This window comes from Dermacentor variabilis, chromosome 2 (assembly GCF_050947875.1).
Source record: "Dermacentor variabilis isolate Ectoservices chromosome 2, ASM5094787v1, whole genome shotgun sequence".
NCBI lineage: Eukaryota > Metazoa > Arthropoda > Arachnida > Ixodida > Ixodidae > Dermacentor > Dermacentor variabilis.
The window spans coordinates 106,830,933-106,902,615 of NC_134569.1; the positions used below are offsets into that span (position 1 = coordinate 106,830,933).

Genomic DNA, 71,683 nt, shown 5'->3' on the forward strand with positions numbered 1-71,683 from the left:
AAGGCGCATACACGGCACTTGAGAATATACGCGTTGTTCCGTTTCTCAAGTGCGCTTGAAAGTCGGGAACAAACGCTCTCGTGCAACACTGACATTTCACGTTCAGTGCAGCTGCACTGACGCTCTGCAGTGGCGTCACTGTTATCTCTTGAATGTCAACGGGCGCCTTCCTGCAGTGCAGAGTTCCACATATAAGCTGTAGTGGGACGCGATTTTCGCCACCGTCCCAGCCATTCGCGCTGCACGACACTCCACGCACGAGCGACCAACACTCGGCAGCAGACGACATGGACGTCTACGTTCTGGGTGACAGCCAACAGCTGAGCGAATTCTGCGCTAGCTTGGGCCTCTAGTCATCATGGCCTTACCAGCCTTGCTATTTTGCGTCTGTTCACATTCTTCACATGGCAGCGGCCACCTCTATATCTTCACGTAAGTGCACGGACCGTATTTCGTCTTCCACATGTCGTGGTTCACGCTCGTTGGCGATCAGATGGCTCATTTACCAACTGATTGAAAGCAGGTTAATTTATACATCAGTCTACGAACAGTTTACTTATTAATTCGTTTACTGATTGTGATTATGATACCATAAACGTTTAGTGTTTGGGTGAACATCCGTCTGAGATGAAGGATGAATCTAGATGCTGTGGATCTGGGGCAAATGAGCTAAATGAATTGCGACACTTCAAATGCTCTCGTCAGAGTCAATGTCACAGTACGCTTCCACGTTGAACAAGCTTCTGTGGGCTGAACTCACAGCAGTGGAGACGTTGTTATCTGCACTGAGGGACGAGCATGCCTGTAAGCTAGTGAACGAGATGATTGTATTTCATGTAATCGTAGTCAATGAAAGAGCGGACTCGTGCGCCTTTAGTTCAAAAGACTTTTCAGCTGAGGTTCGGTGATAGTATATGAGTGCCTGCCTTTGGTTCACTTCGGCGTTGTCTTGGCATGAAAGGTTTAACAAGAATGAAGGCGAGGACTTGCAGTGGTGTAGTTGTGTATTCTTTCCCTTATAGGGATTGCACCTTCTTTTTTTTTTGCCAGGAATGAAGTACAGCAAACCAAAACAAACCATGCGTACCGACACTGTATGCAGTTCGGGATCCTATTTGTGGATAAATTGTAGTGTCATTGATTCCTTCGTTGCAAAATAAGTAGTAGTTGCGCAGACCACATGGACGCGAATGATGCATTCTCCTAGAGGTCAAAGTCCATGCAGTCCAGTTTATCATTAAAGTCTGATTTTTTCCGTTTTTGCAAGCGAATCGCTTGACATTGACAGGATATTCACTGACAAATAGTTTCATTTGTCTGCTTTTATATATCATTACAGGAACAAAAGCGAACGTTGAACGTCCAATATGCTCCTACTAGAAAAGCACCGGGCCTGGCGCACCACGAAGAATGGGAGCCTCTGAAGACAAAGATTCGACAAAGTGCCATCACACAAGCGTCAGATGCCCGGAAGCTACCAGAATAAAACATTAGGCAATTATAGCACCCAAAAAATTATTTGTTAGGGAAAGGAAGCTCTCTATTTTATGTTAAAGATGTGATATGTGCGTTATCAAGTTACCGCGACCCACCGCCTGGTCTAGTGCCTAGAGTATCTTGCCTGGCCTACCGAGGCAGCGTTGTTTCTTGAACGGCTCACAGTTTAAAGGAGTACCGGTTCTCACTGTGGCATCTAGCATGTGAAGTCCTAGCTTTTCTTGTTGGCTTGCTATAACCTGACAGTTGTGCCATTTTATTCCCTGATGATGTTTTAAATATTTGTATATACATTCTTCAGCCGTGCTCGCGCAGTTGCAGCATCGGTAAAATTCGGACGTTTATACGTACGCCCCCAGGAGGCGACATCGAGCGAGACTGCCGAGTGATTACAGAATACCTACCGTTTTCCTTCGTGTGCCAGCTTCTGACAAAATATTTCACGTCAATGAAGTATTTTTGGTCGTATATCCGAGCAGCAAATAGAGATGGACAAAGACAGGCGTTGCGACGAGGATAGGACTAAGCACAGTGAAACGTGACTTGCAGTTAATCCTCAGAGCTGCAACGTTCTGAGGATTAAAAAAGGCATATTTTTTTCACGTCGTCAACAATTTCAGTGTAGGATTTTTTTTTCTAATCGCATTCCATACGGACCGAGAGGAACATGTTCACTCACATTGTCTCCTAGAAATGTTTGCCCATGATTGTAGAATGTCATTAAAATGCTGAAAACTGTACGGCTCACTACATGCTTTGTAATACGTTCGGTATAGTGCCGCTGTCAGCAAGATAAAAACTAGCGCCTTAAAAATACTGGACTCAAGCCTTCACCTTCAAGCCTTCAGTAGGCATCATGGTTCGCTTGTTGTCATCATTTGGGACAAAATTAAAAATTATAGGGTTTTACGTGCCAAAACCACTTTCTGATCATGAGGCACGTCGTAGTGGGGAACACCGGAAATTTGGACCACCTGGGTTTCTTTAACGTGTACCTAAAGTTAAATATGCGGGTGTGTTCGCATTCTGCCCCCATCGAAATGCGGGTCATTCGGGACAGAAGTGAAAACTTCGTCTATGTACATGCAGTGGAATATTAGAGGCATCATGTCTCGTATTTTATCCTTACGTCAATGCGTTTTCAGGAACCGGCTTTCAACCCAAGCTCTCCCAGTTTCATTACACTATCTGGCAACGATTTCATCAACTCTTCAACGTCTGACCAACACTGCAAAGTGGCCGTTTGCATCTGTACGGACCTCACATATGTTCACCATGCGGCAGAGCCCCGTAACCAACATGTCAAGCTCAGAAAGCGACATGCGAATTGGTGCAGTCCTGAAGTCTTCAAACCTCAGTGGCCAACTGTGGGGTTGATGTGTACCTCCGGATCAAGCGCCAACATCAAAGTTCTCTCTCCTTTCTTTTTAAAAAGAGTCAGACAACTTGGGGCCAAGACGTCACACTACCACCGTTGAAGTTTGAAAGCCACCCGGAGATGGAAACAAACACATTGAACGTCGTTGATATCTTGCTATCGAGAACAGGGAGAGGAGACAAAATAATACCGGAGTAAAGGGGGAAATTAGGCTAGAACAAAAAAAAAAAAGCATTTCAGCGTTAGGATTTCGTCTTGTTACGATTTCCCACTGGCTCTCGCGCGACGACGAGTGTACTCAGGATAGATGTTGTTATCGAGATATGCCAGCGTTCGCAGCCTTACATTATTGCCACGTAGTGGTGACGGCGCCCATGCAAGAACACAGCGGAGCAAAGTCGAACGATAAGCTGTAACAGTTCGTTGGGTGAACTTGTGCCCAAAAAGCAAAGCAAACAATAATTCGGCATCGGTGAATGAGGGCAAGCGCAAATGGCGTCCGTCGATCAAATGCCACGGTACTCACCGGTTCGTTATTTACACATCGTCGGCGAACATTTTTCACGCAGCAATGGCGACCAAGTGCTCTCTAGAAAGTGTTACAATCGATTCGGAGCATGCGTTCAAACTGATATGACGGGCCCAGCTACTCTAGATAAGGCAAAAGGGTGATGATCGTTTTAAAGATTTACGGAATTTTCGAAAATCGCCTGCGGCACATAGCACAATCCTTGTCGTTGAGCTGGAGTATTCGAAGAGGCGGAAATTACTAGCACAAGAAATTGAAGCGCGTATTCAGCTAATTACCAGAACAAGCGATCTTTAAGAATTGTACAAAGCTTAAAAATGATCACCCCGTATATATTTGCTAGTGTGTTGTTGCGCGAAAATTGATTAGTAAGCGGCACAACCAATGCGCACGATCAAAACATAAACGCACGTGGGCAATACCTTCTCTCCAGGCAGTATTAAGCATCACATGCTTTTAGCTCCCGTTGTCGGCGACCTTCGAGATACCTTGAGCCAAAATCCTGAGCCGTTATGCGGGCACTGGAGACGGGAATGAAACGAGAACATCCGGGCATCGTTTCGAGAACAAAACAAGTCCATCCGGGCAACCACTCAAAACGTATGAAAATGCGGCGTTTGGCCCCCAACCCTTCGTACAGTACCGCATAACATACGCTAGTTACTGCCCCAAAAAGTTAAAAAAAATATTTTGCTTCCGAGTGCTTCCTAATGTTTGTTCAAATATCACTCAAACTAACTTCTAGTGCGCTTAAGTTTTGTCGTTTCCAATAGTGACGTTCAAAAGGCAGATACAGAGCACTATACACTTTATTATCATCTTTTGACGCTGATCAAGGGTTGCCTGCGCTCTTTTCAACGCCAGCGGTCCTTGAGTTACGCGGCGGGTCCGGCGAGCCGCGGATGGCTGTTTGGCCGAAACGAGACTGGCAATGAGGTTTTGTCTGTGATAGCAAACTATGGCGTCCATATGGACCAGTGCACAATATGGCGTGGTGTGGTGCGGTGTGGTGGGGTGTGCCGCTGCGAACACGCATTGCACCCATTTTAACATTGTGGCTAGTATCATCTCCAACCGATTTGGTTTGCCGGTAGGCATTTCATGCTTGCATCTTCTCTCAATTACGCGAGAGCTAGCATTTTTTTGTCAAGGCTCGCTTATTTGAGCACGCTTTGTGCACGCGCCACTAGTCCCGTCGCATGCAACGTCACTTCAAGCGCTTCAAGTCAGTTTCCACAGATGCGAAATGTTATACGACATGCTTTGCTTGTTTACGTAAAGATAATTCATCTAGAAGCATTTAGCCGGACGCTATCGTCGCGATCGCTATACAAAAAAAACGCGTTTTGGCTAGATAATGGTTCTCGTCTATCAACGTCTTCTGCGCACGTGCGACGTCTGCCTGTGGCGCCCACTTTCGTCAAAAACTACTGTGAGTGGCACAAGACGGGCTAGCTGTCACCAAGCACAGAACACTTTGGGCTGCAAGGTAAGTCAAGCCGTCCGATCATTTAATGACACCGGCTACATTACGCGGTGCGCGGGCACATAGGTGCCTTACGAGCTTACACTTCAGAACACTTCGTGAATCCGCGCTCGAAGAGGAGCACTCCACACAGGGCGAGAAAAGCAACAGGACAGAGCGAAGCCGGTTTATGGCTCAGTTTCTCCTTTAATACCAGGCAAACAACCGACGCGTTCGCTTAGTCAACTGCAGCTTAACTTGCATTACACGCGCGTAGCGCCAAATTTATTACTGAAGCTGTGGCGGAAGATCTAAAGTAACGCACGCCCACTGGAACTTAAGACGTGTATATACCGTCTTGATTCTGTGTTGCTCACGTGAACATATTTTTTTACTGCAGCGACCCAACTTCTGCATGAGTTGTCGCGCCGTTGAAACTGTGACAAAGCCTATAAAATGTTCTTTGTTTTGTAAGTTGGCCTCGCGCATTGCCTGTTTACGGCAGGAACACATACGAGCGTTCCCTTCGAAAAGGAACAGCGGAAATGGTACAAATTTGTCAACGAGCTTCGACACTAGCCTGCACTTGCGTGGTCCTGTACGTGCTCAGCTCTGATTCACTTAAAACGGAACATGTATACATACGCGATTGCCACTTACAAAATATTTCGAAGCCACTGGCCTGAAATCAGTCTTGGGAGTATGATTAGCTAGGGTTAAGGTATGGTGACTAGAGTGACCCACTTTTTTCTCTGCCTTTTATTTTCCACATCGTTTTCCTTACTCGAGGAAAGTTTCATTTTTCGTTTTTTTTTAAGATTTACGCGCCTTCTCCCGGAATTTCCGCATAGGTGTTTCAAGGTCATGGCTAATTTGCCCCGAAGCATGCAACTCTGCCTTGGAAAATGCAACAGCACAATAACACGGTGTCCCCACTGCGTATTCTGATCGATAGATTTACACGAAGGACAGAGCCGCCGTTTTGGCACGCCTACACGGCGTCAGATGACAATGCGCTTTTCAGATCTTGCGTTGACCCCGCCGAGCTGCACCCACCGCGATGGTTAGTGGCTACGGTGTTGCACTGTTAAGAGCCAAGATGAGGGATCAAATCCCGGTCGCGGCGGCCGCATTTCTATGGGGAAGAAATGCAAGAACACCCGTCTCCCGTACAGTGCCTTCCACTGCTGTGTAGAGCGCGCGAGCGGCCGGCCCTGCTTTGCAGGGCGACACCTGCCGGCAGTTGCTGGATGCGAGATAGTGTGCCCAGGAGCACGCGCGGCCTAATATAAATGCAGAAATGTTTTTGACGAGCTACGACGTTCAACAGCGCCTTTGTTTACCCTAGTCTGTACTCGGTCTGAGGGATCTTGCGCTACGGCAAACGTCATAGAATGAAGCGCATGGGCTGATAACGCGCCGGCCCTTTCGCAACGAATGAAGCGTGCTCACGGACTTTTTGAGATAACAAAGGCGCTTACGAACACCTCCTCTCGTTAAACGCAACACGCGCAAGTTCGCACTTTTATTAGGCCGCGCATGCTCCTGTGCATGCTGTCTCAGACCCACCAATCGTCGCCAGGTGTCGTCCCGCAGAGCAAAGCCGACCGTTCGCGCGCTCTACACAGCAGTGGACGGCACTGTACACTGGAAGTACGTTAAAGATCCCCTGGGTGTCGAAATTATTCCGGAGTCCCCCACTACAGCGTACCACATAACCCCCACTGCAGCGTACCACATAACCCCCACTGCAGCGTACCACACAACCCCCCTACAGCGTACCTCATAGCCAAATCTTTGTTTTGGCACGTAAAACGCCCCAGTATTTAATTTAAAAAAGAACCCTGAGCTGCCGACCATGCTGTGGCCACATGCCACCTGATATCACTGTCGGGCCCAGCAGGAGCTGGACAGCGGAGCGTGTACATCTCGAAGAAAAAGTGTTTCGCCTACAAAATTAGCAGCCTTCTTGCTTTCTTCATGCCGAAAATGCTTTCAGTGAGCTATTTCACTTCAAGACGTAGTAGTTACAACGTATACTGCGATGCACAGAATTCTAGCCTGATCACTGGTGTATTAAATGGGCGTATAGTATGGTTGCTCTAACAGTTGTTTAGAATTCTTATGAGCAACTTCAAAGAAGCGCCTCAAGGAACACGAATGAAACTAATAATTTGCTAGTTTTAGTACAGTCAGTGATGAGCAAAAGAACTAAAATATATAGAATGCGCACCTGGTTCCTAGTTCCCAAATTTTGTAAGTCCGGTCCCGCAAGGACATGAGGATTTTTTGGCGCTGATACTAGCCATGGGGGAAGCGCATGCTATGCGGGAAAGCAGTAGCTTCGCAATGCGAAAGCGAGTAAGTTTCTATTGTCCAGGGAACATTTGTTTTCACTCATAGCAGCAGGTGCCTGGTTCGGTTTATAGTGCATTCTTTAGGCTCGTGAAGCAATGATTTTCGGGTCAGGGAGCATCTAGAAGCATTCTCATACTTGGTCATTGAGTTCTATCAGCTTTATACTGTGTAAGCATGGTGGTTCAGTGTGTGCTCGACTATCACTGGAGCCTCCACGTGTTGTGTTCAGTTCCTGTACAGTGTTGTACAGTAATGCAAAGAGTTGCATGATATCGTACAGTAACAAATAAGGGCGCTCACACAGGCAGTGCCCAAAATGTCAGATTAGGCAGCTATTCAAGCTTCCGTCGAAGGCTGGTCTGAAATCGACTGTTTCTGTGAGTGAAAACCCTACACGACAGGAAAGATTGCTCGTAACAATTTGCACATGCGCTGTTGAAGGTATGATGGATAAAAGCAACCCACCTCGGGGAAAATAAGGTTGCACTTGATATCAGGCGAAAGCAGTTATCAAAATAATACGCACTCATGTACCTGTACCGTAGTTCGAGACATCGATAAAACGGCCTATGTGCCGGATCAGAAAATTGACGACCCACGAGAAGCTTGTGTGTCTTCAATGTTACTGTCATTTAAATTATGTTGCCGAGTCGATCAAAGCGGAAATATTGCGTCTGCTAGGAGCACTGGAGGCTAGTTTCGATGGTACCTCCGGTCGAAGTTTTATTTTTCCAGGTTCCCCAATCTGGCGAAAATTGTCAAATCTGACAAATAGTTCAGTTCAGTCGTCATTAGAGACGGTGTGTGGTGTTGCTAGTAGAATTCATATTGTAATGTTTAACAACGCTTAAAAAATGCTGCAGATCAAATTGATCGATTTCTATAGGCGCGGTAACGAAATAGTTAAAAACAGCTATCGCCTAAAGGATATGGCGTGTCCGACATACCTGAAAAGGCATCTATGTTCACTTCTTGACACACATCCTCTCCGGCAGGTTTGACGCCAACAACGATGGCGTTTCGCTGGCTCCTACTCGTCGCCGCAGCGGCCACTGGTGAGCAAATACTCTACCCTATAGAGGTGCTCAACGAGCAAGTACTTGATGTAACATGTCTTCTAAGCGCGAGGCGAGCAACGTCCGGTCGAGGCATTCAAATGTTTAACAATGTGTTTGATCTGGCTAACTGCTACCTAGTTGTACACACATGGTGTGCAGAAGACGTGAGACAACGAGCGTTTGCGTGTGTATCGAGTCTTCTGTTCTTCTCGCTGCGGTGTGCAATGCGACCGTCAGAAGTTTCAAGTTGCTAGTACTGTCCTCAATGCTGTCCAAGTAACCGAAGTGCCCACATTGCAGCATGCGACTCGACGCATGGCGGCACGACGGCGTCACACACTCACGTAGCGGCTTGGCAGAAGAGCAGATGTTTAGAGGCCCCTGCTGCAGCCATTTGTTTTTGTCGCAGCGTAGAAATGCCGCTCGAGGTCGAGATTAATGTAGGCCCTAGGACCATAGCAGCAATCGACGCCAAACAAAAATGAAAGGTTTTCTCTACTGCGATGATCCTCAACGTTCGCTCACGCTATTATCGTGAGCTTAAAAACGAAACGAGGGCGTGGGAGCCACGAAGTTCTTTTTTTTTTGACACTTTTAGTTAAGTAAACTCGCAAGGTTCCCAAGCCGCTGAGCCTGTGGCTGAATCAGCCTGACTTCGGGCCTTGTATTGTGTACCCTGTAAGGATTTCATGCCTCTCACGTACAAAATTTTAACTAGATCCTTCTCCTGCGCGTCCTACAGTGTGACGTATGCTACAGAAGCCCTGCAACTCGTTCGGGCGAGTCTTGTTACTCACGGGGTAGCTTGAAAACTCTTGACGGAAACTGTACTTAATACAGAAGGCGCAATAGCTCAGGCAGGCACAAATATTGCGAATAACGCCACTTTTACTACTACCATTCCTGCGACTGCTTGTTCCCTTTCTTCCTTTGTCGGTCGTCACACCCTCCGCTGTGAAGACATATGCACGTGTCATGAAGTAACTGCACACAACCACGAGCACTTAAGAAACCCTTGTGGGCAAACCAACTTATCGGTAGAATTATCGCGTCGCACACTCTGTTTGCTCCCTCCTGGCGCCTAATCACCATTTTTGATAGGGACAATCGAAGGCTCATTAACACACAGCTGGATTTTACTAATGTTCTCGGCACCGATAATTTGACCACATGCGTCCTTTGGTCTCTTCGCTGCTCACGTTCCATACATTCGTGCTCGTATCCACTATTTGCAGTAACGACCAAGAAAGCTTTCTTAGGCCATGTTCACGTGTATTCTATGGTCATTAACCGCACGCAAAAATTCGTCCAACACGCATAGGAGTTTGGTGAAAAAGAACCATTGACAAGGTTGTCTTGCGTAGGTTTTCTTCTTTTGGTTTTGTTCTTTATTTGTAATGTATCTATGGATCTTTAAGAGCTGTAGTAAAGCTGTAGCTGGAGGTATTGCTGCAATGTATGCCGATGGGGGTGTTCACTGGGGGTGTTCACTGACTTCATTGGGGTCGCTATAGCCAGCACGGTGAATATCTGCGCGTGATCTCCATCCGCTTATTACTAGCAGCGCTGTGGAAGCTGTGAATAGGGCAATATGGCGTACATGACATCACGTGAGTAGTCGCTGTGTAGCATATGGCATCTTATGCGGTGCACTGCATATACGGGTTGATCATATTTAATTTTCATGGAGTGTTTAAATATCACCTGTGGCAGATAGCATAATTCTAATCCTTCAGGCGGATTACAGGCGGATTACTCATAGAGGCCGACATAATTTGCACGAGATATCAAGACATCAACTGATTGCTGAAAATTTACTATGTAACTTCCTAATTAATTACACAACGACATATATTGCAATTAATGAATTGTAGTGTAGCCGGTGAGGTTGCAAGGCATAATCACTTGGGAATGAATTTTGAGGATGGCATGGGTTTCTAGATAAGCGCCTTCAAACTAGCGGTAAAAATGAACTGTTCAACCTTTCTTTCACATAAAGCTATTTTATGCAGTGAAGCACGAAAGTAACTGGAACGCTCATGTAATTTGTCGCGCACTTTGGAAATGAGTATCTTGAAGCTGGTGTTATCCTGAAAATTCTAATGGCTATAGTTCGTAAGTTGCAATGTGTGCCCAAAATTAATTCGGAATTTAATTAGTGTTTTTTTTCTTTTTAGTTTAGTATAATACGCGCATAAAACATGACAGCTTGCATAGTGGAGCAGGCTAGGTCCCATAGATAGCCATACTTTAGAGGCTGTACAGCGATCATTCGATCCCTCTGAAGAGCCCTGTGCATACGAAGAAACTACTTGTTTGCTCCTAGTGCTCCAATTGTGCTTCGTGAACATCGTTTTATATTACTTGTGATTATATTAAGGAAAACTATTAATGGAAAAGTATTCGGAAGGTATTATAGATTCGATTCGTACTCGATTCGGTCTCAAAAATCTCTATTCGCACGCCTCTAGTAACAAGGCAGTGTTTTCCGATGCCGCAAGGGCTTTGCGGCTGTAACTCCACAAGCACAAACATAGTTCTGCCATAGATAATTAACGCCTACGGGTATACATGGTCTAAAAGAGTTGGAAAGCTATTTAACCTCCAGTTGAAGTAGATCAAAGAGCGAGTTGGGGATGAGAATGGGGCGGAGTCACTGCGCATGGCACTCTATCGCGTCACCTCTCTCCTGAAGGGAGTAGGAGGAGCGTCGGACAGGTCCACATTTTTTTTTTACTACACTATTTTCGGGATCAGCCCACGTTTTTAGACTCTACTATATTCGCGATCGGCCCACGAGAAGGGCTAGAAATTCAAATACCCGATACGGAAAAGTGGGGGTATAACTCGCTAAAAGCGATGGGTATTGTAACAGGCGAACTTTACGTGCGCGCCTTTCTACACCCTTCAAGAGCTGCTTTTCATTGCTAGTGATGGCGGCTTCAACGATAGGCGCTGTAAAAAGGTATTTATTAATAATAATCAAATAAAATAGAGTTGTCTCTTTACTCGGCACGCAGATATAAATTTGATTATGAATTTTTTTTTCGTTTATAACTGTCTTGCTTTAAATAAAAATGCTTTTTTTCTTCCCCAGTGTTTGTTCCCTCCTCACATAGCCGCGCTTGAATCGCTGCTCTCATAGAGAGAGAGAGAGAGAGGAAAGGGGAAAGGCAGGGAGGTTAACCAGAGAACCACCCTTGCTGATGTTGGCGATAATTTATTCTGAACCACTTTTCGCCCGAAGCTTCGCGACCTATTTGTTTGCATGGACCTTGCGCACAGTGCTCAGCGACTGAAAGGCGATACTCGGACAGTACGGCGGCCGGTGATTCTTGCGCCACCGCGGAGCGCTGGGTGATCGCTGAGGGGGCGGCCCAATTGCATCGCGATGCGTCGAAATGACTCGGTTTCATGTGACACAAAGGTGCATCAGTTCGGTCTCCCCAGCGTCCAACGGCGGCGCGAAAAAGTCCTAGCTGCCATTGTGTCTGAGTATCGCGTTTCAGTCGCTGAGCACTATACGCGCACCGCAGCATTCCGGCCGAGCGGCTATGTGTGCGCCACGCACACAGAAGACAAGTCCACTTGTCGAAACGTTGGCCTCCCGCTTTCACCTCGTTCTCGTTTTGTTCATCGCCACACATCTTGGCGCACACACTGATCTGAGCGGAACGGACCGTAAATGTCACACTAAATCTGTTTTTTTTTTGTACGGAAAAACGCAAGTGTTTTCCTTCGGTCGCTTCTCGTGCGAGGTCGATCCAAATAGGCCGCGAAGCTCCGGGTGAAAAGGGGTTCCGACCAAATTGTCACCGACATCAGAAAGGCTGATTATCGGAGCAGCCATTGAAGAGCGACTATGTGAGGAGGCAACAAACATTGGGAAAGAAAAATAAATTTAAAACAAATTAAAACGAGGCACCGTTGGAATAATTAAAGTAAAATAAAGTTATTATCCAATTTTAAATGCACGTGACGAAAACGCAGCTCTATTTTACTTTATAGTTATCGACAAATACCTTTTGGTAAATGCCTGTGGCCGCTATCACTTGCAGTGCAATGCATCTATTGAATTATGCAGAAAGGCGGGCTCATGAAGTTTACCTGTTACAATACGACCCCCTCGCACGTTGTGTTGTTTAGCTTGTCGGCGTTTGTCTGCATTTGGTGGCGCGACTGGTTCCATCGTTTCTTAATCTGTGCAGTTAAAAGTAGTGTTACGACCGCCAGAGAATTTTTTACTTTAGCTGTTTTCCTGTTACTGCGCTTGCCGACAGGCTTGGCGTCCGACGATGGGACCAGCACTCTACACGCAAAGCTTTCGTCGGCCTCCAAAGAAAGTATGTTCTGTGCAGGGGTACAATTTTGACACCCGTACGACTGACTTTTTAGCGCTTTGGTTTCAGCGCTGAAAGCTCGGGACGCCAATAAGTCGAATGGCGCAAATTTTGAATATACAGCTCTAATGGCAGGCCACCAAAACAAATTTCGCGCCTTTAAGAAAAAAAAAACTGACGTCACTTCTATTTAACGGATACGCGTCACCCTATTTTTTCTTCTACCGGAAGTGTCCCCTCCTCACACAGATGGCGCTAAGCCACATGAACCGGAATTATGGGCTGGACAAGTTTTGGAGTGAGGGAAGCTGACAGTAAAATTGATTATGAAGAACGACTGAGGAATATGGAAGGAAGTAAATGGGCTGGGAGAGTGTTGAGGTATTTGTACAGAAAAAAAAAACATTGATTCACCGTGGAGGAAAAGAACTAGGAAGTTTACCAGCAAGTATGCGGCCTGTAGTGTGAGCAATACAGCAACAAAGAACGTCAAGCGGAAAGTCAGAGAGGCTGAATTAATCTCATGAGCGGTGCAATGGAAAAGAAACCTGCCATGAGTAACTACTTAAGAGGAAAAAACGAAATCAGGAAAGAAACAGTTTATGATATCTCAAAGGGAAGCTCATTTCTATTCGAAGCGAGATCAGGATGCCTTAGAACACGCACCTATAAACCGAGATATAAGAAGCATGTGCTTGCTGCGGCAAAGCTAGGGAAACAATGGAACATGTTTTATTGGAATGTGAAGATATCTGCCCAGTGGTCGATTTAGGCACCACCGGCCTCCTTGAAGACCTTGGGTTCTGCGAGAGCAAGGGGAAAGTAAACATGTCCGCAATAGAGATTAGTAAGAGGCGTTTGGAAGATTGGTGGAAGAAAAGTCGGGAAACGACAAAAAAAAAAAAAAGAGACGTACAAAAACAGTTCACAATAGGGGTCGGAAAATTTGTTTGTGAGAATTCATTGTGGTTCTTTCTTTTTCTTTTTTTATTGTTCAACCTAGGTAGCACATTAGGAAGTATAATAGCAAGAGCTTGGTGGCGCAACCCACCGCCCCGCTCCGAAGGGGACGCTCATACCATATGCATCCCTCCATGCATCCGCCGATGAACCGCCACATCTTGAACCGGGCCGACATATCACTCTCGCATATATTTAGAACACCGTCTGTTCAATGCAATGCTGAACCTTGCTATCTATTTCAATGCTTCGACCTTCGGGTACTACTGCCCAGTTTTCAAATGCGCGAGCATTTTGAGTTTCGAACCTGCAATTTCTTGATTCATAGTGAGGCACTTTACCCCGGTATTCAGAAATGCATCGCAACATTAGCTCCATGCGCGACTTCATCTAAATGATGCCTGGCGTAAACGCCCCTAAGACGTTCATCGCGTTTTCTTCGGCACACGACAAGCGTATTTTACACTAAGTCAGAGCAATTGGCTACAACTTCAGAATCATTCCTGAATACCGGGGTCAGTCACTGCTCTACCCATCCGTTCCCGCAAAGTGATGCAGAACCACGTATGTCCATCGTGTTTCGCAACCGTAGCAACGTGGCGGCGCAGGTGGCACGATCCCGCAGCCGCAGTAAACATGCAGAGCGCGAGCGGCAGTGTAGGCTACGACGGGAACAACTCAAGGCGGCACCTGCGACGAGCGGGGAGCAACAGCAACAAGAGCTAATGTATGATGGCGTCCAAGAGCTGCAGCAATAACAGGAGAAGAAAGAAGCTCGTGTGGCCTGCCAGCGACGCTACGGACAGCGTGATTCCATCGTCTTACGTTGGTCCAATTCAGATCTCTGCGTTGCAACCGCGTTTTTTTTTTTCGTCTCTGTGCGACTGTTGTGGTGTTTCTCGCCATTGTGCCAAACACAGCAGCACACGGAGACGAAAAGCAAGCGATTAGTAACAAATGCTTCTGCATGTTTTAGACAACTCCTAGGGGAGCTTCTGCGCGAATGTTTTAAAATCGCATCATTTCGCAACTGTTCTTTTTATAGGCTCAGCATTGAATAAAACAAGTTTTAATAGTTCAACAGGAGTACATTGTTGTATACTGCTGCTATATATAGCGTTATTTTAGATCATCTGTATTTTTGTTATATAGAGGTTTTTTATTTGCAAACCCTCGCGAGGAACCTCACGTGCATGCTTGAGCGAGCGAACGCTGTTGGCATGCAGCGAAGCATGGACGGTACGTTCCGGCCGGCGAAGGTTAGACGGACCACGCGAAGTGATAACTTTTCTTGACCGAACTTCTTGTGTACCTTCCAGAGCGTTGACTCCTATGTATCGAACGTAGCATAATGACGTCGGCATAAAACACGCGAACACTTCCCACCCTTTCGGCGTTCCTTCTCTCGCTGGAGGCTTGCGGTGACTGAAACACTCATTGACGCTCAAAAACATCCGAATGTATATGACGCCTCATTTTCTACTCCTTAACGCACTTTTCGCGACGAGCCCTGATAACGCAGTGGCTAGAAGAATCTCGGTTCTCCTTTCTATGTGGCTTAAAATCGCAGCATGGCATCTGGCTTAGCTTGGATTCGCTGATAGCGCAAACTGGGGGACCACCTGTTACGTGTACACCTCTTTGTGGCTACTTTCGCTTTTGCTGCAGCACTCAGTAGCCTCAGCTTCTGTGGTGACCTAGTTTGTCTCACAAATTGAATAACCCTACATATATTTCTTGCATTCTCATTTTGTTTAGCGTGCACGGACAGTTGGGGTGACTCCCACAGTGCTTACAAGCACCCTCGACAATTAACTATTCATGGGCGCCAGAAGGCCTTAATCTGCGACGTTTTTGTATATATGTACGTTGCGCGGCGCAGCGATCTCCCTCATTCCGACTGCACTGTCCGTCGGCGGAAATGGGGAGTGTGCGCTCCAGGACGACGTAATGTGCGACGTCATCGCGAACGCCGCCGCCGTTGAGTTCACAAGGAACTTCTACGTGTGGAACTCGTCCTGGTGGTTCTGGCCAGAATTCTACGCCGGCCGCATCATGGGCCTGGGCAAGGAAATGCGGCAGTTCGGCGGCTGCGCCTTGGATATCGGCGACGCGGCAGTCGCCACGTGCGACGTGAGCCACGTGGTGCTCAGGCTACGCTACCATTGGCGCGTGGGAGTCAAGGACCCAAGCCTGGACGAGAACCGCCAGCAGAGCTATCCGCTGCTCTTCGTCAACGCAGGGACCATGACGGCTACCATGGTCGGAGGACCGATTCGGATGAGGCTGGAGAAAGATCTTGGTGAGTGTTCCACTTCCGATCGTCCTACGTTTTGTGGTGCACAGAACTCTTGCACAGCTTTCCTTGCGTAAGGCACGCGGGGTCCTCAACCGACAGAAGGTAGCGCATGCTTCCGAAGTAGTGGAGGACCTATACACGTAGTTGTAGTGGCGCATGCAACATGTGTCCGTATTCTCTGGCGTTTACGCGGACAAACGCTTATAGAGTACCTCAGCTCTCGGCTACGATGGCAAGTTTCCCGATGCGTGGAGCGCGTATGCCTACACTGGAGCAGTAACGTTGTGATAAATTCACGCGGTAATTTTCAACAACTGAAGGCGACGCCCACCCCTCAAGGAAACGGTCACTACAAGCATTTACACTGCCACGATAAGCTCTTCTGTTACAACATGACAGCCACCCCCACCCAATGAATGAAAAACCATAATCCCCATTAGTTAGCTCCTCTGTGCAGAGAATAGATAATATAGTTTTAAACATAGGTTATGAAAGAGCTTTCTAGGGTCTCGTTGTTTTCTTTTGCTTTTTGTACACGCTAACAGCTGATCTCATATTTATTAAGGGTTCTACCACGTAATAACGTCTGACAAAACAACTTTGCTGCGCTATGCCTCCCCCCCCCCCGCCTCCTTTTTCCTCATAATAAAAACAAAGGCCACATACAGGCCTCAGACACTGTTGTCAGCCGTGCGCAGTAAGCAGCTTAGAATATTGTAGGTTGCTTTCTCTTCCAAGACGATGCATGCTCATTCTAGGCACGAACGGCCTGCTGAAAACACACACAGCCAAGCTCAGAAATCCAAGTGTGTTTGATAGGCTTTTGTCAGGAAACATCAGAAAACACAGTGGAAAAATTGCGGCCGAGCTCATTTCACAATGACTGTCGATAGTAATGCGAATAGTAATCGTGCAACGTAGTGACAGAACATATTCCTGAAGTTACATTTATTTAACACATGTAGCGGCAATTCTGAGATTTTTGTTGCTTAGATCAGATGTAACATACTCTGATATCATCCCAGTTCTTCATGGCACTTCCTTTCTAAGGTCACCTATGAGCATGGAGCAGTGGCGTAGTAACGGGCCGGGGGGCCGTGGGCCCCTGGTACTAGGAAGGGGGAGGGGGGTCATATTTGTCTAGACTCCCGCCGGCTTGACTAGGCGTAAATGGTAAAGAATGATCCAGCAACCAACAGCACGAGCTCATGTACCAAATCTGTAGTGCCGCAGCATTGTTGGCTGCAGCTTTATCAACATCCTACGTAATAATTGCACGAATATGCGGGCTATAATATTTAATTCGCGAAGTGGTTGCTAAACTACTCGCCTTAGCGAAACGTTTCATGTGCGGGGCGCTCGTGCGGTGCGGTCATGTCCCATCATGGTTTGTGTGTCATCAGTATGCATACAGTGTTCCATTTATCAGTTTTGTATTGTTTGTATTAGTCTTGTATCAGTTTCGCGGTGTTAAATAAAAACGCGTCTCCTAGTCATATAGCTAACCGTCTTTGTCATTTTGTTGTTGTTGTCACGGTGGCGTCCCACAGGGCGGGGTACGGAATTGAGCCCTATTCTCTTTAACCTAACTATCGTTGGCCTTGCTCAAATATTACCCAGGACAATTTACCTATCAATGTGCGCTGGTGATATTTGTCTTTGGTCTTCTGCAGTGACTCGTCTTCAAGTGCGCGCAAGAATTCAGCGGGCAGCCAACCGAACTTGTTCGTACCTTCGCAAACAAGGCCTGAGTGTGTCCATCGGAAAATGCGCGTTAATTGTTTTAATGCTCAAACCCATAGCACCGAACCCTATTTCTCTAAATGTCCAGGGCATCAAATACTAGAAGTCTCACCGCTTCTTGGGTGTGATCATCGACAGGGACCTTTCATGGAGCCCCCACTGCATCTACCTGAAGCTGAGACTAATTTCGATTGCACATGTAATGAGGCTCCTGGGCGGAAAAAGAGGGACACGTCGGTACGGCCCATGCCGCAGCTGTACAGAACAATGTTTCTGGGCTTTTTACTGTACAGCTTGCCGGTTTTGGCGAACACATGCAAAACAAACATTCATACCCTCGCATCTAAGCAAGGCCAGACTACGAACGTCTTGGACTACCACGATGTGACTCGACTCACGCAACAATCATGATTGCTAGAGACTACTTGGTTCCAAAATGTATAACGATTGACAACCTTAGAGCACACATTCGACAACTGTGTCGCCCACCGAGTCACTATATTGCTGCTTTGCCAGCACAAAGACCTCAAGCCACATTTTCTAAACTTGTGGCGACACATTAAGGCTACCTTCCGTCGTGCTTTACCCCAGCAGTAAGGTCACTGTTACCCCTCTGGTGCCCACGACAGCCACAAGTACGCCTCGCGATTCCGGGAATTACGAAGAAAACCCGTCAATCAACAGTGGCTCTACGTCACTTCACACTGTCATCACTGAAAGAGGCATATGAACAAAGAACGCACATTTACACCGATGGGTCTGCCTCAGCCGCAAGCTCCACAGACGTTATCATCCCGGCCTTACAAGTCACAATTACGTTCAAAGTGTCGAAATATAACGACCTCCACGGCAACAGAACTTGCTGCTCTGCGTGCAGCTGTTAATTACATCGCGCAAGCCAAACCTCGAAAATGGGTTGTTTTTGTGGGTCAAGGCAGCCGCCCTTCAGCGTCTGCAGTAAGTTTTACGACGCGAGACCCATGATTAACTGGTGTTTGAGACCAAAGAGGTTCTCGATTAAGCCCTCATAAACGGACATGAAATCATCTTCCAATGGATTGCGGGGCACTGCATCATCGTTGGAAGTGACCTTGCTGATGATGCCACTCGGTCAGTCCATAAAGAGACCCTGACACTTTTTATACCGTTATCAAGGACAGACGCTGAGACGAGTCATTTACTTGCTCAAACCAAGACTGAAACTTTGTGGTACAGCCCGATTTCCTCCAACTGCCGTCTCCACCAGCAGGATCCTACATTGAAGCTGCAGATTCCATCGAACTTCTCCCGCTGCGATGCAACTTTGCTCTGCCGCGTCTGGTTAGGGGTGGCTTTTACGAAAGCCTACTTTTGCCTTATTGGAATGACCGACACAACGATTTGTGACTCGTGCAAATGTGAAGAGACGATCGAGCACGTGTTGCGTTTTTGCAATCTCTATGAAATCAACCACGACGTTCTTTGGTGGTTGTTAAACCGATTGGATAGCAGACCATTTTCAGTGACTAAGATTATCGGAACATGGCCCTACGCGTCGCATGCAGGCTTACAAAGCAACGCGGGAACTGCTACGTTTCAAGAAATCCATTGGCATCAGTGACCGATTATAGGCGTCAAGTTATGGACAACCGCACGTATTCACACCGATAGTACCTTCTTTTCTCCCTCTTCTTTCCTTGCTCCCCTTGAACCCCTTCCCCTGTGTAGGGTAGCAAACCAGACGTGCGTCTGGTTGACCTTTCTACCTTTCATTCCTTTTCCTCCTCCTCCACCTCCTCCTGTTGTTGTTGTGCGCCTTCATTTTACTAATACAGTGTCCTGTTTCAGCTGCACAGAATCTTACAAAAAGGTGAATTTTGTAAGGATAGCTCCCGATATTCTATCAGGTTTTGTCTTTGTAACCACTGAGAACTAGGTATCGTGCAAAATAGGGCAGATAATTAATAAGGATATCTTAATTAAGTGCTTAATTAGCCATTATAGAGGAAACATTACAACACGGGAATTGAGGACCCAAAGTCATATTATCAAGTCAACAAAAGCTTCTCTAAACAAAATCTTCTTGCGTGCTAGAGCCTGCAGCACTTTGGCACTGCGGGTGGCCCAGTATGCCAGTACCTAAAGAAATATGAAATAGTGCACCAGTGACGTCGATACCTCTACCCTCTTCATTGCGAGTGCAGACCAATAGTAGCGCAAGCCTTCGCTAGCATGCGCTTCGTCGCGGACTTATCGTTTTTTGCATGGTGACGCCAGGAATCGACGCGGAGCGGGCTCTATTCCGTTTCCTATCTTGTGGCGGTACCGCAACTCGGATAATCACACTTGCCAATAGCAGCAAATGGAGAAAGGCTTTATGGATCAGAATGAAAAGAACTCCTAATTGTGATAGCATTGGCGCTCGCGCAGCAGCGAAGTAGGTGGCAATTTCTGATAGCGTTGGGGGATAAGAGTCACTGACACGCTATTTAATTTTCATTTGGGTTCAGGGCTAGCGACAGCCAGAATACTGCACGCTGTAGTACCTACGAAGATTTTTGTGAATTTGTTGGGCAACGTATGACTGTCGGGCTTGAAATTTGCAAATGAACTATTGCCTCTAAAATCGGTAATTAAAACTTTATCTGTATTGGCTGCCAAGCCTTACAGTCGGACAGCAGATGTGCAATTACGCTTATCACAAGTTATCAATGCAGCAGCCTGTGTTGTTTGGTGCAGAATGTGAAACGGCCTGTATACATGCAACGTTAGCGATCTCTGGGAACGAAAACGAAGGCTGTGCTGGTGCCGAAACATCACCCCCCCCCCCCACTCCCCGGAAATTTTCGATATCCTCGCCTCCTGACTACACATGAGGGGAGGGGGGTGACAGAAGATCTATGGGCCCCGGGTGGCAGGCGACCTAGCTACGCCACATAGCATGGAGAAATGACGACGACTGTATGATGCCGGCACAATGACGATGTAATGAGGAATGGATACTAACGGAACGACGAAGGCGTGTAACTACGACAGCATGACGACGCTGATATGTACATTCTTAAATTATGACGGTGGTACAACGACGACAATGGCACGATGGCGGTGTGACAACCGGAAAAGCTGGCACGATGATGGCACGACCAAGACGGCATGGCCACCACTGTATGACCGCAGATCATGATAGCGTCTGTGTGACGACGTAACGACATCTGCGTCGCAATCACAATTGAATGACGACGGCATGATTACAATATAGTTACGAAGAAGGAATGACATCGATGGATCGACGAAGGTGGTATGACGACGACGGCAAGATGACAATTGGTTGACGGTATTAAAGTGTTGACGATTTGATGACCGCAACGGCATCCTGACGACGGTGTGACGACGAATGCACGACGACCACTGTATGACGACATTGACATGACAACGGCATGAGGATAATGGGATGACAACGACTGTGTGATTACAATGGCGGAACGATGACTGTCACGAAACCCGCATGGCGATGATGACGTGACGACCGCGGCATGACGAGAGTTTGATGACGTTAGATGGAGTGACGGTGATGACATGACCACGACGACATTTCGACGACGGTCTGACAATGGAGTCATGATAGCGACTGTCTCAGGATGACGACATTACAGGGGCGGCACAATCAAGATGGTATGACGACGGTGTGATTGCAATACAATGACAAAGCTTGACACCCAGAGAACGACGAAGGGTCGGCGTAAGAGGATTCATGGACTGACTGATTGGCTTGGCTTGACTAAGAACGGCTGACGTAGGCAAAGAATGCTATTCACATTAAGGGCTAGGGAACATCCTTCTTACATGACACTAAGTGAATTGGCACCCTTATTATCATGCAAGCAAGCACCACTGTTTTCCCCTTATCTGGCTCTTAATATCTCCATGAACAAAATTTAATTGCATAAAGCAGGAGGAAAGATTTATCAGCGGTTCGGTTTTCTGCTACTGGCAGTATGTTGCATGCTCCTGTGACCTCTCCAACATTATATTACACATTGCGTTCAATCCTTTTCAAAATTAATTCAGTTGTAATTACGTCTGAGATCCCGTAAGCGAAGACTCATGCATGCGGAACTAAACTGAGACTACTAATTTGATCGAGGCCGTTGCGTCGTAGCAAGCGGTGAAAAGCACCCTTGGAATGTGCTTCTGATACTCGTACTACACGAAAATTCTGCATGCAGCATCAACATGTCAATACACCAAATGATTTTAGATGTTTATTTCTCTGTTTAGGCCGTTAAAAATCTTTTTTACTAGAATAAGCGTGAGATGGTTACTTTGTCGGGGCCCTGGAGACTACTTTCAGCATCTATCCATGGTATCAAAACAAAACGAAAGCAGTGGTGAAAGAGGGGGGGGGTGAGTGAGTGAGTGAAACAACTTTATGTGGTCCACAATAGACGCAAGCAAACTTAACGTCACCTGGCTAAGCCCACTCGGCGACCATCAGGTGAAACCTGACGGCCCTCTCGCGAGCCCTCTGGACTGCCAGGATTTGAGAGGTCTGGTCCTGGGCCCTAATGAGCTTCATCATTTCCTCTTGGGTGAAAGGGGGACCGGCAGAGGCGCAGCCCCACACTACATGCTCGAAGTCCGCATAACCACCACACAGAGGGCAGTCCGGGCTTGGGAACCGTTCGGGGTACATTGTGTGCAGCGCCGCGGGGCTCGGGTAAGTGGGAGGTAACCAAACTATGAGTTGATTGTCAGCGCCCGTGTTGTCTTCCGTTAGTCTTCTTGTCTACGCTGTTTCTTCAGTATGTCGACATAAAACCACCTTCCCCAAATAATCACTGTTGAAATCATCTTTATTTATTTATTTTATTGATACCTCAAATACCCCATTTGTGGTTTTACGCGAGGGTGGGCTTTACATGAGGTCGCATATTGTATGTATATGTTGCATCATTTGCATGCTTCAGCTTTTTTTGCACCCCTTTGAATGCAGCATTCTCTGAATGCTTAAACTTTGCGACAACACATCTCTGCTCTTCTTTTCCTCACAGAAAACAACCACTTCCTTGCTAAAGAGATCGACTTGGGCAAGTTTGAGATCAAGAACTTGGCCTTTAGCAACGCCACCGTCACCTGGGAAGGAAAAGAAGTGGACACGAACGATGAGGTGTTTCAGAGTAGGCTCCGGGAACTGCTTGAGTACGTGCTCTACAAGTACTTCAAGGACATGATTTCATGATTTCTGACAAGGCGGTCGGGGCCCTGGAGCCCTAAATCGTGGATTATTTTTTTGTTGTCCTCCAACTTTGTTGCCCACAAAGCCCGATAACTTGACCGAATAAATTCCTTACGTTCCGAGTGCCTTGGATGCCACGGAGTACCTATATATTCAATGACGTACGTGTCAGATGCACTGATGGGTATGTACGTACACCGCTCTAATCTCGATATTTCGCCAACGATGTACCCGTTTTAACAGACAGTGGAATGAGAAGGCCCGTATCTGTTTTCAGCGCAGGTTGCAACGGTCCATTCCAACTGCACTGTTGTGCCGCAGCTGATAATCGATCCCGTACGTATACTGCAATCATGTGCAAGAAATTCAGACACAATAAGAAAATTGACTCTTCAGCCCGCAGGGCGAAGCACAGAAAGCGACTGCGAGGCATAGAGTTGAGCCAGAGTGACTCGCAGGATGTGCTAATACGCGGAGGCGACGGTGCGATGCCGCAGGGCCAGCGCCCTGGCAGATACCAGGCGTGTCGCAACGGAGAACGCCGGCAGTAGCGTAACCGGCTTCGCACATCGAAGGTGCACGAGGTGAGAACGAGGGGAAATCGTCGGCGTTTCTCAGTGCCGATCAATAAAAAACAACGTTACATAAATTTAGCTTGACGTTTACTGTTCGTTCCTCACAGACCAGTGTGTGCCCCGCCCTCTGGTATGAGCACAGCTGGAGCGCGTACTATCCTGTACATTGTCAAATTCCGCCATATTGTCAAATTGTGTAATGACGGCATTCTGAGCCAGTCGGAGAGGCCGCACTGCAGTCCTCTCAACCAATCGGAGGCCGGCAAGTTGGCGAAATCGACGACATGCATCATTTGTCAGCGTTTAGAAAAGCAGTTTCGCTATCTTATGGAGGGAAATCTGGCGCCACCGTCTATCGGAGTTTTCTAACGAGCGTTGTGCCGTCATGGGGATGATGGTATACGAGTGTGCGAGGCTTGTGTGGGCTGGTGTATTACGAGGCTTCGTCTAAAACGTGGATATGGCTATAGACAGATAATGCGTTCTTAAAATAAAATCTTCATAAAAGGTTTTCATGGAACCATGTTACATTTTTTCAATAAAGTTTGCTCACCCACAATGCATAACCCAGCCAAGAGAAGCAATAAGAGACGATAAACTGTTCCGAAGCGAGCGCAAATATTGTCTGTCCAACTTTAGACGCCGGCTGATATTCTTTACGTTTCGTATATAATCGTACATCCGTGATCCAATCAAAAGTCCTCGTATTTAAACAAAACATGTTCTCGTGTAATAATGAAGTTGAAACAGATCTTGGCGTGCTGCTTTGGTAGGAAATGAATCATTGTGACACACGGATCAGTGTTAGCCAGGCGCGTCTTCAAGGTGTCCTGGCTCTTCGAGAGCGATGTCAATCCGAAGTCACCATGTACCGGCATTCCTATGCATACAACAGCGCAGCAGCGTCGGATGTCCCTCTAGGTAATGTAGTGAAAAACACTGTGCAGGATGGCACTCCTGCCTGGCAGAAACGGTGGTACGTAAGCACAATGCTCGTACCAGCAGCGGAAGCCAGAACGCTGCAGCGCCGGCTCCGGAAGGGCCGATTGAGCGTAGCGTGATGGTGCGTGTGCAAGGGCATCGTCGCTTTTGCAGCCAAACTCGCTGCGTGTCTCTAGAAGCCTGGCTCTCCACGAGCTCAAGCGCGTCTCTCTCTCTCTCTTTCACTACCCATTACCCTCCCCAGGTGTAGTGTAGCAAACTGGACTTAGTCTGGTTAACCTCCCTGCCTTTCCTTTTTCATTCTCTCTCTCTCTCAAGCCCGTCGATGCCGTCAGCACGGTGGTGAAAGACATCGCGAAGGCAAGGTCCATCTAAATAAGTCGCGAAACTTGGAACGAAGAGCGTGCCGAAACCTATTGCCAAGAATATCAGTTAAAGGTGCACGATTGAAGCGAGACTAACTAAGCGGGGGACAAACACCGAAGCTAGAGAACCTATGTAAAAATAAATGCTCTCAAATTTCTACTCATAATAGTGGAAAAATAGGAGGAAGGTGGGTGATGGAAATTCAAGTTGATGAGCAAAACGACAAGGTGAAAGCAGGAGCCAACGTTTCGACAAGTGGACTTGTCTCCTTCAAGGCGACATGTGCTTTCCTCTCCACAGTATATAGGGGGGTTCTTCTGAAGGGGAGAGGGTGTAAGACGGGTGGGTGCGGCAACGAGCGAAGGTGTCTTAGCGGCGAGGGCGTAGAATTGAGAATAAAGGAGTGCTGTGCACAAGGCCAGTGACACGGCCATCTGTCAATCACGTGTCAACGGCCGTGTGTCAGCCGGCGTACACGGCACCCTTCTATTACCTACCTGTTTCGCTGGTGGTCGTGGGCTATTGTGTCTCTGAGAGAGATAACAGAAGGACTGGCAGAAACCGGTGCCCGTGAAAAAAAAATACTGAAATGGAATAAAACAAATAAAAAGGGAAATAAAGGGGAAAAAACTAAGCAGTCAAAGTAAGTGTTGTTTGATTTAGCATATCGAATAGTTTCTAAAGCTTCCTTTGAAACGTTTATGCCTATTGGTTGCAATGTCTTGAACTGGTGGATGAGGTATGATTCTCTGTATTCTTACTTGTTCAGAAAGGTAATAGTTTAAGTTCATCAATGTTATGACGTGGTTGGTTGACATGCTCGGCGATGGCTTTGAGAGCTTTTTAGCAGTGTCCACGCCATGTACGTTTAATCTGACGTTCATTGATTGTCCCGTTTCGCCGATCTATCGTTTCTTAAAGAAGGAACATTCAAGCCCATAAATCGCACCCGAACTTGTACAAGTAAAGCTAGATTTGATTTCGTGTGTATAACTATTTGCGCTGCTTTCAATTTTAATGTCAATTTGAAGGTGCTGCAGGTTTTGCACCTGGGGCGACAACATGCTCTTGATACGGGGAAATGATGTTGGCTCACTTTTGCATGCACTAGCATGTCTTTAAAGTTCCTGTTGCGGCGATAGGTAAGCCTCGGTACATCCGAGGAAGCTTTTCTCAGAGGCTCGTCCCTTGATAATATTGGGTGGTATTTTCGTGGGATGTTGTTTATGTTTGAGAGTGCATTAGAATATTTTGTTATAAAGGCTGGCGGTCTGTCAGATTCTTGTGTAGGGTGTTCCTTCGCCAATTCCGACTGTCTCTCCAATCTTGGAACGACATCAGGATTGGAGAGACAATCGGAATCAGCGAAGAAACAGCCTGCACCAGAATCTGACAGACCGCCAGCCTTTATAACCAAATATTCTAGATGTTACATATTAGCAACGCAGTGGCGTTGCCCACTTGAACGCGGCGGCATGCGGGGGTTTCGTCCAAGTTCTTTTCATTTATCTTTATTTCCTTGCGTGTTTGTTCAAAGTGTGGCGTGCATCATCATCATCATCATCATCATCATCATCATCATCATCATCATCATCAGCCTGGTTACGCCCACTGCAGGGCAAAGGCCTCTCCCATACTTCTCCAACAACCCCGGTCATGTACTAATTGTGGCCATGCCGTCCCTGCAAACTTCTTAATCTCATCCGCCCACCTAACTTTCTGCCGGCCCCTGCTACGCTTCCCTTCCCTTGGGATCCAGTCCGTAACCCTTAATGACCATCGGTTATCTTCCCTCCTCATTACATGTCCTGCCCATGCCCATTTCTTTTTCTTGATTTCAACTAAGATGTCATTAACTCGCGTTTGTTCCCTCACCCAATCTGCTCTTTTCTTATCCCTTAACATTACACCTATCATTCTTCTTTCCATAGCTCGTTGTGTCGTCCTCAATTTGAGTAGAACCCTTTTCGTAAGCCTCCAGGTTTCTGCCCCGTAGGTGAGTACTGGTAAGACACAGCTATTATATACTTTTCTCTTGAGGGATAACGGCAACCTGCTGTTCATGATTTGGGAATGCCTGCCAAACGCACTCCAGCCCATTCTTATTCTTCTGATTATTTCCGTCTCATGATCCGGATCCGCCGTCACTACCTGCCCTAAGTAGATGTATTCCCTTACGACTTCCAGTGCCTCGCTGCCTATTGTAAATTGCTGCTCTCTCCCGAGACTGTTAAGCATTACTTCAGTTTTCTGCATATTAATTTTTAGACCCACTCTTCTGCTTTGCCTCTCCAGGTCAGTGAACATGCATTGCAATTGGTCCCCTGAGTTACTAAGCAAGGCAATATCATCAGCGAATCGCAAGTTACTAAGGTATTCTACATTAACTTTTATCCCCAATTCTTCCCAATCCAGGTCTCTGAATACCTCCTGTAAACACGCTGTGAATAGCATTGGAGATATCGTATCTCCCTGCCTGACGCCTTTCTTTATTGAGATTTTGTTGCTTGCTTTATGGAGGACTACGGTGGCTGTGGAGCCGCTATAGATATCTTCCAGTATTTTTACATATGGCTCATCTACACCCTGATTCCGTAATGCCTCCATGACTGCTGAGGTTTCGACTGAATCAAACGCTTTCTCGTAATCAATGAAAGCTATATATAAGGGTTGGTTATATTCTGCACATTTCTCTATCATTTGATTGATAGTGTGAATATGGTCTATTGTTGAGTAGCCTTTACGGAATCCTGCCTGGTCCTTTGGTTGACAGAAGTCTAAGGTGTTCCTGATTCTATTTGCAATTACCTTAGTAAATACTTTGTAGGCAACGGACAGTAAGCTGATTGGTCTATAATTTTTCAAGTCTTTGGCGTCCCCTTTCTTGGCGTCCCCTTTCTTTAAAGTGGCGTGCGCTTCACTTTAAATTTTGCCTGACCGAGCGCACTGCATTCCTTAGCGAAAGGTGACTTTTTACAAAAAAATCAAGTGACTATGGTTACTGCAGCTACCGAGCCCACAGTGCTGCCTTTCGATTGTTATTTAATGTTACGATGTAGTGCGTACCTTGTTGTTGTTGGCTGGCGATATCGAGTCAAACCCAGGTCCCGACACTGTACTCGCGGAACTAAAGAAGCTGTCTACTTGTCAGTCACAACGACTCGCTGAGGTTCTAGGCCTTAGAAACCAACCAACAACTACTGAACAGACTATATCTGACCTCAGTAACAGATTATCCGACCTAGAAACTCACTATCAAGATCTGGTAACACTACGCACCGACATGGATACGATCTGCACTAACACCCCCCAAGCAGACAAAGAAATCAGAGGAATAGAAGCCCGCCTGGATGACGCCGAAAATTGTTCGCGACGAAACAATTTAATTTTCTACAATATCACAGATAACAATGCATCGGAAAACTACGCCCAATCGGAAGAAACGGTCCTGCGCCTCTGCCGCGATCGTTTAGATCGAACGATTGACCCAAAAGAAATTGAACGGGCTCACCGTCTTGGGCGCCATTCTTCTGGGCGCCATCGCCCAATAATAGTCAAATTGACATTTTTTTTTTAAAAACCAAAGAGCTAATTTTTTCTAATGGCCGTAAGTTAAAAGGGACTGATTACAGCATTGGGGAGTATTTTTCACGCCTTGTCCGAGATGCGCGAAAGCATCTAGTTAGATTTCCCAAAACTAAAACCACAAAATTTTCCTTGCGCTACAAAACATTGTTCAACAGTCCTAAACGGTACGCATTCGACGAATCATCGCAGACAGTAAAAGAAATCTCATAGCATACGGTTCATCGTCATGTAACTCAACTGCTTAGATTTAGGTGCACGTTAAAGAACCCCAGGTGGTCAAAATTTCCGGAGTCCTCCACTACGGCGTGCCTCATAATCAGAAAGTGGTTTTGGCACGTAAAACCCCAAATATTATTATTATATTCATGTAACTCAACTTCCTAGTAGCAGCCCTCGTGGTAAACTTCCAAATCTTTCTTTTTCTATTATTTTCACAAACATACGCAGTTTCCTCCGCAAACGCGAACACATCTGTAATCTTGTTTCATCATCTTCCAGCAACATACTTGTACTAACTGAAATGTGGCTAACAGATGACGTCACTGATACTGAAGTTCTTGCCGATCTACCTAATTTTAATGTTTTCCGCAAGGACCGCAAGGACTCCAGAGGAGGAGGTGTTCTAATTGCCACTAACCAGCAATTGCCTTGTTCTGTTATTAACATCCAATCAGAACTTCAAATACTATGGGTAATCGGCCGTACCGCCCCTCAAACCGTCATACTAGTTGTCTGCTACAGACCCCCCTACAGCTATCCAAAATTTTCTTATCACCTATATGATAGCCTAAATCAACTTACTACTACACATCCCAACGCGCGCATTCTTCTTTTTGGCGATTTTAACTTCCCGTCTATTGACTGGCAGAACTTCACACCAACAAACAATGAAGAAACAACTAACTTCCTTGACGTCTGTCTAAATTTTAATCTCACCCAATTAGTAAAATAACCTACGTGCGTCGTACGTGATACGTCAAACATCTTCGACTTTATACTAACTAACCACCCTGAAAGTTTAGCAAATCTTACTTATCTCCACGAAGTTAGCGACCGCAAAATTATACATGCTACTTTCACCTTCACCGCGGAATCGCGCCAAACGTCCCACAAAACGATTCGCCTTTACGACAAAGGCAATTACAATGAAATGAACAAACAATTGCTCGCTTTTTTTCCAGAATTCGAAAGGGCTTTTCACGACCGATCTATTGAGGACAACTGGCTTGCTTTTAAAACCATACTTGCCGAAGTAACATCCAAATTCATTCCCACAATTACATTTCGTGCCAATCATAACAAACCATGGTTATGGTTTGTTATGATTCCACTAAACCATGGTTCACAAAGTCCTTGAAAACAGTTGTGAACAAGAAAAAACGACTTTTACGTGCAGCAAAACTAAACCCAAGCGAATCCGCATGAAATAAATACTACGAGGCCAAGTCAACATAATTGCGGTCCATTTCTAATGCCCAAACACGCATTTTTTCATACTTACCTGCCGAAGATCCTAACCAATAACCCCAGAAAGTTCTGGCAAGTTCTAAACCCTAATCATGCGCCTATCATCACACTTACCGACACACTCGGCGAGGAAGTGAGCGACGTTGAGTGTGCAGATATATTTAACACTGCATTTTCATCCGTCTTCACAAACGAAACTGATATGCTAACATTTGTCCCAACTGCCCAGCCAAGATCGCTCATGCCACCAGTCACATTCGCTGCACACGGCATCACCGGTATCATTGAAAATATTAAGATGTCATCTTCTGCAGGTACTGACGAAATCACCAGCAAACTCTTAAAAAACATTCGACATACTTCTTCAGTGTACTTATCATTACTGTTCACACAATCGCTCTCCACAGGTAGCATACCCAGCGATTGGAAGGTGGGGAAGGTCGTTACGGTCTTCAAATCAGGTAACAAAGAATCGCCCCTTAATTATCGCCCCAACTCTTTAACAAGTGTGCCATGCAAAATCATGGAACATGTAATCTATTCTTGCATAATGAACTTTCTTGACTCTATTAATTTCTTTCATCCTTCTCAACACGGCTTCCGTAAAAACCTATCTTGTGAAACACAATTAGCTATTTTTGTCCATGACCTGCACATGGCCCTTGATTCTAACCTTCAAACTGATTCAACCTTCCTATATTTCGCGAAAGCCTTCGACAAGTTTCCTCACAAGCGCTTGCTACTAAAAATTTCTTGGTTAAACTTGCATCATAACGTACTGCAGTGGATAGAAGAATTTCTGGCAAACCGTACCCAATTTATTCACGTTAATTATCAAGCCTCTAGGTCTCTTGCAGTAACATCAGGCGTCCCGCAAGGGTCAGTCCTTGGTCCCCTTCTATTTTTAATATATATTAACGACCTACCAACAGATGTTTCCTGTAACATTCGTATCTTTGCCGATGACTGTGTTATCTATCGCCCAATCAGTAACCCCTCTGATCAACTAACTCTCCAAAGTGATCTAGCTTGCGTCCAGGACTGGTGTAACCAATGGCTCATGGAACTAAACCCCGATAAATGCAAACTCATGTCATTTCATCGAAAACGTAATCCTCTCCTATTCCCTTATACAATCTCGGACGCCACGATAGCATTAACACAGTCTTATAAATACCTAGGCGTAACGTTGTCTAGCGATCTAACCTGGAACGCGCATGTCACTAGAGTGGCATCATCTGCTAACAGAAGCCTCGGTTTCCTAAAACGTCATCTACGTCTAGCGCCACCAAACGTAAGATTGCTTGCATACAAGTCAATCGTACGCTCTAAGCTGCAATATGCCTCTGCCATCTGGAGCCCTAACCAAAGATATCTAACAAACTGTCTGGAATCAGTACAGAACCGTGCCACAAGATTCATCCATTCATGCTATTCGTATAATGTCAGTATATCATCGTTAAAAACAGAATTCGACTTAACAACCCTGGCTTGTCGGCGTCGTATCGCCACTATGTATACTTATTTCATAGGTTCTTTTACAGCCCGCTTAATCATCCACCCTACATCAGTCCTCTTGCACGCATTTCACTCCGCATAGGTCATCCCCTTCAAGTCGCCCGTCCACGTGCGCACACTACCACTTTTGCCTCATCATTCTTCCTACGTTCAGCCTCGGACTGGAACGGCCTTCCACACGACATCGCCGCAATCACTTGCCCATCCACGTTTTTGAACTGCATAATTAACATATTTATCAGCGAGCAAACTTGTACCTAAACATCTTTTCCTTGTGTATTCAATTTCTTTTATTAGCTACCGACCCCTTATGTAATACCCTCAATCCTGGGGGCCTTTAAGGTAATCAAGTCAAGTGAAGTGAAGTGTGAGTGCAGTTTTTTTTTTTTATCGTGCAGGTTCACGCTGGGCATCCGACGCGCTTGTCTCGTCATGACGATAAATGCGGAACGCCCCGCGAAGAAACCGTCGGGCAATGTTCGTTTACTCTCCGTAACACAGGCTCCGAGTGTGCGACAGGGAGCAATATTAGTCAGTGGAATGTTTCCTAAATGAGGGGCAACGTTGTCTTTTCTGATGAATGTTGGGTGTGAATACATGGTGTCGCAAGGAATTGCGAATGATTCTGTGAAAAGGACTCGCGTAGGTTGCTGTGCATTACGACTGTGTGCTGGACATATTGCTTTTCATCCATTGAAACATGTTGTTTTGTCAGTTATATTAGTATCATTATTCTAGACTAAGAAAAGTGACGTTGATTTTGAAACCTCCTTGACAGTGTCATTTATTTCCACCCGATCCGCTCACCTTCTTACGCAAGCTACTGGAGCGATTGCCGTCAATAACCGCTTAATTGCGCTCACATTAACACATACGCCACTCGTACTAGTTAAAGGACACGCTGGCGTTTCAGCTAACGCGACTCGCAAGGTCGGCTCCGCCTCAAAAAAAAATATAATAATAACTGCTGTCGTAGCGGCCGTAATGCCGGACGCTAAAGAAATTCAACATTCGCACCGAGCAGCATAAGATTTTGACGTCACTGCCATTTCCGGTTGTGACGTCGCTTTTCTATTTTTTTATTTTTTGCTTGATGTTAGTTGTCCCTACGATACGTAGATGGCGACGGTTAGAACTAGCCCCATTTTCTTGAAATGTGGGCTTCTATGAAAGCTTCGCTACCAGTTTGAATATACCTTTGCGAAGGCGCTGCGAGTGCCTGTATATGTAATTGGTGTCGCAAAAAAAAAAATACAAATCGGTTTTCTCTCTCCTGGTACTTCAGTCGACTTTTAAAGGCGTCATAACTTTAATTTTTTTACAGCCGTCCGTAAATATCGGTCCGTTAAGATCTAAGGATATCCTTTCCAAAACGGTGTGTGCTTTGCTCGTAAGCCTGATAACTAAGATGGCAAATACACGTGTCTGCAATAGATACCAAGTAGTTCTCACGGTTTCGGGTCCTTAGTATAGTGCGTGCTTGCAAGCTTCGCAAGACGCGTCGCGGAAAAAGAAAGTACATATGAACGTACGTTTCTTGCGACACTTGTCATAAGATTTCTACGGAACGCCTCTGGTGTTGGGACCCCTGTGAACCTGTACTCCTTCGCTTCCTGATGCGTTGAAGCCGCGGCTGCTGCGACGTCAAGAGCGATGAATTTTTATTGGTTCGTTGTGATCACTGGAGCCACAACCGGTGAGTGACTCGTGCTACTGTTATCCGAATTTAAATATACCAAAGACAAGCAGTGCGTAGTATTGTGCTATACGCTCCCTGCGTCACACGAGGTTCCTGGCCAGAGCTACCGCCGAGGCATCTTCGACGCTCTCGAGAGACCTGATGTGTTTCACGTTACCAGTCATTATCGTCCATTAATTTAACGGTTTAACCTTGTGCAGAATCCGGTGACATATGTTTGTCGCCAACATTTCCAAGCTACAGTGAATAAAGTAATTTGTGTATCCCTTGCCACCCAATTTTGAAACTAGAAAAGCGGTTGGACAAGGCTCGTACTCAACCAGCGAAGATTCGTGATAACAGTGTAAATGATCTATTTACTTCACGCACACACTGTGTAGCAAATCATGTACAAAAGCAAGCAAGGAAGAAGCAGTTTAAATTATGCTCTGATGTCCCTTGAACTATAGTGCAGGGTGTTCCAGCGAACGCTTTCAAAAATCTTTAAAAGTTGCTTGTGGCAGATATCTCAATTCTAGTTCATGAGCTGGTCCACTCGAAGCGGCGGACAGAAGGAACTAGAAGACAGGAAAGGCAGGGAGCGGCGGGCAATATTTTCACCAAAAAAAATGAGATGCAAAGTCGACTAATTAATAAAAGAATCACTAAATAAGTTTTTAACTAATTACATTATGGCTCATATTGCAATGTACAAAGTATAGCAGTAGAGTTCGCAAGAGGGATCCACTTGGAACGAATTTTCAAGATGACACCAGTATCGGGATATAAATTCCCGAACTTTGCGGAGAAATGCATTGGCGTTCCAGTTAATTTGTTAACAAAACGTCGTTTCATGCACTGAAGCACACAAGTAACTGGAACGCCAATGCATTTCTCAGCAAAGTTCGGGAATTTATATCTCGAAACTGCTGTAGTCCTGAGAATTCGTTCCAAGTGAATCCGCCTTGCGAAGTCCACTGTTAGAATTTCTCAATTGGAATATGGGTCATCAGATGATTAGCTAAAAGTTAATTAGTGAATTCTTGTTAATCATTCAATTGTGCATTTCAATTTTTTCTTCAAGTAGTGTAGACCGGCTCATCAACTAGAATTGAGCTACCTGCCACAGGCAAGCTTTAAAAATTTTTGAAAGTATTCGCTGTAACACCTTAGTATATACCTATATACAGGATGTCCCACATAACTTGAGTCAAGAACTTAAAAATGAAAGGCGCGTCGGAAGTGAATTGAACCGAACGCATACTATTTTCAATAGCCTATAGACAACTTAGACAATCGTTTGTTTTCCCCATAATTCACTAATTAATTCAGTTTAGTTACCCAGCTATTTAATTATAGGCTGAGGACACCAAGTATGGTACGCAGATTTGTAGAGCGCCTTCAGAAACCACCGATCGAGTTGTTTGCTTTGCTATACGTCTCACGCAGTCCTTTTTTCAGGGTTGAAAAGAAAGCCCGCGAAATATGAAAGGAAGCCACGTGACGGAGCGCTTGCGCAGTGGTATCGTGCTGCTCTCAAGCGTGCGTACGGTGAACAAGGTCGGCTCCCGTCGGATGACGGCCAAAATGCATGCTGCTGGCCGAGCGCTGCCGATGAGATAAAGAACGTCCTGCCGTTCCCTCGTCGCCAGCCACGATGCAGCCGATCTTGTTCACCTTGTCGTAAAGAGGGGTAAATATGATAGGGTTACACATTTACAAAGTAAATTCATTTCTTTAATGGTTTACTAAGACAGTCTGAAAGAAATCCCTTTCGGTTAGTCTGACAATGCTTGCAGGTGGGGCGTTCCAATCCTCTACTGGCAATGACAGTCGTGACTCTTAATTCTTGTCTGTGCGGGCGAAAGTAGGCTTTATCTTGTGTTTGTGGTGAACGCGTGATGACATATTGGCTGGCGGCCTAAAACGTTCGCGATAAAAATGCTAATATGCTTGGTTTGGAGCCAGTGGAAAAATAACCACGCAAGCTTTCTCCGCATGGCAATAACTGGAAGGTCACGTAATCTTTCCAGCTGGGAGACGCTTTGGTGCCGCGAATATGAAGGCTGAATAAATCTGGCTGCTTCGTCCTAAACAGACTACCACAAAGTATAGTATTATTTGCGCAATGAAGATGCCAAATAACTGACGCGGTCTAATGATAACCTAAATAGTGAAATGTGTGCCTGTAGTCTAGTATCTCTATTGGCCAATATCAGCGGCTTCTAAGAAGGTCAAATCTTTAGTAACTTTCCTAATAAATTTTATATGATCGCTAAATGACAGTTTGATGTTAAGGATTACAGCTAGATATTTCGTCGATGGCACTGTGTCAATGCTGCAATCATATATTCTGTAAGGTTGCCAGTCAGTGTTCAAAATTGAAGCGAATCTCACGTGGTGATGATGATGATGATGATGAAAAACTTTATTTATCCCTCTTTAAAGGGAAGGGGGCAATGGAATAGAGGGTGGGAGGAGGAACTACTTGAAGTAGGCCTCCTTTATCCTCTCAGCCTACTCCAGGATGGCCTCCTGAAGATCGGGCCTGGAGCTGCGCAAGGCAGCCTCCCACTGCTCCTCACTAGATATTAAGTGCCAACATTAATGTGCGCCCCTCATGTGTTTCACCATTCGGTTAGGTTACCTAAATCACTAATTTCATTTCGTCACCTTTTGTTAGTGTTTCTCGATACGTATGACGCAATCGTCTGAAAAGATGCGTGTTGCTGAAGTGAAGTTAGATTGTGTCATTGGTGATATGGCCTTCCTCATTGCTTACGGTAAATTCATGCATCCTGTCTGCGTTTCACCTGTATTATTCGTTCGCAGCGAGTCTGAGAGCAAAAATGAGGCTACGCGCAGGCTCATTGTAACGTAGTATAAATTTTTTTTTAAATATCGTGCGATGGGGGTCCTGAAAGCCTGTTCAATTCTATCCATATTATAGTTCCTGATGTCCGCTATCTTACGCTTGTTGATTAACTTAGAAAGTTCTGCCAGTTCTATTCTAGCTGTAGGGTTAGAGGCTTTCATACATTGGCGTTTCTTGATCAGATCTTTCGTTTCCTGCGATAGCTTACTGGTTTCCTGTCTAACGGCGTTACCACCGACTTCTATTGCGCACTCCTTAATGATGCCCATGAGATAGTCGTTCATTGCTTCAACACTAAGGTCCTCTTCCTGAGTTAAAGCCGAATACCTGTTCTGTAGCTTGATCCGGAATTCCTCTAGTTTCCCTCTTACCGCTAACTCATTGATTGGCTTCTTGTGTACCAGTTTCTTCCGTTCCCTCCTCAAGTCTAGGCTAATTCGAGTTCTTACCATCCTATGGTCACTGCAGCGTACCTTGCCGAGCACGTCTACATCTTGTATGATGCCAGGGTTCGCGCAGAGTATGAAGTCGATTTCATTTCTAGTCTCACCATTCGGGCTCCTCCACGTCCACTTTCGACTAACCCGCTTGCGGAAAAAGGTGTTCATTATCCGCATATTATTCTGTTCTGCAAACTCTACTAATAATTCTCCTCTGCTATTCCTAGAGCCTATGCCATATTCCCCCACTGACTTGTCTCCAGCCTGCTTCTTGCCTACCCTGGCATTGGAGTCGCCCATCAGTATAGTGTATTTTGTTTTGACTTTACCCATCGCCGATTCCACGTCTTCATAAAAGCTTTCGACTTCCTGGTCATCATGACTGCATGTAGGGGCATAGACTTGTACCACCTTCAATTTGTACCTCTTATTAAGTTTCACAACAAGACCTGCCACCCTCTCGTTAATGCTATAGAATTCCTGTACGTTACCAGCTATTTCCTTATTAATCAGGAATCCGACTCCTAGTTCTCGTCTCTCTGCTAAGCCCCGGTAACACAGTACATGCCCGCTTTTTAGCACTGTATATGCTTCTTTTGTCCTCCTAACCTCACTGAGCCCTATTATATCCCATTTACTACCCTCTAATTCCTCCAATAACACTGCTAGACTCGCCTCACTAGATAGCGTTCTAACGCTAAACGTTGCCAGGTTCAGATTCCAATGGCGGCCTGTCCGGAGCCAGGTATTCTTAGCACCCTCTGCAGCGTCACAGATCTGACCGCCGCCGTGGTCATTTGCTTTGCGGCTGCTGGGGAGTGAGGAAGCCTAAGGACTGAGGAAGACTGAGGACGGAGGAAGCCAAAAAACAGTGAAGAAGAAACTAGGAATAGGCAAGAATCAGATGTGTGCGTTAAGAGACAAAGCCGGCAATATCGTTACTAATATGGATGAGATAGTTCAAGTGGCTGAGGAGTTCTATAGAGATTTATACAGTACCAGTGGCACCCACGACGATAGTGGAAGAGAGAATAGCCTAGAGGAATTCGAAATCCCACAGATAACGCCAGAAGAAGTAAAGAAAGCCTTAGGAGCTATGCAAAGGGGGAAGGCAGCTGGGGAGGATCAGGTAACAGCAGATTTGTTGAAGGATGGTGGTCAGATTGTTCTAGAGAAACTGGCCACCCTGTATACGCAATGCCTCATAACGTCGAGCGTACCGGAATCTTGGAAGAACGCTAACATAATCCTGATCCATAAGAAAGGGGACGCCAAAGACTTGAAAAATTATAGACCGATCAGCTTACTGTCCGTTGCCTACAAAGTATTTACTAAGGTAATCGCAAATAGAATCAGGAACACCTTAGACTTCTGTCAACCAAAGGACCAGGCAGGATTCCGTAAAGGCTACTCAACAATAGACCATATTCACACTATCAATCAAGTGATAGAGAAATGTGCAGAATATAACCAACCCTTATATATAGCTTTCATTGATTACGAGAAAGCGTTTGATTCAGTCGAAACCTCAGCAGTCATGGAGGCATTACGGAATCAGGGTGTAGATGAGCCATATGTAAAGATATTGGAAGATATCTATAGCGGCTCCACAGCCACCGTAGTCCTCCACAAAGAAAGCAACAAAATCCCTATAAAGAAAGGCGTAAGGCAGGGAGATACGATCTCTCCAATGCTATTCACAGCATGTTTACAGGAGGTATTCAGAGGCCTGGAGTGGGAAGAATTGGGGATAAAAGTTGATGGAGAATACCTTAGCAACTTGCGATTCGCTGATGATATTGCCTTGCTTAGTAACTCAGGAGACCAATTGCAATGCATGCTCACTGACCTGGAGAGGCAAAGCAGAAGGGTGGGTCTGAAAATTAATCTGCAGAAAACTAAAGTATTGTTTAACAGTCTCGGAAGAGAACAGCAGTTTACGATAGGTAGCGAAGCACTGGAAGTGGTAAGGGAATACATCTACTTAGGGCAGGTAGTGACCACGGATCCGGATCATGAGACTGAAATAACCAGAAGAATAAGAATGGGCTGGGGTGCGTTTGGCAGGCATTCTCAAATCATGAACAGCAGGTTGCCACTATCCCTCAAAAGGAAAGTGTATAACAGCTGTGTGTTACCAGTACTCACATATGGGGCAGAAACCTGGAGGCTTACGAAAAGGGTTCTGCTGAAATTGAGGACGACGCAACGAGCTATGGAAAGAAGAATGATGGGTGTGACGTTAAGGGATAAGAAAAGAGCAGATTGGGTGAGGCAACAAACGCGGGTAAACGACATCTTAGTTGAAATCAAGAAAAAGAAATGGGCATGGGCCGGACATGTAATGAGGAGGGAAGATAACCGATGGTCACTAAGGGTTACGGACTGGATTCCAAGGGAAGGGATGCGTAGCAGGGGGCGGCAGAAAGTTAGGTGGGCGGATGACATTAAGACGTTTGCAGGGACAACATGGCCACAATTAGTATATGACCGGGGTAGTTGGAGAAGTATGGAAGAGGCCTTTGCCCTGCAGTGGGCGTAACTAGGCTGATGATGATGATGATGATGATGATGATGATGATGATGATGATGATGATGATGATGATGATGATGATGATGGGGGTCTCTTCAGCCTGGAAAAAAATTAAAACCATCAGAGCTATCTACGGGGAAGTAAATCATTCGGATATTCCTTAATACAGTCGTCAACTTCTCCGTTGAATCATATTATTTCATTTAACTTTGAAGACCTTAAAAGTGAGTTAAATTTTGGTAATTATAGGTGTAAGCTTATAGTAAAATATAGTTGGAGTTGCTCAATAGGACCGTGAACGATACTGTGTCGGTTGCATTCTCGCAGCACCCAACTCGTTCATTTATTGTTCGGCACCCACCCTTTATTTCTTTTCTCGGAAACACCCCGTATACGTATACTGTGTGCATCTCAGTTGCGGCCGTGATTCCCGTGGCCCCTTCCATCAACGACAAAGTGGATCGAGTTCTTGAGGACGGCGTACTCTGCGACATCATCTCCAACAACGGATGCGTTGAGCCCCTCAGGGACTTCTACATGTGGAACCAGTCGTGGTGGTTCTGGCCCGAGTTCTTCGACGGCGGCCTCTCGGGCCTGGGCAAGGGGCTCCGGCGTTTCGGCGACTGCGCGTTCGAGCTGGGCAACGCGAGCTTCGCCACGTGCGACATCGGCTTCACGGACCTCTGGCTGCGCTACCAATGGCGCGTGAAAGTGAAGAACCGGAAGCTGGCGCAAGCAGACCAGCAAGACAATCCGCGGGCCGTCATCGAGCTGGGATCCTTGATGGCCACCGTGGCTGGAGGAACCATGCGAATGACACTGCGGAGGGAGTCCAGTGAGTGTAGCACGCACCGACGCACGGTTTGCATGTTTTCTATAAGCAGGCTTTACCGCTAGTCTAAGTGGCACTAATGAAGGTGTCTGAGCTCCCGCTCAAAAAAAAAAAAAAAAATTGGGCGTTCTACGGGTCAAAACCACGATCTGATTATGACGCAGGTCTTATCGATGGAATCGGGCATTGATTTTGACTCCCTAGGGTTCTTTAATGTGGACCTAATTAAAAGTACACCGACACTTTCGCATTCCGCCGCTCGAACGTGTTGTTTTGTGTATATTTGCGGGAGTCGTATGGTCGGCAATTGTCCTGCGGGTACGCCTAGTAGGCTACGCCTGTCGACCAGTGGTATGATAAATGAATTGTCCACGCCGGGCGTGCGTATCGCGTTATTTATCATCGCATTCGACTTAAGTAACATGCTAGGCGTGACGCCAGCAGTGATGCCAACCAGTTCTTCAAGGAGACCCTACATGTCACACGCAGCCTTCGCTTTGAGCTTTAATTTGTCCCTATTCACTAATTTCGCGTTCGAATGCCTAACTGCACGACTACTTAAAATAGAATGACTTTCATTAAAAAATGACGGAGTTTCAAAACTAAAGGCCGAACCTATAATGTAACTCGCACTGCCCGCGTTTTCTAACGAGTAGAATTTTCTCTAACTTTCGCCACGAGCACGTTTCCAAGCAGTCTACCACGGGTAAAATTCGCGCCTTTCAGGACATAAGTTGTGTTCTTGTTGCTCTAGTGAGCAACATTAATAATCCCAACAGCTCCGATACTGTGTGAGGTACTTCAAAATCGTGTAGGTGGGCTGCCTTTGTGAGTTAAGGATAATGGCGCGGAGTTCCTGGCTGCTGCGCTTTCTTAAAGCCCGTCCTGTGACAGCATCTCGTGCACATGTCTCATGGTGCGCTTTCGATAATGGTCATACTCTATCGGCGCAGCCGGCTTCCTTCTTCGCTAGAAACTCGGCATCTGGCGCATTTAAGGGATGCCGCGCCGGTGATGGAATTGCCCATAGTTGCTTGGAATACTACATAAGCCCGCCAGCAACTAGCAGCCGTCCATTCGCCTTTCTACATAATCCCTCTAAAAATTGTTTCATGTTGACGTCGAGTTATAGCCTTCCGTAATCAAGCACGCCCACAACTATCCCGGTTTTCGGGGACTCGCAATTTTCGCACGGGGAAACAGTAGGCAAAAAATGAAGCAAAGTCAGAAAAAGCAAACTCGGGTTTACACTCAAGGTCCAACGTCGGTGGTGGCGCTTTTGCGCAGGTTGCCTTAGAACACGCACTTATAAAGAGAGATATAAGAGGAAAGAATAAGCATGCGCTTGCTGCGGCAGAGCTAGGGAAACGATGGAGCATGTTTTATTAGAATGAGAGGATATCTGTCCAGCGGTCGGTTTAGGCACCACTGGCCTCCTTGAAGCCCTTGGGTTCAGCGAGAACAGGGGGAAAGTAAACACGTCCGCAGTAGAGATTAGTAAGAGGCGATTGGAAGATTGGGGGAAGAAAAGCACGGGAACGACAAACAATTAATGGAGGCGTACAAAAACAGTTCACAGTAGGGGCTCAAAATCTTTGGTTATGGGAATTCATCGGCTTATTTTTTCTTTTCTTTATTCCCTTTTTAACATAGGCAGGACACTGAATTTGATAGCAAGAGCTTGGAGGCGCAATCCACCGCCCCGTTCCAAAGGACACGCACACGCACACGCACACGCACACACGCACACACACACGCACACACATCTTTTCCAGCCTCCCCAACGGTCAAACGCACTGATGGTCAATATGAAATTATGAACTGTATCGTAATGTTCTGTGAACAATGTGAACCTGCTTGGATTACACAGAAAAACCGACAACCTCACAGAATGAGCTAACCACTACTACAATACTAAACAATACTAATAATTCCATCCGCTTTTTTCCACAAGGAAGTCTGAGCGCAAGCATCGCGCGTGATATTTGCTTTTGAATATTTCCTAGGTTCATTAGCACCGTTAAGTACTGCTAAACTGAACGTCACCACTCGCCGTCTGTCGAAATAACTGAATATGTTTCGTTTTTGTCAGTTTTCACATCTGTTGGTTTTATGCTATTGCTTAAGTGTTTGGCCAATATGCACAGTTGTACTCGTACTAACCCTACAAATTCGAAACGCCACTCCACGGCAAGGAAAGTTAAAGAAACTTGTTCGCCTTTACTTCTGGCCATGGGGAATATTTGTACCCCCCCAAAAGGAAAAATAATAAATAAATGTTAACTGAGCTAAATGATTTAATATAGTTTTAATGAATCAGTGATTAATGCTTGCTGAACTATCAAGAACTGAAAACTCTCTCTCCAGCGGATCAAAGACTCTACCCTGCGCTTTGAGTTGTTTCGCGCCCTTAGATGAGTGTTTTCAGGTATAACGTTCAACACAGCAAAAGTGACGCGTTAATCTTTGTGGTGCTTAAGTACAATGATCAATCTGTCTACTTTGTTTTGGCAATGCAGCAGGTGAGGCACGATCTACCTGCACCGCTCTGAAGGATACATGCGGTAAGTACATTAATCGCCTCTCCTGTGTAGATATGACTTCCTACTCAAAAATGCACATCTAGTGTGTCCACTACGTGTTCGTTAGACCAAGAGCAGCTGGCCCAATCAAATAGGCGAACATCGTATACTGATTTCAGCAAGGAAGTTTCGAATTACCTCAAAGGAGATGAAGCTGGGGAAGTGTGGGGTAGATCGGTTGGCCACCCTAGACGTGGGGAAGGGGAAGAGAAAGAGAAGGAAGGGTGATTAGTGTGCCCAACCGAAGATGACTATTACTTCATTTAAGGCCACTAACACTCGTATAGCCTATTTGTCTTGAATAAGCGCACAAGCGCGTCTCCTTCCTGCGAGCACCAAAGTTATTGAGACTCGAGCTCTGCCACAACTTCGTGCTTTCAATTATTTGCCTGCAGATGACGGCGATTTCCGAGTCGCGAGTATCACGACGGGCCAGACCGAGATCACGGAGGTGGTCTTTGGTAACTCAACCGTAAGGTGGAGAAGGAAGGAGCTCGACACGAAGGAGCCAGATTTTCAGTGGAGGCTCCGGGACATGCTGGCCTTCTGGGTCACGGATTACTTCGAGACCATGACCTTCAAGGACATCTTTAACAAGGCGCTTACAACGCTGAAGCCGTGAGCGGCGGAAGAGTTCGTCCAGTTGAAAATAAAGGTGTTCTACAGCGTGTTAAGTTCGGCTTTATTGGCTGCAACGCCATCCAGAGGGAACGAATTTCATATTTGTTGCGTGAGAAATTACAATAAATAATTACTTGTAATTAGTTACATTTTATGGCAGTTTTCCATTTCATCAATTGCTTTTTGCCTCGCTGACGCTCACAGTTACTCAGTTACTCGTTGCAGTAACCTCTCTCTTTATTTGCTCCTCTTTTGCAGTAAGCAATTGCACGTAACCAATAGTGAAGAGACAAGCTGTAGCAGGAGAAGCAGCGTTAAGCATTTGGATTTTGCGGGAAGTACCGTAGAACGCCCGCGGCCTTGCCACGCAGCAGCCTCGTAGATGTGCACGTTCACAATTGCAAACTGGGTGCTCATTATTCATTTCTCCCTTTTAATGCTCAACCGGATGTTGGCTGATGATGTTGGCGCTGCTAGACCCCATAGCGAGGACGACAGCAGACTTTGATGCCAGGGAATCATCAATGGGCGGTATTTTGCAGCTTTTCATTGGCCCTACCGGAAGTTCCTTCCCCGAGACCCAGTAACCGGGAAATTCGTGCGCTTTATAGAGGACCCAGGTGCGAGTGTGGTGGCATCGAGTAATCACCATCTCGTTGGTAAGGCGCTCGTACGTTACAACACCGTCCTTCGCTTCAGCGCGCGCACCTAGAGAGGTTTGAATGCCGTTGATGATGTCTTCCCGAGAAAACGGAGAAACATGACCGACGAAAATTTTTAAATCACTTCTCAGGAAAGATGAACAGAACGCGAGGGGCCGCAGAGGACTCGCTGAAAGAGCCAGGCCAGCTCGTTCCATTAACAGTGTTTCAGCAATCTTAATAAATGTTGGTAGGAAAGTAACGTAGAAGTAATTGATTACTTTTTTTAGTAATTTTTCAAGTGCTTTATTGGGGCAGTAACTGGTCATGGTAAACAAATACTTTTTTAATGAAGAAATTGTAATAGTTTTTTTTTTCTGCAGCCTGTAGGTGTCAGGAACAAATATACTCGCTAGCTCGTGAATTTGCTTCGCTACCATGATGCAGAAAATTTTGCTTTAAGAAGCTTCGCTTGCTTTTGTACTTCATTAATGTTGGGAAACGCTGTTAGTCAACTTTCACAGAGCGAACCGACAGCCCTTTGAATCAAATGGAGGTAGTGAGGCAGGTTATCGCTGTTCTCCCTTAAGTCGAGCTAAGCTTGCAAGAACTTGGTTGTATATGCGTGGCAATGAGTCAACAAGCTCACCGGCCTCCAATCTATCTCTGTCATGCTACATTGGCATGGCAACGTGACTAGAGCTTTCAGACGCTCCTTTCTTGATTTACCCACCGCAGTGGGTGTGGCGTCCTGCTGCTGAGCACGAGGATGCGGGTTCGCATCCCGGCCGTGGCGGCCGTCTTTCCGTGGGAGCAAAATGCAAAAACGCTCGTGTACTTAGATATAGTCTCGCACGTTAAAGGACCCCAGGTGGTGAAAATTAATCCGGAGCTCTCCCCTACGGCGTGCCGCCTCATAGTCCTGTCGCGGTAGGTGAGCGGGCGTCTCCTCCTGTGACCCGGCCGTGGCTGCTCATGTCGTGTGCTGTCTTGGAGGTAATCGGCGACGGGTGCAAATATTGGTCGAGCCGCGATGGCCGGTGGCGTCGTGTGCCCTGCGTTCTCGCGCGTCGAGTGTTGGACGTCGCGTAATTTCAAGTTTCTGAGAAGCGTTGAAGTTAGAGGTAGCACAAAGGCGTTCCTCGCCGCCGCTGCCGCTCATCACGCCATCGTATACTCCGTTCCACACATAGCAGTCAACGCCGTGGAGACTATAGAGAGACTTCTTGCCGCGGCTTCGTTCGCGCTTGGATATAGTTCGATGCTCTTTGACTACAATTGTGCGCAACTGTTCTTTTATATGGGCTCAGTAGTGAATGAAACAAGTTTTAATCCTTAGAAACAAGCACACTGTGGTATGCGGCTGCTAATGCGTGATTTTAGAACATTTCGATTTTTGTTGTTCTGTTCGGTTTCTTCATTTGCAACCCGTTGTGAGAAGCCTCACGCGCATGCTCGTGTGAGCGTACGCTGGGGGCGCGCAGCGAAACATAAACGGAACGCGCGGAGTGATAACTTTTCTTGCCCGATCTTCTTGCGTAGCTTCCACAGCGTTGACTGCTATGTATGGAGCGGAGTATAGTGAGAGCGAGCGTTCACGGTCGTCGAGCGAGATCTCGCCCTTGTTTGCCTTTGCGCGCGTGACGCAATGCTTTTTGATATAAGTTGTAAGTGGAACCTTTACTGCAATTCATACGGCCGACAAAACTACGAACCTTTGTGTAGTTGTCTTGTGCTCTGCTGTCGTTTGTCAATGCTGCGTCATTCGAGCGAAACTACAACTTTATTTCTTACTTGTCTACCTGAGAAAAAATATTAAGACATATTTTCGACAGATTCCTTTCTTCTCCTATATAATGCCTCGAAATGTCCTGGAAATACAAAATAAATCGACAGCAGCTTACAGTGCAGAAGGTTCATCAGATTTCACTAAAGGACGCGAGTGCCTGCACGCCAACGCCATTGTAGGAATGTAAAGATAGTGCTTCGCGCCGCGTGCATTTAACGATAGTAATCTAGCCACGCAGCATATATAGAATAAGACATTTCACACAGGGGCCAGGGCCTGAATGTCGTTCAGCGGGAGTGGAGGGGTGGAGGTGCTGTTTAGAAACCAGTACAAGTTCCCCCAACTCCGTTGGACTGCCTACGGTGAGTTATTCCTTCTTTTTTTTTTTTGCTATCTCTGAAGAACCAAATTTTAGAAAACAAGAACTCACTAATGCAAGTCCGGTAGCGTGCACAATAACTTGTGACGATATGGAATCGTTGCAAGCTCACTTCGTGCCTTGAGATACCGCAATGAAATAGCGCGCGCACTACCTCGTTTGTCAACAAACCTGCTTTTTTTTTTTCGATTGCGCTCGTCAGCGTATAGACGGGAAAAAATTATTACGACGCATAGCAAGCATAATGTCAACGCAAATCCATCGAACTATATGGAGTATCTCTGTGCCTCTGCTTGGCGAAAGCTTGTAGCTTAGCGTATACGCTAAACTACAAGCTTTCACCAAGCAGAGGCACAAAGATACTCCAGTTCGTCTACGGTTTTCGCGATTACGCGGAAATGCCTGAGTAACGAAAATCAAAACGCTTGCAGAACAGAATATCGTTCGCTTGTAGTTTTTCATCAATCGAAAGAACCTGTCGTAAACCACAGAGCGTCACAGGTGTTGTGATTCCCCGGCACAGCCATTGTGCCGTCTAATCCGAGCTAATCTGCCTCACTCGTTTCTTGACACCTCGCAAATGCGGGTGGTTCCGAAGTGTCCCGTGGTGGGTCGTCCAGTGCAAGCGCAAATTGTCGCCAAAGCCAAGGAATACACGAACAACACTCCAAAACGCCCACAACAAGTTTGAGTGGCTAAGCCAGCGGCGTTGAGCAGGCGTCAGTCATCGCCTTCTAAAACGAAACCGACAAACTCGGGCGAGGAGAACAAGCTGCTATATCTCGGAACCTGTAGCTAGGAAGCGTGGCTACTGTGACTATAGCGCATAGAAGGTGAGCAAAAAATCAAAATTAAAAAAATAAGATAAATACGGTCCGCGCAACCGTAGCGAACCATATCCATATTTTATCTACACAGTTCGCGCATGAGCTGTCGATAATAGTTGCTTCAAATATGGTCAAAACAACGTGCAGTGGGTCACAATTTGCGTACGATTCTAGAGGAAAGGACTCGCAAGTCTAAAAGGTAAGTCTAAACGTCCTATTCCTTGCAGGCGCTTCCTACATTGAGTGGCACTTAGGCGGCGTACTACATCGGCACAACCGCCAACGGACCCGTGCTGAATTGGGGGTAGCTCGTGTGTTGGAATTACGCCTAAAATGCACCGGGGAACTACAAAAGAACTTCGCTAAGTAAGGTATTTTTTTGTTGGCGAGGTAAGCAATTCCGTGATCGCTAGCCGTTAATTTAACTATATTCGCTGCTACTAGTGAAAAAGCCACGATGGTCCTCAAGTATACCGCACAGTTACATTACAGCTATGGTGTAGCAAGTTAACGATTACGTGGAGACACACGCCGTGGCTGCTTATCGACTTTGGTGTTGCGTTGAAGCACGGCGTCGGCCAATCAAATCCCGGTCATGGCGGCCGCATTTCGATTGGGGCGAAATGCAATAACCCCTGTGGTGCCGTGCATTGGGCACACGTCAAAGAACCCCGAGTGGTCTAAATTAACCCGGAGTTCCCTACGACGCCGTGCTTTATAGTCATGGTTCTGGTATGTAAAACCCCCGAATTTGATTTCCTTTGCGGGAGAGCGTTTGGCTCGTGAACTGGGACAGGGTAATTTCGTACACCTATACATAGCTTGCATTGGCGTCATGATGGCCGCCATCTTGGAGCCCTAGCATGGCGAAAAGCGGTGTGAACAAGAAACGTGACAGCTTGACTGCGCCACAGGCTCGTGTTCTTGCGCCGAATGGCAAAGCGACAACAGTGATAAGCCGGTGGCAGTCACTGTATAAGCAAAACACTGTGCGCCCGATAATGTACGGTGCACTGACGTCATCGTAGCCGCCATGTTCGGGTACAAGCGTGGTGAGAGTTGAGTCCGTTAAGTCACGGGAAAACTGTCTACATGAAAAGTAGATGTTTGATTTTTATCGCGAACACTCGAGTATCCGGATATGCTATGCCTCGCTAAATGATTTTGCCAGTGCGTCGTTGTGAAAAATGCGCAGGAAGCTTTCGCTGTTTTTAAAATGGCCTGAAACGCCGCGCGTTATGCTTTTCAAAGCGCTGAAGAGACGTGTGCTTGTGGACTTCAGGCGACGTGAACGTGTGCCCCTTCGTCACACTGATGAACTCACCTCTTATTGAGCTAGCAGTTATGTTTCATTTCTTAAGCGCTGCCTTATCGCTGGCTTGAGGCCTGACGAAGCTGATGGACCGCTGCGCGCTGTAGTTAAATACGTATTTGACCCAGAAATTTTGCAGCCACCGATCTAATATTATAAGCGACAAGCTGATAAAGAAACAAACCATAAAAAAACAAGTCGTGCCAGTTCTCTTTCGCCAGCAGCTTGTTTCGTTGAATATATTTATCTTGCGAAAACTTTTCCATAAGCATTCGGGGATCACCTGTCCAGAAGATCTGAAACACATTTTATTTGGTAAATATTGCATGCTTTGTCTTTTTCGCAACAATGAAGAGATGAGAGGAACGAGCACGTTGAATACTCGCAGAGTTGCCCAACGTTTGATTTTAGTAGCACTGCACTAACGGCAATATTAAAGCGTACTGACAAGAGAAAGAAAGCTTTGTGGGGCAATATTTTGTACAGAAAGCACTACTTCTAAACCGGGCTTTTGTTGGATTTCTTTTAAATGTTTTTTGTCATATCATTGTCTGAACAGCCAATCTGATAACGTTTTCGTCTTCTGCCCTTCAAGCACCGCATTTGAGACAAGTTTGGCGTCAGGAACGATGAACGTGTTTTGCTGGCTCTTGGTGATCGGTGCCGCATCGACTAGTGAGTATTGTTACTCGCCATCAATATATGCGATCGTGTTATGTTGCCATAATTAGAGCCTGAAGGGCGCAAACTCATGCAAAAGCAATGTATAACGAAGTCACTATACATTGCTTGTGCTTGAGTTTGAGCCCTTCAGGCTTTCAATGAGAGGTGCCAACTCTCCCAGCAACAAGTTCAACTAGACTGTTGCCATGTCCAGTTTTCGGTGGAAATAAAGGGACGCTGTATATAGAGACGGTCTGAACCACTACAGATCTCCATCTTTATTAATGCGAAAGCATTATATGAGGCAAGAAAGTTGGCATCCTGAACGAGTGGTAAGAAAAAACATCCTCATCAGTGACGTCATCAACGTCTTGTATGACGTCAGTACCAATACAAAATTAGAACAACTCAGAGTAAAGTGAACTAAAGTGAAGTAAATTGAACGAAGGTGAAATAAAGTGGATTAAGGCGGATTGATGGGGATTAAGGTTGGTTTAGGTTGGTGCAAATTAGAGCAAGGTGAATTAAGGTGAATTAAAGTGGATGGAGGTTGGTACAAATTAGAGCAATTCAGGAGGATTTACGTGGATTAAGGTAGAGTTGTGAAAAACATGTGACAATGTATGACGTCAAGTATCATGGACGCAACCAATTAATTACAGAAGTCTTAATGCTTTCGCATTCAAATAACGTAAGCATACTACTTAAGTGACTCAATTTATTGTTTAAAACTCCTCTAGACCGGTCTGATGTCATTTGATATTCCCTAGTTCGTACAGCAGAACCAGATTGGCACTGCCTCGCTTGCATGCCACGGTGGTCTGAAACCGGTGTCACGCTGGCAGTTTCGATGGTGATGAGTACCAATCAGGATCCCATTAGAGGATCGCGATTGGTTCATGTGCGCAAGCTGGCTGAAGGGAGTAATTGTGATCGAAAGTGCCTATGTAACGCCAGCTAGATGACTTAGTAAAATATACTCCACGTGGCTGCAGAATCTCGGTGTCGTTTCTTGTGGGGGAAGATTTAACTTTTCCCTCGTCACTGCACTGTCATGTTTTCTTACGTACTATTACGATTCGACTCAGTCTACACGGTATTTACGGCTAGTCGAATGTTTGGGAGGATTACTAACATTTAAAAAAAAACGTGAGTCGAAGAGGAACGAATAAGTAACAGGCGTGTTAATCAGACGTCCGATTTGTTACCTTTCATAACCAGGTGGTATGTGAGACAAGAGAAACGGAAGCACTAGGTCGATTATACCGTCATGTCAAATGAATGTACAGTTATATCGCTCTGTTTGCGCCGCTACAGACTTTCGTCGCTCTTGTTTTTGGCTTTGCCGGAGGGGCCACATTTGGCACGACGTTCCATAGGTTTGCTTGAGGACACATTCGTCAGGATGAAAGATTGAATAAAATGACACTGTGGGTCGCCGCACCGAAGCCAACATGTTGAAAAGGAGAGGGAACGTTCAAGCTACTCGTTCACCACCGTTTAAATGAGTCAAATAAGTATCAGCCCTAGATACGTCAAATATTAATGCTCTCCCGCTACACTCCGTGTGTCGTTAGGACCACAGTCAGGCACTTAAGGTAAAAAAAAAGAAAGATACCACGTTAGCGTTTTTTTTTGTCTTCGGTCTGGCATGTCTTCCCCACTGTTGATCTCATTCTACGTGAATACTGAGTGTTGATCCAAAGCGCTCTACGTTTCGCGTTCGTTCCTTTCATGTTGCTGATTTCGCCAGTGCTGTGACGCAATTCCAGTCGGCAAAAAGGTCGTGTAGCTCTGGAGTGATGAAACGTGTTTATTAAAAAAACAAATGAATAAAAAGAAAACAGAGAATGAGAAAATAAATGTAGTCCGGTAATTTTTCTTCTCACTAGATGGTCTATCCCGTTCATCAGGATCTGGCGAGCGGGTACTTGGTTGTTTCGACGTCGTAAGAAATCGGAGTATGGCTTATGCCTCCTTTTATTTATTTATTTGTACATACTGCAGCGCAATAAGCGCTATAGCAGGAGTGGATTAACAGGGGTAAATTATGCAATACGATACAACGGTGAGGGTGATGTGCTAGGACCATTCATCCTGGGTGGCAGATACAAAACTTTGGGGGGAGCATGAGCGAACAGACCCAGATGGGAAATAAGGAACCGCGGTCATACTTGTTTCTTATCCCATTTCGAAAAAGCGTCGAATCATATACAGAGGTACAATGTTCACGAAGTCACTTAGATAACCCTCTTTACTCGTAACCTTCTTCTCGAGTTGGACGGGGTACGTTCTATATGAAAATAAGAGCTGACCTGTTAGTTACTGGAAAAGCACCGAAGTTTCACTTGAAGTAAGCACATTCTTGTATTCTGTCTCAGTGTAAATGAATAGATATTGTGGCCACAATTCTTCCAATCACGCAAATGGTGGACGCTTTCTCGTGAGTGTCTTTTTTTTTTTAATGCCAGAACTAGGTGGGAATGGCAACACCTATATCGCACAAAGCTTGCATTATCTCAAGCAATGAAATTATGACTCCATCTTATTGCGCAAAAAAAGGTACATATTGCTTTTTATCTGTTCACCAGCCACCTACGCAGAAAATTTGTTGCCGTGCCAATAGACTGGCAGACGTTCCCAACATTTGCCAGTGGGCTTTAATCTGCATTGTCCTTACACTGCATATGCCGTTTACGATGCATGACGCAGCGGTGGCCGTGGCCCCACTTCCGGCATCCCTCGACGAACAAGTGGACGCCGTTCTCCAGAAGGGCGAACTGTGCAAGGTCATCGACAACGACGAGTGCGAAGGGTCCCTGCAGAACTTCGGCATGTGGAAGGACGATGAGTGGTTTTGGCCCGACTTCTACGATGGACGCGTCGTGGGTGTGCGCCAGGGTATCCGGCGGACCGGAGACTGCGCACTCAACGCCAGCGTGGCCACTTGCGAATTATGCTTCGCCAATCTCGCCGTGCGCTACCGCTGGCTCGTGGTAAGGAAGGATCCGGAACGGCAGCGGGAAGAGCAGTTCCACGGCACGCGACCAATCGTAGAAGCGGGAGACCTGACGGCCACGTTGGCTGAAGGAACAGGACTGCTGTTGCTGCGGAAGGATATCGGTGAGTTTTTTATACGCATTTCCAAGAGTCTAACTTCCTGCTGCGGTGCGCTTTAACATGTGCTACCACACGTGCTTGTCCCTATCGGATCGTCGGAGGTGTCCTAGGCGAAACTTAATTAATTCTGTGACTTTACGTGTCGGATTCCGATCTGATTATGGGACACGCCGTAGTGGGGCGGGGGGGGGGAGGTACTCTGGATAAATTTTTACCATCTGGTGTTGCTTAACGTGCACGCAATCACAAAACCGTATGTTTGATGACATTATGTCTCTGCTTATTGAGGCGTCTTAATCCAGGCATACCATCGTGCTGCAGTTCATTCTTAGCCATTGTGAATAGCTGAAGATGAACAGGCGGACGCCGAACCAAAAAATGTGCACATTGATGGAAACATTGTACAAATTCATTTTTTCCTGTATGACATCAACGCTCTGCTCCATAACTTCATCAAAACCTCTATGGCGCGGCCATGGGACAACCCCGAACATCAGGAAGAATGCCTCCATATACTTGACGCTGGTTTAGGATTATTCCGCCTTCCACTTCGGTTGCGGAAAGGCCAGGAAACACTCATCCATCGATTACGGCTGGGTGTGGCGTACAATCACCGATACCTTCACAAGATTGGACAAGCACGGGACCCTAACTGTAGCGTCTGTCACACTCCCAAGACAATAGCTCACGTACTTTGCGTGTGCCCTCACTGTGCGGCCGAATCAAGAACACTTAAGTCTAGTCTTGACTGCTTGGGCTCCCACCCCTTTTCGGAAGAGAAGCTTTTGGGCGCGTGGAGTCGAGTTGACTGTGCTCAACGTGTCATAAAGTCACTCTTGAACTTTCTACTTGAGACTGGTTTAGACGATTGCCTCTAGAACCTGTGAGACGTGCAGACAGTGCGAAATGTGTTTGCGTGATAACTTTTTGTGTGGACAAGATTACTCTTGCGCGTATTGTCCAGAGTGCGCATCCGCATAGTGGACAGCGTGTGTCTAGTAGCTCATTGTACCATAACATAATCACCTGCCACCTACCTTTCCCAGCATTTCCCACTGCCCCGTTCCCCAATGAGGAGCAGCAGGCTAGAGACACGCTCTCCAGGCCGACCTCTCCTCCTTTCTCTTAATTAAAATCTCCTCCTCCTCCAATGCTCAGTAGGCGGGCGTCTTTGCATTTCGCCCCCATCGAAGTGTTGCAGCCATAGCCGGGATTCAGTACCACGCCCTCGGGCTTAGCAGCGCGATGCCAAAGCCTTTAAGGCTTTGGCATCGCAGTCTGGTTGTGTGCACACACATGCACTTCGAACAGACTGGCCGATACGATGACATCAAGGTTGGCAGCTACTAGCGGCAGGCTTTGAGGCCACCCGTTTAACAAAAACATTTTTTACTACTTTTAGCTCCTTTCTCTTGTACAAACGTATCGATATAACTGGAACGGACTGTAATTCAAGGCACCATTATTTAATTTCTTACGCACTGCCGGAAGAACGCAGCAAGCATTATATTGTGCGATTATAAGTTGGCTTTGCAACGTCTGCAATACGTTCATGCGCCAAAGCCCTTGGGAGCAGCTGGTTTCCAAAATAAAATTGACATAATGTCGCGCTTTTGAACATGCGTTACACATATCGCGGTTGCTGCCGAGCCACCGCAGCATAATCGGGGCAACGACACTGCAAACGATAAACCAACACAATTAGTGCATGCCAATAAGTGCATAGCGTGCGCCGACACTCCTTCGAAGAAACTGCGTTGTGTGAGAACTGTGTACAACGGGTCAATATTGCACCCACTTCCTGAACCTTTCTTTGTGACTACCACAGCGGCTCAGTTATTTTCCTTCGCAGAGCAACTTTGCTATGCCACCTCACTGTATTGATATTCGTACGTCTGATCATTTCTTATGGTTGCGGCGAGGCTGTGGGACATTTCTTCCGCACATGCTCCCATTCTTTGACAACCGCTGAGGTTTTCAGCGTTCCACCCTAAACGCAATGGCTGGCTTATTGCTCACAATACAATGCACATGAGAGTCTGGTCTCGACTGTTATTTGCACTAAAAGCAGCTAAAACCGTATTGCATGCCCTAAATAAAGGCACTAAAATTGCACGCACCGCTGTCGCTTAGCGGCTATGGTGTATCAAATGCCCGCCACGTTTTGATGGGGGCGAAATGCAAAAACGCCTGTGTACCATGCATTCGGGGCACGTTAAAGGTCCCATGGTGGTCAGGTTTAATCCGCAGTCTCCCCGCTACGCCGTGGCTCATAATCAAATCGTGGTTTTGGCACCTAAGAATTCAATTCAGTTCAAAGGTACTAGTGCAGCTGCCTTCCAACTTTCCGGAGTGCTCTTGTTTGTGGCAGTAGATAACATTCTGACGGCTTTGCTTTTCCTCCTCATATGGTAGCACTGGAAGGAACAAACTGGTGAACGCCGCTGCTCTGCTTCTTTTTTTGTCTCTCGACGCCGTATTCATTACTCGCATTAGTCACTCACAGATTTCAGTGCCATAAGATGGGCACTTCTCGGACGCAAGGACTTCAATTCTCATGATTGCGCAATTACATTATACCCCACCAGGCAAGGATCAGTCCGACACAAAGATGTTGGTCGAAGTAAGCATTCTCAAACGCTGAAATTTTGATAACAGAATGTCTTCTCATATTTTCTGCCCACAGTAGGCGGCCACTTCCGTGCTACAGCATTCGAGACGGACATCATAGAATTCGACAGGTTGGTATTCGACAACTCCACCATTCACTGGCACGATGACACGGTCGACACGAACGACGAGGACTTTCAGGGCCATCTTCGGAATTTACTTGCCGAACGTCTTAATGAATACGTCAGTGGTATGGCTTTCCTCGCTGCCTTCAACGAAGCTCTTGAGAATGTGCAGAAAACTGGAAATTTTAGAAAATAAATGAAGGCATTTTATTTGAATTATTTGTGTTGTAATTTGTTGACCACGTGCCTTAAGGGGCCCCTCACCAGATCTGGCCATTTTGAACTGACAAGCGCAGAGCACACAATGCGCGCTAACTATCGTGTCTGCGAAGTATTACAGCGCTACGCGCCGCGGAAAGGGCTGGAATGTCAAACCGAACGCCGCTTTTCCTTCTCCTCGCGGCCGCCGCGCTCCTACGGACGGTGACGTAGTCGCGTCCCTGCACCTACATAGTCGTGTCCGCAGTGTGACGTCGCCCGTGGTGACACGTGACTTCGAGAATTATTGAAGGCAACATCTGTTATCTGCACGATCTGTTTATTGCTTGAATTGGAACATTGAAATTTAGAGCAATAATAAAACAAACGGAATGTCTCCGTCTTTTTTGTTTTACTTCGCACCGAAACACGAGAGATGTACTTCCGCGTTGTCTGCTTGTTCGCACGGTCATGCAGTCACGTGCGCAGGTACCGAAACTATGCCATTTTCTACCGTGTTCCTGCGCGTGATCATGCTCTGCGATCCGCTTGTTCTGCCTCAGTATTGTAGCACTGCATTATACCACTAGTCACGTTTCCTTGTGCACACCGCTTGATATCTTGCGCTGCGCGAACGAGACAACAGCTCGCGCGCGACGCCGTCAGCGGAAATGCGTAGCGCCGGAAAGAAAAAAAAAGCGAGGAGAAAAAAAAATGAAGGCGGTGCCGGTGACGTATCCGTCACGCGATCCGCGAGGTCTGGTATGGGAGAACGCAGGGAAGGAATTCCGCTTGCGAAGGCTAGACGGGGTGATTGGAGAGAGCGTCTCACTTAGCAGTGGAGCCCGTCTGCTGAAATCATGCGTTCGCGGCACTGAAATATTTCTATCTCGGCTATTAATGAGCCGATCTGCAAAATTTTTGCAGCAGAACGCTCCCTAGAGGACACATAACTTGTAGCGTATAATCAAAATTTGCTATGTGGCCTGGTGAGAGGCCATTTAAGTGTCGTTGGGTACGAGTTTCGAGTACCCTGTTCTCTTCCTTTTTTCGTTTTTCTTCTTTTTTTTCCTTCCCCTCTTTCTAACATTTCTTTTCTTTCAGTTTATCACTGTACGCGGACCCTCTTAAAGAAAAAAAATGAAATCTCCTTTATTATGTGTGGCCACACAAGTGCAGGTCATAAATACCAGGTTTCTCCAGTTGAGTGCCGTCTGTGCGGTTTAACCGAGCTCAGATTGGTCCACCTTGACTGAACGTAGAAGGCACCACTACAGGTTAAATGAGGCTTACAACTCCTGCGGCGGCGGTAGAGTATCCGCCTAGCGGGCAAGAGGACCGTGGTTTGAATCCCGTTGCCGCGCAATTTTCCACCGGGAAAAGAACCGTGTGTTGAGAAAATTGCATAAACTGGCCTGGAGTGCGGCCTGATCCCGGTGACCAGAACCGGTAACGCACTCTCTCACCAGAACAGGATTGGTCACCCTGGTATAGTACTTGGCCACAACCTCCTATATGAATACAACAATCAAACCCCGGCCCTCAGTCTCCAGCAGCCGCGAAGCAACTGACCACGGTGGCGGTCAGATCTGTGACGCAGCAGAGGGTTCTAAGAATCCCTGGCTCCGGACAGGCCGCCATTGGAATCTGAACCTGGCAACGTTTAACGTTAGAACGTTATCTAGTGAGGCGAGTCTAGCAGTGTTATTGGAGGAATTAGAGGGTAGTAAAAGGGATATAATAGGGCTCAGTGAGGTTAGGAGGACAAAAGAAGCATATACAGTGCTAAATAGCGGGCACGTACTGTACTACCGGGGCTTAGCGGAGAGACGAGAACTAGGAGTCGGATTCCTGATTAATAAGAATATAGCTGGTAACATACAGGAATTCTATAGCACTAACGTGAGGGTGGCAGGTCTTGTTGTGAAACTTAATAAGAGGTAAAAATTGAAGGTAGTACAGGTCCACGCCCCTACATACACTCATAATAACCAGGAAGTCGAAAGCTTTTATGCAGACGTGGAATCGGCGATGGGTAAAGTCAAAACAAAATACACTATACTGATGGGCGACTTCAATGCCAAGGTAGGCAAGAAACAGGCTGGAGACAAGTCAGTGAGGCAATATGGCATAGGCTCTAGGAATAGCAGGGAAGACTTATTACTAGAAATTGCAGAACAGAATAATACGCGGATAATGAATACCTTCTACCGCAAGCGGGTTAGACGAAAGTGGACGTGGAGGAGCCCAAATGACGAGACTAGAAATGAAATAGAGCTCATACCCTGTGCTAACCCTGGCATCATACAAGATGTAGACGTGCTCGGCAAGGTGCGCTGCAGTGACCATAGGATGGTAAGAACTCGAATTAGCCTAGACTTGAGGAGGGAACGGAAGAAACTGGTACACAAGAAGCCAATCAATGAGTTAGCGGTAAGAGGGAAACTAGAGGAATTCCGGATCAAGCTACAGAACAGGTATTCGGCTTTAACTCAGGAAGAGGACCTTAGTGTTGAAGCAATGAACGACAATCTTATGGGCATCATTAAGGAGTGCGCAATAAAAGTCGGTGGTAACGCCGTTAGACAGGAGACCAGTAAGCTATCGCAGGAGACGAAAGATCTGATCAAGAAATGCCAATGTATGAAAGCCTCTAACCCTACAACTAGAATAGAACTGGCAGAACTTTCTAAGTTAATCAACAAGCGTAAGACAGCTGACATAAGGAACTATAATATAGATAGAATTGAACAGGCTCTCAGGAACGGAGGAAGCCAAAAAGCAGTGAAGAAGAAACTAGGAATAGGCAAGAATCAGATGTATGCGTTAAGATACAAAGCCGGCAATATCGTTACTAATATGGATGAGATAGTTCAAGTGGCTCAGGGATTCTATAGAGATTTATACAGTACCAGTAGCACCCACGACGATAATGTGAGAGAGAATAGTCTAGAGGAATTTGAAATCCCACAAGTAACGCCGGAAGAAGTGAAGAACGCCTTGGGAGCTATGCAAAGCTGGAAGGTAGCTGGGGAGTATCAGGTAACAGCAGATTTGTAGAAGGATGGTGGGAACATCGTTCTAGAAAGACTGGCCACCCTATATACACAATGCCTCATGACATCGAGCGTACCGGAATCTTGGAAGAACGCTAACATAATCCTAATCCATAAGAAAGGGGACGCCGAAGACTTGAAAAATTATAGACCGATCAGCTTACTGTCCGTTGCCTACAAAGTATTTACTAAGGTAATTGCAAATAGAATCAGGAACACCTTAGACTTCTGTCAACCAAAGGACCAGGCAGGATTCCGTAAAGGCTACTCCACAATAGACCATATTCACACTATCAATCAGGTGATAGAGAAATGTGCGGAATATAACCTACCCTTATATGTAGCTTTCATTGATTACGAAAAAGCGTTTGATTCAGTCTAAACCTCGGCAGTCATAGAGGCAATATGGAATCAGGGTGTAGATGAGCCATATGTAAAAATACTGAAATATATCTATAGTGGCTCCACAGCCACAGTAGTCCTCCATAAAGAAAGCAACAAAATCCCAATAAAGAAAGGCGTCAGGCAGGGAGATAGGATCTCTCCAATGCTATTCACAGCGTGTTTAGAGGAGGTATTCAGAGACCTGGATTGGGAAGAATTGGGGATAAGAGTTAATGGAGAATACCTTAGCAACTTGCGATTCGCTGATGATTCGCTGAGATCGATTGCAATGCATGCTCACTGACCTGGAGAGGCAAAGCAGAAGGGTGAGTCTGAAAATTAATCTGCAAAAAACTGAAGTAATGTTTAACAGTCTCGGAAGAGAACAGCAGTTTACGATGGGTAGCGAGGCACTGGAAGTGCTAAGGGAATACATCTGCTTAGGACAGGTAGGGACCACGGATCAGGATCATGAGACTGAAATAACCAGAAGAATAAGAATAGGCTGGGGTGCGTTTGGCAGGCATTCTCAAATCATGAACAGCAGGTTGCCACTATCCCTCAAAAGAAAAGTGTAGAACAGCTGTGTCTTACCAGTACTCACGTATGGGGCGGAAACCTGGAGGCTTACGAAAAGGGTTCTACTTAAATTGAGGACGACGCAACGAGCTATGGAAAGAAGAATGATGGGTGTAACGTTAAGGGATAAGAAAATAGCAGATTAGGTGAGGGAACAAACGCGACATCTTAGTTGAAATCAAGAAAAAGAAATGGGGCATGGGCAGGACATGTAATGAGGAGGGAAGATAACCGATGGTCATTAGGGGTCACGGATTGGATTCCAACAGAAGGGAAGCGTAGTAGGAGGCGGCAGAAAGTTAGGTGGGCGGATGACATGAAGAAGTTTGCAGGGACTACATGGCCACAATTAGTACATGACCGGGGTAGCTGGACAAGTATGGGAGAGGCCTTTGCCCTGCAGTGGGCGTAACCAGGCTGATGATGACGGTGGTTACAAATTCGTCAATTGGGATCGACTATAATCCCGTGGCTGGTGGTGTATCTACATTGCCATAAAAGTTTATTGAGCTCGTGAATTCAACATTTCAAACAGTCACAACAACCTTTCCTGCTCTTTCAATCAAGCGTATTGAAGCTTTGACGTGACTGATGGATAGCAGGTGCCAAGCTGGTACAACGTCGGGGTGCAGTTATTTCGCCAGCAAAATCAAGTGGAGCACCACGTGACCTAGGTCTCAAGTAGGAATGTGCCGCCTTTCTACTTCTTTATATTAGCAGTGGAATCGTCATTCAGGTGAGGGTGAAAGAAAAAAAGTGACCAACCCTTCCCCTACCGGAAAATGGGGGCAAACGAAGCTTATCCAGCTTGCACCTGACCTTCGTCACGGTTAAATAACCCACAGGTAACGGTGCCGGACTGATTCGGCCTCCCGCTCCCTCAGCTCGGGATCTTCTCGTTGCCGTCGGATTGCTTAGCTCGGGCGGCTCTAACGACTGGATCGGCGTGCCAACGGCGGGCCTTTTCATGTGCAAGTTCTTGCCACCGCTCGTCGAACGCTGCCCATTCCTCGGGGGAACGCACAACACGTGGGCGTCCCATCCGTTTTCTGAGACTGAACGGAAACGAAGCCGGCGCAGCGCGCGCGATACCCTTTCCTACCATTTCTCTCAGCGGTGGAAGGACACAGCTCTGATTGGTTGCACGCGTAGCGTGATCGCGCGTCTGTGCAGCTGGAATCCTTGCTAATGACACACGCTCCGGCGCTGGCGCAGCTGTCAACTCATCCAACCGCGCTGTCCCGCAGCTGCTCTGCTCTGGGAGCAACTGTTTTTTTTTCCTGATCACGACAACGCCAGTTATGATCCAATACAAGATTCGCTTGAAAAAATAGAGCAAAACTCGTCTCACGATGACTGTCCACGGTAATGCGACTAGCATTCGAGCAATGTATTGACATACAGTATTCCTGAAGTCAAGCTTATTTGCCGTGTGCAATGGTCGTTCTGAGACTTTCATTACTTCGGCTATGCCACAGCCGATGACACAGCCAGAGCCGGAGCCATGTCAAGTGATACAGCTGCGCACCGCTATGGAGTGCAAAGCGTGGGTTCCTGACAAATTGCCCCAAGACCACAAGTGGTTATGATGCTCCGGTCTTTGATGAATACTTTTAGAATGTTCTTGAATAATCTGCACACTTCGTCAGTGCGAAGTGCAATACAAGTGCTAGATGCTCTCAATTCAGCATTTGCAAGTCCTGAGTAGGAATCATGGCTCACACACAGCATTCTATTTGCACTGAAGTAAAAAAGGCTGGGTTTTTCTTTAACGACATACTACCACGTACTGCAACGTACTGCTGAAGACCGGTGGCTCCTCGGTCTTCACAGGTGACTTCAACGTGCATTGCCAGCTATGGGAAAGCACTAAGATTAGCTTCATACAACCGAATGACGGCTGTTTAATATATCAGCGGTGGGCTTGCTTGGACTTGACCGATTTCAAGGTGCTTTGCTGCGTGCACACACAGTGTTCCCTCTTAACCGCTTTCCTCTTTCTGTTCCCCCTTTCCTTTGCCCCAGTGTGGGGTAACAAACCGGGCGCTCGTATGGTTGACCTCCCTGCCTTTCCTCTCTTTGCTATACATATATATATCTCACCTGCGGCTGCGAGGAGACGATTGAGCACCTCCTTTGTGACTGTACCCGTTACAAAGCGCCAAGAAAAGTGCTCGTGACCGCGCTCAAAAAACTGGACATTCGCCCCTTTACAGAGGAAAAAGCTCTAGGACACTGGTCCAGACGGGCTTCGGCACTCATGACCTTAAAGGCTTTGCTGAAGTTTTTAAGGCCATGCGAATTGTGCCACCGCCTTTGAATGTTGTAGCGCGTGGTATCGCGTTACTGTGTGAATTTTCTGGTTTAAATTTTTTCCCTTATTCTTCTTCTTTCTCCTTTTATTCTCTTTACCCCTTTCCCCAGCACAGGGTAGCCAGCCAGTACTTACACTGGCTAACCTCCCTGTCTTCCCCCCCCCCCCTTGTCTCCTCCTCCTCCTCCGATAGCGTCCCGCTTTGCTATGGCACTCGTTTGTCAAGGTCGCGCATGAGCATGGCGGCATGACGACGACTGTACGACGCCGTTAACGACGATGAAATGGCATCGACGAAACGACTAAGGAGGTATAACGATGACGGCATGACGCCAATGAAATGTCGATTTTAATCGATGACAATGGTTTATCGATGACAGCGTGATGACGGTCACAAGAGGACAGTGAGATGAGAGTGTGATGATGTTGGCGTGACGATGACTGCATGAAGACAACCGGATGACGAAGTTGGAATGGCACGACCACAACTGCATGAGGCCGACGGTATGACAACTGATGTATGATAGCGACTGTCTGCTGACTACGCAATGGTGATGATGGTATGACCACGGCGGCATAATCCCGATTGAACGACGACAGTATGATTATGATATGTGACGAACAAGGAGTGAAGTCGGTGGATCGACGAAGGCGATGAGCACTACGTTATGGCAATAAGATGACTTCACTGAAGTGATTATGATGGTAAAACGACAACGCCAATAGTGATATGACGACGTCTGTGCGTCGATGATGGCTTTACGACGACGGCGCGATGAAAGTCGGATGACGATGTTATAATGATGGCAATTGAACGACCGCGACGGCATCGCGACGACGGTGTTACAACGAACGCATGACGACTCTATGATGACGATGGCGTGACGACAGCAGCATGACGAGAGCCGTATGTCAAAATTGTAATGACAACAATGCAACGACCACAATGCCACGACCACAATGACATCGCGCCACAAGCAAATACCCAGTGGCCCAAGCTTTGAGGCACCTTGAGTCACTGGATCGCTGTAGAAGGTGTGATATGATGGCATGGCGAGTCGGATCACGAAGCTGGAATTACGACGATAGACCAACAATGAACGCCTCATGACCATTAGCCTATATAGTGGCCAAAGTTGATGGCTTTGGCCATCAGCTTTGGCCACTATAGGCTGCCGGATTCTCGCCAAGCAGTTACTGCTTGCGCTCGGCTGCACGAGCCTGTTCTTTTGCCCGGGCTGCAGCATCGGCACGGCGTATAGACGAGCTCATTCCCGGTTCTGTTTGCGGCGTTGCTGATCGAAAGCTGCCTGCCCCTAAGGAGTGCGTATGACGCGTGGCCTACCCATTTCGGAGCCGGAGAGAAACTGCTGCGCGCGCGCTCGGCTGCGACGGAGAGCAACGACGTCACTACTGGCGCAGCTAATCCAACACCACCTACATAGCAGAAGGCCTTTTCACCCCGATCCGTGATGTCATGTTACCTGGCTCGACTGCCATAGAATATAATGGGATGGTCCCGTGTGAATAACAGTGATTTTGACGTCCCTACTTTCGCCATGCGAGCCTTGTCAATGGAAATTTCGGGCCAGGTAGCTTGACGTCATCGGAGTAATCAGGCTTTGTTGTGCTATTAAGTGGTGTTGGCTAATCGCGTGCCTCTCTGTCCCTGTCTTCTTTTTTGCGAATGCACATGGGGCGGTGCCGTAGTTTGCGCCGTACAGGCGACCGACGGACGGACGGACGGACGAATTGGCTAGCCCTAAAGAGCTTCTCTGTAAACAACATGAACCATTCCTCTATGTGAAGGTGGATGAGCAGCGAAGCTGTTTAGCATACGAAACAGATGTGACATATAATTTTGAACATAGGTACGAATTCACTTACCGTGATTTTTATATACATTTGTGTGGACGATGGGACCGTCGCCCCGAGGATCCGGAGGAAACTACAAACGCGTGACATTTCGACAGGACCACCACCACGGGAGAGCGGAAGGAAAGGAGATATGCAAGCGCTCGGAACGCCGACAAAGAGAGGATGGTGCGAACGTAGACATGGTCGACACGGGTCAAAGTGTAGTATCAGTTCTTATCAGCTTAATATCCTTAATATCCGAAACGGGCTGTATTTGGAACCAAGATAAACTTATTTTTGCAAGTTGGCGGAGTGCTTGAAGCCTGCTTCACCTCCGCCGCAGGTCGGCCCGGTATTGCACTATCTTCGGGATCGGCCCATGGTTTTTGGTCTACGGACATCGATCCGCTGAAAACTAGCCATATGTAGCTTCGCTGTAAAAGATGGCTGTACGGTCGTCAGCCAGGCGTCGAAACAATGCCCTCATTAAGTTTGTGGAGGATTCCATCAACGAGCTTCTCCAGAGTCGCTGGTATACGTGTACTAGATATGTGACTGTGGCACCAGAGCCCGCTGCACAGCTGTCGGCATAATCCCACAGAACCTGGTGATTATCTGGGAAGCCGCCGCACGTCAAGCAGGTGGGAAACAAGTCCTTATTTTGTATGCAATGTGGAATGCGAAGGGACCGGGTTTACCGACCAGAAGAAATCAGAGCGCAGTAGTTTTAATGCGGAAGATGTCGCCGCTAATACCACTTCGCACACCCTGCAGGGGGCCCCTCGCAAAACAGGCACGACAGTGTCTTTTACGAAAATAGATTGTCGCGCTAATTGACTTCTGCAAAGCTAGATCTGTTTAAATCAGGACAAAACAACCCACGTACGAGCACAGACAGCGTTATGTGTTCGTATGTCATTTCCTTTCGTCTGGTTCCGAAGCATCACGAGTCTGCTGTACTCATTATTTAACCCCAATGTAGGCAGGCTGCCACTTGCCTATTTCAAATTTCGCAGTATAATCCGTGTATATGCGAATATGTAACACGCCCGTTCAAGCCCTGCGATATATTGCATGGCTGAGTGGCCCACGTTTCTGTAAGAGCTAGCATATATCTGATTTGGATGGCACGAAATCGGCCTTCAGATATCTGCGTATGCCGAGAGGCTGTGCACGTTTAAATTGAGGACGGAAAGGGCCCCGTTAGTTGTGGAAAGCTCGTCAAGCGCACGCAGCGTCTGATCATGAATTCATGGTCGTGAAAACAGCAAGAACCAACGTTTTCGTTCGATTAGTGGCTGTCTTCGAGTGACCTCACCTGCACTAGCAAGACTACGGTGGCGCCCTCTTCCGAGAAAAGCAGGGGCAGTGGCACGCAGTGCGCTTTCTGGCCCCAGAGACGAAGTAGTACAGCAGGCGACAAGGTAAGCCAGTCCATCTCATTCATTACGTGTGCTAATTGTGGTAACAGATCTCCAGGCGTAAGTGATGTGAAACGAGTCGTTTGCACTGCAGCTAAGCGATAAGCATATAGCAAGAAACGTTCGCTGAAGAGTGAGTGCTTGTTCGCGAAGCACGCTAGCTACGGACTACGTACGTGCAGTGTTCGTTGCTGCAAGCGAAAAAAAGTTGTAACAATTGCTCCAGATGTACTTTCGTGCCAACACATTTTACCCACCATGACGAGAATTGGTTGCGAGGATATGCTCTCGCTGTGACTTGAAGCCCAATGGGGTCTGCGACGGGCGCCGCAAAATTGCTGTAACAAACTGAGGCGTACGATCAATTATGATTGTAACAATATCACGCGAACGACGGCCATTCAGCGCCATTTAACGGCAAGGAGTGACGTCAACGGGGATAGCTACGTGCAATCGCACAATGCAGGCTCGAATGTGGGCGTCGCATACTGCGTGGTTCACTTCAGGAGGACGCGCCAGCCCTGTTAGAGCCCTGCTCAGTCTTGCTTACAAAACACGGTGTAAAGCCAAACACGTGAACGAGCAAGTTGTGACATATCTGCTATGAGTTTATATTTGTTTATATTTTGCCTTTATTACTGAAACTGCGCACCCGCCAGAGAAGAAAGAAGAGAGCGACAGAGAGAAAGGCGAAGGAAACACAGGAAGGTTAACCAAAGATTGGCTACCCTGTACTGGGGAGACGCAAGGGAATGTGACAGGTGAGAGAGAGAAGGATAAAAAATTAAAAAAGGAAGAGAAACCTGCACACACACACACGCGCGCACGCACACACGAACTGTTTCTGTGGCCATTGTCACGCAGTCCGCAAAGACGTTCCTAGTGTTACGCAGTGTCACCATTTGCGTCACACAGTTTACAGCCACAATTTGTCAGAAAGTCCCGTGTCTTTTAAGTACCGCAGCAGCGCCTTCATAGCGGATCGCGCTGGTGCTTGCGTAGGCCAGTTTCCAAGGGTCCTGTCATTGGGCGCTTATCCAGGTTGTCTAGGGTGGCTGAGAGGACTGCTCTTTGCGGGTTGAAATGAGAACACTGACAAAGAAGGGGCTCGGTTGTTTCATTGCACCCGCAGAAGTCACAAGATGGGCTGTTGGCCATCCCGATAAGAAAGGAGTACGCATATGAAAATGCTACTCCAAGCCATAGACGGACTAGAAGGGTGCAGTCACGTCGTGGAAGCTCGGGCGGAATACGGAGCTGTAAATTAGGGTCCAGGGTATGAAGGCGTGCACTTGTAAACTCGGATGAATTCCACTGAGCTAATGTAAGGTCACGCGCAAGTGCGGAAAGTTTTTTCGCTGTGTCGGCTCTCGAAAGAGAAATGGCAACGCAGTTGACGCCTTCATGGGCAGATCGGGCAGCTGCATCCGCTCGATCATTGCCATGTAAGAAGAAAGGAGTTTATTCATCAGGCTGGGCCGCACGGGTAACCAAATATAAGGGCGTAGCCGACAACGCTGGGAACTGAAGAGCGTGTTGCGCTCGTATTACTAGGCCGCTTTAGTTGGGCGTCCGTTACCATCCACGTAAGCAGCGCGCGAGGTTGTGCGCGCGTAGCAAAGCGCGCGCGCACGATACGGCAATAGTTGGCCAGACGCGAAAGTTGAGAAGTGGATTGATTACTTGCATGAGTAGGAACCAGTAGTGTGCCACTGAGCGCCGCGATATGCCACCTTGTGAAACTGTGTAGCCAATATCAGCCGCCACGAAGTCAAACCACAAGCGGGAGTCATATCTTCGGCTAGAGCGATATCGAAAAACGCGCTCTCGCGGAAACGCAAGAGCACGCGAAGAACGTGCCGCAAAGCCCGCTGAACCTGCAGCGGACGCTACGCAGCTTTTGAAAAGCTGCGGGCGCACGCAAGATACCGTGCGTGCTCCTGCTTACTGCGCATGCTGTTAGGAACGGCCTGCAGAGGTGCCGACATGCAATGTTTCCGAGCCAGCTGCAGCAGTGGGGCTGGCGTTTTCTAGGAACCGACCGTCAGTCTCCAACCGAACGGCGCCACTAGGTCTACTTTGGAGACTTGCTTTGAAAGGACGCGCCTCTTGGCGTCACGATGTCTGCTGCGGCGACTGTCTGTGTGAGGAGGACAATACGTCGAGTCAGCAACTCTTCGTCGCCGGAAAGCCGAGACGAGGTCGACGAACCAGACTTTGTTAGTGAACTCGCCACCACTGACCTGGTATGTCGGGAGCGGGGGAGTTCCCGAGGGAATGTATTTGGCGGTACCGTCCCACGCGCCTTTAAAGACGCAAGACTCAGTTCTGCGAAGACCGTCTCACCTCGGTGGGGGCAGTGAAACCTGTGCGGAGGTGTGTGTGTACGCCCTCCTGCTCATAGGCGGCTCAGCTACGATGACTCTGGTCGAAGGCTTTTCCCTCGCCTAGGGGATCTAGGGAGGACAGAGTGTATTTAAGGGGCTGTTGCACGGCTCCTCAGTGTGCTTTTCTCTCGCAGTCATGCTAGACTGATGATCTGCAATGTCCTTATGTATATACTGTAAATAAACCTATATTCTTCGTTCTCGATGAGAACAAGTCCCTCACTTCAACAACGTCCTCAGCGTGGATGAGTTGGTCGACGGCATGGGCCAGCTACCATCTAATTCATGCCCGACTCCAGTCCTTACAATGCACACTGACGCCTCCGCCGGTTTGCTGCGTACGCAGAGCTCCTGCAGACGCCGAACTAAAGCTGTCTACTATCGCCATATCACCGCTTCTCGACCTTGTATAAGGCGCTAATCGATGCTCGCGCGATATTGTTAAAGGGAGTGGATAATGGAAAGAGTCCTATGTAAGAAACGTGGGTTTTTCGTGGCTCGAACATTTTTTCACTCCCATATTTGCTACGTTTGCGAATAAATCAAAGCCGAGATATTGCTAGTGCTACGAGGTGCTGCATGTAACGAACGATGACTAGAGGACTGACGATGACGACCATCGCCGATAGTCTTGCGCACGGGCGCCATCTTGTACGCCTGTCTTCGGCCCGCTGTATATATTGTCACGTGGTGGTGACGTTGAATAACACAGTAGCAATACTGTGAACGACAAAACTAGCTTTTATTGGGCGAACCTGTGCCCACAAAACAGGCTACACTTATAGCACAACGATAGCGGCGAACACGCCCGGCGATCGTCGAAAATCTGATCAGCGGGTCAAGAGCGTCGGCTTTCATACAGCAGTCATCGAATGTTCCAGACTAAACGTTGTGACCCGCATGCCTTCTACAAAGTTCTACAGCATTCGTGTCAAGCGATGAAATCAGATAACACAAGGTTCGGCGACAACAGACAGCGCATAGAAGCATCGATAACTTTCCAGAAACTTCAGATACATGCAGGCGCGTCCTGCGCTGTGCGATAACATTTGTTAGGCGGCAAAAGGTGTCGCCCGATAAAGACAAGTACACGTGTCAATATCTTGTAAATATATTGTCAAGCGTCTCACAAACATCACCGACAGCCTCGATTAACACTTATTGCCAGATACGAATGATAGCGGCAAATACATTTTCTTCATTTCCTAAGGCACCTCACCATCGAGCTTATTTATTGATCAGATTACTCTGCCTTGCTTCCCGCTTCGGCCATCACACCAACGGAAATCATATAAGGTAGCTGAAACCCTTAACTTACACCCTTCGGGGTAACGCAGTGGCTTGGGGGTTGCGCGACTGCGCTGTAGTGGGACGGGTTCGAAGCCCGGCCCCGAAGGCCGCGTACAAACGGAGGATGTACGCGAAAACCCTCTTGTACACACCCTGCAGACCTCCACTGCAGGGCTGTATATATTGTATATAGTGTTGATCCGTTGATACAGTGTATTGTTATTATGTGTTGTTAAGTTTCTGTTTGAGGGAAGAGGTTGGGTCGGGACTTTTTTTTTTATTCCGAGCTTTTCTTCCCTCCTCTACGGAATTGTCCAATGCAGCTGTCACTAGATGCTCCCTCGGCCTCAACGCTACAACTTGGACTACTGCGTAAGTGCCACTAGCTATGCGCCCGAAAAGACAACTTGGGTGACTGCGTATTTAGATTTAGGAACGTGCGGTAGGGTACTCGGGCCATCAAGGAAGCTGGGCCACTCATGTACAACAGCGGCAACAAATTGCGTCCAATTGCGTTCAAATCGCAGGCTTCGCGGCGGCGGCTCGCGGTATAGCTGGCGAAGCGCGCAAGAAGCATGCCGCTGCACTACACGCTTCATGCATAACCCGTCCTGACCGCCGCAATTGTTTCCGTCGCTGTGGTGATTCAATGTTAAACACATCGCCATCGGCAGTCATGATGAAGGTAACGACGTGACGCAGACGCGGTAACGCAGATGGATATCTCTCTTGCAACCCTTGCTCCAGCCTCCGACTATCATGCTTCCGTCTTCACTGAGCCTGCTACACCGCCTCCTGCTGCTATTGATTCGAACCCAACGATGTTAGGTAACATAATGAAGATGAACGCCACTGACCTTCTGGCCGAATACGTACACGCGCTTCGGGGCCTGCTCATGCTGAACCAGGACATTTTTTGTCTCAATGACCGATCACTGGGCCAAACGACAGTGGTAAAGCGTCGGATTCACACCGGCGATGCCAAACCCATACACGGACGGGCCCGCCTATCGTGTCTCCTCCGCTGAGCGCCAAGTTATACAAAAGGCAGCTGACAAAATGCTCGCCCGTGATATCATCGAACCTTCAAGTCCATGGACTACTCCTGTCATGCTGGTTAGAAAGAAAGACAACAGCTGGCGCTTCTGTATCGAGTACCGGAATCTTAACTTAAGTAACAGAAAAAGACGTGTACGCCTTATCTGGGTGGTACCAAGTATATTTTTTTTCGATGGACCTTCGTTTGCAGATTGCAGTTGATGACATAGATCGTGAAAAGACGACGTTTATTACACCTGATGGGCTCTATCAGTTTAAGGTGATGCCATTCGGGCTATGCAATGCTCCCGGCACATTCGAACGATTGAGGGACGCCCTCCTTCTCGGCTTAAAGTGGTTAATCTGCTTGTGCTACCTCGATGATGCCATTATCTTTTCTCCGACTTTTGACACGCACATCGAGCGTCTCTCGACAGTTCTTTCAGTGTTCCGCAAGGCGAGAATTCAGCTTAATTCGACGAAATGTCACTTCAGCCACCGGCAACTTACTGTGCTCGGACACCTCGTCGACTCTTCCGGTGTTCGGCCAGATCCGGAGAAAGCTCGCGGGGTCAAGGGTTTCCCTGTGCCCACCTGCGCAACGGACGTTCGAAGCTTTGTAGTCCTCTGCTCCTACTTCCGCAGATTCGCGCGAAATTTCGCTGACATCACACGCACTCTAACGGAACTTCTTAAGAGAGACGCGACTTTTTTCTGGGGTCCCGACCGAGCTAGTGCATTCGCTGAGCTGACAACGCGACTCACGTCGCCACCGATTCTCGGCCGCTTTGACGTGTCCGCCCGACAGAGGTTCGCACCGACGCCAGTGGCCACGGTATCAGCGCTGTTTTGGCACAACGGACAGCACGGTTGCGACCGTGTCATTGCGTACGCTAGCCCTCTTCTGTCACCAGCCGAACGCAATTACTCGATAACTGAACGTGAATGCCTCGCCCTCGTTTGGGCAGTAGGTAAATTTTGCCCCTACCTCTACGGAGGGCCTTTCACGGTTATTACCGATCCCCACGTTCTGTGCTGGCTTTCTTCTATAAAAGATCCAGCTGGACGTCTCGGTTGGTGCGCTCTACGGCTCCAAGAGTACCTGTCATATACACAGTGGTGTATATGACAGGTCGACCCCATGAGGACGCTGACTGCTTGTCACGTCATCCAGTAGGCACAAGACCAGCCTGAGAGCGGTGAGCCAACTTGCGTCCTTGCGCTTACCGCGTTTGGTGACATCGCCGATGAGCAGCGACGCTACCCTTACCTGAGATACATCATTCTCAGCCATATTTGACCAGGTCGTTCGCGTGATTGGTCCTATTGCAGCTGGTGAATTAACTTGCGCCCACTTAGGACTGTAGACGCCACCAATAGCAGAAGTCGCGCTATGACGCAGAACCACTTTTGAGGCAGCGGTCGTGGCAACTAGAGCCTGTGCTGATTGCTTCTTGCTTGCTCTGCAGGTTGCTGTCTTTGCTTTCTACACGCAATTGCGTGTTTCTTCTTGCCATGACTGCTGCCTCCTAGTGCATGTTTCTTTTTTTGTGTGTGTATTAGCTACCTGTGCTGGCCATGCCTGAGTCATTGCCTTCGCTCTAATCTTGACATACTCTCTCACTGGGTGATTTGACAGCTAAAATTAAAGAGAAGTTAGCTCAGGAAGGCCTCGGGGAACACACGTTCCTAAGTGAGAGTGTGCGATTTTTGCGTGACAGTTATGACTCTGTCCGGGCGAAACAGGATGAATAGACACTAGCTAACGATGAAATGGTTGCGCAAAATGAAGCGCTAACTAGAAGAGTCGCGGAACTTGAGCAGGATTCGCGGCTAAGTAATATTTTAATCAAGGGCGTACCAGTCCCTACGAGGGAGAGCACTGTGCGGCCATTGTGAAGCGAATCGGGCAAGCTATTCACTGTCCTATCACGCCCAGCGAATTCGATACAATCCATCGCGTCTCAACAAAATCAAATGAAAAGAATATTGTCGCGCGGTTTTTCAGACGGGACCAGAAAAAGGACTGTGCGTAAGACCATCCGAGCCTTTTTGATGCTGGCTTCTCTGGTAGCTCTCGCAGGCCGGTTTATGTGATCACCCGTCTCCCGAAAACAAAACGTTTTCGCCAGTGCCCTTACACACACAAAAAACGCACAAATGACAATTCCTGTGAACAGACAAGCGCCATATCAAGGCTCGCAACCTTACGTATATATACTGTGCCGAGGAAAGCATATGTCGCCTTGAAAAAGACAAGTCCACTTGTCGAAATGGTGGCTCCCGCTTTTACCTTGTGTCGTTTTGCTTTTACCTTGTCGTCGTGTTTTAGCAAGATAGATCACCTTGCCAAATAAAGTCACATAGGCGTCTTTTCATATCCCCTGGGTTGTTTGTTCATTTTTGCTCCGGATACTTTCTTTACTTCGATCTGGTCATCATGACCTTGCCATCTTCTGAAGAAGCAAAGTACATGTTAGCTGAAATTCGTTGTTGCCCGGCACATTTTAACGCACGGAGCCCCCGGAAAATTTCAGATATTATCAATGTCTTTCCAAATACCTTTGCTCATTACTTCTCAATCGTTTGCATCCTGGAAGCTTGGCTCTGCTGTTATTACGGGAACCTTTTCGGCATGCCATTGTACAAAGCTGAGTATTGCCACCGTTCTTGAAGTAGTTATGGTGGTCCAGCAATCGTTATTGCCTCAGACTTACCGTACACCCACCTGCAAGATCCGTCTTTAGACGCCAGACACAGTGAATCAATATGCGTTGAATTCGATCATTTTCTTCAATATAGTAACAACGTTATTCTGGGGTGCAGATGGCGCT

General features: G+C 47.0%; 3 protein-coding genes and 1 non-coding gene across 4 annotated transcripts; all 4 read left to right on the plus strand.

Moving 5' to 3' along the window:
* The first annotated feature begins 8,226 nt into the window (after positions 1–8,226).
* Positions 8,227–22,963, plus strand: LOC142570921 (uncharacterized). The gene is made up of 3 exons (XM_075679220.1): positions 8,227–8,282; positions 15,468–15,887; positions 22,658–22,963. Exons 1-3 carry the CDS (start codon positions 8,240–8,242, stop codon positions 22,843–22,845), a joined length of 651 nt encoding a protein of 216 aa, XP_075535335.1. The 5' UTR covers positions 8,227–8,239; the 3' UTR covers positions 22,846–22,963.
* A 12,774-nt stretch (positions 22,964–35,737) lies between these two features.
* On the plus strand, positions 35,738–42,860 carry LOC142570395 (uncharacterized). The gene is made up of 4 exons (XM_075678782.1): positions 35,738–35,759; positions 39,240–39,659; positions 42,176–42,220; positions 42,634–42,860. Exons 1-4 carry the CDS (start codon positions 35,738–35,740, stop codon positions 42,858–42,860), a joined length of 714 nt encoding a protein of 237 aa, XP_075534897.1.
* Positions 42,861–45,563: 2,703 nt separating this feature from the next.
* On the plus strand, positions 45,564–54,521 carry LOC142570922 (uncharacterized). The gene is made up of 4 exons (XM_075679221.1): positions 45,564–45,651; positions 48,403–48,482; positions 51,183–51,593; positions 54,277–54,521. Exons 2-4 carry the CDS (start codon positions 48,437–48,439, stop codon positions 54,519–54,521), a joined length of 702 nt encoding a protein of 233 aa, XP_075535336.1. The 5' UTR covers positions 45,564–45,651; positions 48,403–48,436.
* An 8,392-nt stretch (positions 54,522–62,913) lies between these two features.
* On the plus strand, positions 62,914–63,099 carry LOC142573514 (U2 spliceosomal RNA). The gene has a single exon (XR_012826348.1). It is a non-coding gene; the product is annotated as a U2 spliceosomal RNA (small nuclear RNA).
* The last annotated feature ends 8,584 nt before the right edge of the window (positions 63,100–71,683 follow it).

What these genes read in the sequence shown, in the direction of transcription:
- LOC142570921 (XM_075679220.1), top strand. Translation starts at nt 8,240, where the DNA reads ATGGCGTTTCGCTGGCTCCTACTCGTCGCCGCAGCGGCCACTG. An exon ending in CGTCGCCGCAGCGGCCACTG is followed by an intron (nt 8,283 to 15,467) that starts GTGAGCAAATAC and finishes TGCGCGGCGCAG; the next exon opens with CGATCTCCCTCATTCCGACT. An exon ending in GAGGCTGGAGAAAGATCTTG is followed by an intron (nt 15,888 to 22,657) that starts GTGAGTGTTCCA and finishes TTTTCCTCACAG; the next exon opens with AAAACAACCACTTCCTTGCT.
- LOC142570922 (XM_075679221.1), top strand. Translation starts at nt 48,437, where the DNA reads ATGAACGTGTTTTGCTGGCTCTTGGTGATCGGTGCCGCATCGACTA. An exon ending in GATCGGTGCCGCATCGACTA is followed by an intron (nt 48,483 to 51,182) that starts GTGAGTATTGTT and finishes TGCATGACGCAG; the next exon opens with CGGTGGCCGTGGCCCCACTT. An exon ending in GTTGCTGCGGAAGGATATCG is followed by an intron (nt 51,594 to 54,276) that starts GTGAGTTTTTTA and finishes TTCTGCCCACAG; the next exon opens with TAGGCGGCCACTTCCGTGCT.
- LOC142570395 (XM_075678782.1), top strand. Translation starts at nt 35,738, where the DNA reads ATGGCCTTCCTCATTGCTTACG. An exon ending in GGCCTTCCTCATTGCTTACG is followed by an intron (nt 35,760 to 39,239) that starts GTAAATTCATGC and finishes TGTGCATCTCAG; the next exon opens with TTGCGGCCGTGATTCCCGTG. An exon ending in CGCTCTGAAGGATACATGCG is followed by an intron (nt 42,221 to 42,633) that starts GTAAGTACATTA and finishes ATTTGCCTGCAG; the next exon opens with ATGACGGCGATTTCCGAGTC.